This window comes from Haematobia irritans, chromosome 2 (genome assembly GCF_050003625.1).
Source record: "Haematobia irritans isolate KBUSLIRL chromosome 2, ASM5000362v1, whole genome shotgun sequence".
NCBI classification, from domain to species: domain Eukaryota; kingdom Metazoa; phylum Arthropoda; class Insecta; order Diptera; family Muscidae; genus Haematobia; species Haematobia irritans.
Genome location: NC_134398.1, coordinates 155393577 through 155465665, shown reverse-complemented (window position 1 = coordinate 155465665; position 72089 = coordinate 155393577). Strand labels below are relative to the sequence as shown.

Below are 72089 nucleotides of genomic sequence, written 5' to 3'. Positions count from 1 at the left end.
TTCAGCAGACTTTTTACTGTTTTAGCAAATCTTGCAGCTGTGTCTATAAATTTTTTTTGGTGTAATTATGTTTGTCCCAATAAAAAAGAATTGGCCTTCACGAAACGTACAAATCTTCTAACATATAATATTAGGCCGGACTCTTTTAATATATCTGTTAAATATTTTTATACCCTCCACCATAGGATGGGGGTATATTAACTTTGTCATTCCGTTTGTAACACATCGAAATATTGCTCTAAGACCCCATAAAATATATATATTCTGGGTCGTGGTGAAATTCTGAATCGATCTGAGCATGTCCGTCCGTCCGTCAGTCTGTTGAAATCACGCTAACTTCCGAACGAAACAAGCTATCGACTTGAAGCTTGGCACAAGTAGTTGTTATTGATGTAGGTCGGATGGTATTGCAAATGGGCCATATCGGTCCACTTTTATGTATAGCCCCCACATAAACGGACCCCCAAATATGGCTTGCGATTGCTCTAAGAGAAGCAAATTTCATCCGATCCGGCTGAAATTTGGTACATGGTGTTAGTATATGGTCTCTAACAACCATGCAAAAATTGGTCTATATCGGTCCATAATTACATATAGCCCCCATATAAACCGATCCCCCGATTTGGCTTGCGGAGCCTCTAAGAGAACCAAATTTCATCCGATCCGGCTGAAATTTGGTACATGGTGTTAGTATATGGTCTCTAACAACCATGCAAAAATTGGTCCACATCGGTTCATAATTATATATAGCCCCCTTATAAACCGATCCCCCGATTTGGCTTGCGGAGCCTCTAAGAAACGAAAATTTCATCCGATCCGGCTGAAATTTGGTACATGGTGTTGGTATATTTTCTCTAATGACCATGCAAAAATTGGTCGAAATCGGTCCATAATTATATATAGCCCCCATATAAATCGATTCCCAGATTTGTCCTCCGAAGCCTCTTGGAGGAGCAAAATTCATCCGATCCGGTTGAAATTTGGAACATGGTGTTAGAATGTGGTCTCTAACAAACACGCAAGAATTGGTCCATATCGGTCCATAATTATATATAGCCCCCATATAAACCGTTCCCCGGATTTGATCTCCGGAGCCTCTTGGAGGAGCGAAATTCATCCGATCCGGTTGAATTTGCAACGTGGTGTTAGTATAAGGGCGCTAATATCCATGCCAAAATTGGTCCATATCGGTCTATAGTTATATATAGCCGATCCCCAATCACACAAAAATTGGTCCATATCGGTTCATATTCATGTTTGCCACTCGAGCCAAAAATAATCTACCAAAATTTTATTTTTATGGAAAACATTGTCAAAATGTTATTTCTATAGAAAATTTTGTCAAAATTTTATTACTATAGAAAATTTTGTCAAAATTTTATTTCTATAGAAAATTTTGTCAAAATTTTATTTCTATAGAAAATTTTGTAAAAATATTATTTCTATAGAAAATTTTGTAAAAATTTTATTTCTATAGAAAATTTTGTCAAAATTTTATTACTATAGAAAATTTTGTCAAAATTTTATTTCTATAGAAAATTTTGTCAAAATTTTATTTCTGTAAAAAATTTTGTCAAATTTTATTTCTATAGAAAATTTTGTCAAAATTTTATTTCTATAGAAAATGTTTTCCACATTTTACTTCTATAGAAAATGTTGTCAAAATTTTATTTTGTCAAAATTTTATTTCTACAGAAACTTTAAACTTAATTATATACGTATTTAATCGGCCTTTTTATACCCTCCATCATAGGATGGGGGTATATTAACTTTGTTATTCCGTTAGTAACACATCGAAATATTGCTCTAAGACCCCATAAAGTATATATATTCTGGGTCGTGGTGAAATTCTGAGTCGATCTAAGCATGTCCGTCCGTCTGTTGAAATCACGCTAACTTCCGAACGAAACAAGCTATCGACTTGAAACTTGGCACAAGTAGTTGTTATCGATGTAGGTCGGATGGTATTGAAAATGGGCCATATCGGTCTACTTTTACGTATAGCCCCCATATAAAGGGACCCTCAGATTTGGCTTGTGGAGCCTCTAAAAGAAGCATATTTCATCCGATCCGGCTGAAATTTGGTATATGGTGTTGGTATATGGTCTCTAACAACCATGCAAAAATTGGTCCACATCGGTCCATAATTATATATAGCCCCCATATAAACCGATCCCCAGATTTGGCTTGTGGAGCCTCTAAAAGAAGCCTATTTCATCCGATCCGGCTGAAATTTGGTATATGGTGTTGGTATATGGTCTCTAACAACCATGCAAAAATTGGTTCACATCAGTCCATAATTATATATAGCCCCCATATAAACCGATCCCCAGATTTGGCTTGCGGAGCCTAAAAGAGAAGCAAATTTCATCCGATCCGGCTGAAATTTGGTACATGGTGTTGGTATATGGTCTCTAACAACCATGCAAAAATTGGTTCCCATCGGTCCATAATTATATATAGCCCCCATATAAACCGATCCCCAGATTTGGCTAGTGGAGCCTCTAAGAGAAGCATATTTCATCCGATCCGGCTGAAATTTGGTACACGGTGTTGGTATATGGTCTCTAACAATCATGCAAAAATTGGTCCACATTGGTCCATAATTATATATAGCCCCCAAAGAAAAGCAAATTTCATCCGATCCGGCTGAAATTTGGTACATGATGTTGGTATATGGTCTCTAATAACCGTGCAAAAATTGGTCCACATCGGTTCATAATTATATATAGCCCCTATATAAACCGATCCCCAGATTTGGTTTGCGGAGCCTCAAAGAGAAGCAAATTTTATCCGATCCGCCTGAAATTTGGTACATGATATTGGTATATGGTCTCTAACAACCGTGCAAAAATTGGTCCACATCGGTTCATAATTATATATAGCCCCCATATAAACCGATCCCCAGATTTGGCTTGCGAAGTCTCCAAGAGAAGCAAATTTCATCCAATCCGGTTGTAATTTGGAACATGGTCCATATCGGTCCATAATTATATATAGCCCCCATATAAAACGTTCTCCAGATGACCTCCGGAGCCTCTTGGAGGAGCAAAATTCATCCGATCCGGTTCAAAGTAGGAACGTGGTGTTAGTATATGGTCGCTAACAACCATACCAAAATTGGTCCAATCACACAAAAATTGGTCCATATCGGTTCATAATCATGGTTGCCACTAGAGCCAAAAATAATCTACCAAAATTTTATTTCCATAGAAAATGTTGTCAAAATTTTATTTCTAGAGAAAATTTTGTTAAAATTTTATTCGGTTCATAATAAAATTTTCATCATTGTCAAAATTTTATTTCTTTAGAAAATTTTGTCAAAATTTTATTTCTATAGACAAATTTGTTCAAATTTTATTCGGTTCATAATCATAGTTGCCACTCGAGCCAAAAATAATCGACCACGATTTTATTTCTATAGAAAATTTTGTCAAAAGTTTATTTCTATAGAAAATTTTGTTAAAATTTTATTTCTGTAGAAATTTTTGTCAAAATTTTCTTTCTATAGAAAATTTTGTCAAAATTTTTATTTCTATAGAAAATTTTGTGAAAATTTTATTTCCATAGAAAATTTTTTAATATTTTCTTTCTGTAGAAAATTTTGTCAAAATTTTATGTCTACTTTGTCAAACTGAATTATATACGTATTGGATCGATCTTTTTTGATTTAATATATACCACATATGGACATACAATTTAGAAGATGGTGTTACGAGGTTTTAAGATACCTTGCCATCGGCAAGCGTTACTGCAACTTAAGTAATTCGATTGTGGATGGCCGTGTTTAGAAGAAGTTTCTACGCAATCCATGATGGAGGGTACATAAGCTTCGGCCTGGCCGAACTTACGGCCGTATATACTTGTTTCTTATTTAATTATCAATATATACATTTTTTTCCAATTCTCTAAATTGCAGCACTTGAACTTGTTGGCGAGAACTATCGTTCATTTGTTACAGTAATGACATGCACTTTTTACACTTCGGCCATAATGTTGCTCTCGGTCATAACATATCTGGAGAGGGATTGGGTGAAACTCTCATACTATACCTCAGTGCCTTTCTATTTATACTTTCTGTATTTGTTTATAATGCCAGAGTCGCCAAGATGGCTATTGATGAGAGGGCGATTGGAGGAAGCATTGAAAATCTTAGAGAACATGGCTCGAATAAATGGTCATGAATTTCCACCGGCGATAAAGACAAAATTAGAAGCTCAAATATCACGTAACAAATTAAAGGAGAAAAAGAAACAGGCAAATGTGGGAGTATCGGATTTATGCAGGTGAGTGCGATTGAATGAACACCATATTCACAATTGAGGAAGTTTACATAGAATATAGAAAATTTTCATAAAGAAGTAAAGCAGAGAAGGAATATGATCACCCCAAACATGTTTGAAGGGCGTAATATAACTTTTTCACAGAGGACATTTTTGGCGCAACCATGTTATTTTTCTCGAATATTATGTAGCTGATTTCGTCAAGCATGTTATGTTTGCCGAGAAAACAATATTTTTGCGTCCATGAAAAAATAACATAGAAAAATGTTAGAGATGATCATATTCCTTCTCTCGGTGTAAGTGTCCGGAGCAATGATATCGCATTCATTTTTAACATGTGATGTCATTTCAGTATTCCGGATTTCATCTGAAACAAGTAAATAAAGTCTAAAGCCGGGCGGGACCACCTATATTATACCCTTCACCACTATGTAGACAAAAGTATGTGTTACCATCTCAACTCCTTCAAATATGTTGGGAATTATTATGGAGGTTTATATTCCCATATACAAAAGTTTATATCTTAACCGATTTGAAGACAATTTTTTATACTTCTACAAAATCTGTAGAATTAAAATTTAAATCGGCTAATACCCTGGGATGAAACACAATGTTAGTAAAAAGTAGGGGAAATATAAAGCTAGAGCAATTTTACAGACGTATTCGAGATATAGGACAATTTGAATATTTTTTACAATTTTTGCTACTTAGCAGTGGCAATTTACTCCCAAAAAACTTTAAATCAAATATGATAAAATCCCCAAAATAAGTCTTAGCCTACGTTTGAAGCGTTTTTATCTTAAATCTAAAGGACGATTTCTTTAAGTCAAAAATGTGTTTTTTTGTTTACTTTAAGAGAATTTTGCCTTATTTCAAAGACATACGGTTTTAACGGAGAGACGAAAATTTCCAAAATTTGTATCCTTCAATTTAATAAAAGAAAATTGAAGCAAAGATTATAAACTTTATTTTAATTAAAATCTCATTTTTTTAAAGAAATTTTTTTTAATATTTTGTAAATTGCGCATCCTAAAATTTAGGTTGGGTAATCTTTAATATCATGTAGATATTTTTCAGTGTAAATTCCATTAGGATTACAGATGTGATTAGTACCAATTAATTGAGTTAAAGCTTTTAATGCTATAGTTGTTATCACTTTGCGTTTCTTTTACATTATTTTTTCAAATGGACATTTGAGCCGCCTAAAAGTAGGCAAAAAATGTTCTATAGTAAGTAAACAGAGCTACTTCGACGAACTAGTAATTTCAAGGAGTGAGTTTCGATTATGCAATGTGGAAAAAGATATTGTTAAATTAGCTTATATGTAATTTTAGAAAGACCATTTCACAAGTTTGTATAGAAAAAGTCGATATAAGTTCACGTTCACCCACATTTCATTGCGAGCAAGACTTTTGGTGCCACTTTTTATAAACTCTCAACGATAGCACTGATTAGCTTTGCTACCAACAATTTTGTCAAAATTTTATTTCTATAGAAAATTTTTCCAAAATGTTATTTCTTTAGAAAATTTTTCCAAAATGTTATTTCTTAAGAAAATATTGCCAAAATTTTGTTTCTATAGAAAATTTTGTCAAAATTTTATTTCTATAGAAAATTTTGTCTAATTTTATTTCTATAGAAAATTTTATCAAAATTTCTTTCTATAGAAAATTTTGTCAAAATTTTATTTCTATAGAAAATTTTGTCAAAATTTTATTTCTATAGAAAATTTTGTCAAAATTTTATTTCTTAGAAAATTTTGTCAAAATTTTATTTTTATAAAAAATTTTGTCAAAATTTTATTTTTATAGAAAATTTTGTCAAAATTTTATTTCTATAGAAAATTTTGTCAAAATTTTATTTCTATAGAAAATTTTGCAAAAAAATTATTTCTATAGAAAATTTTGCAAAAAAATTATTTCTATAGAAAATGTTGTCAAAATTTTATTTCTATAGAAAATTTTGTCAAAATTTTATTTCTATAGAAAATTTTTTCTATAGAAACTTTCGTCAAAATTTTATTTCTATAGAAAATTTTGTCAAAATTTTATTTCTATCGAAAATTTTGTCAAAATTTTATTTTGATAGAAACTTTTGTCAAAATTTTATTTCTATAGAAAATTTTGTCAAAATTTTATTTCTATAGAAAATTTTGTCAAAATTTTATTTCTATAGACAATTTTGTCAAAATTTTATTTCTATCGAAAATGTTGTCAAAATTTTATTTCTATAGAAAATATTTTTCTAATTTTATTTCAAAATTTTATTTCTATAGAAAATTTTGCAAAAAAATTATTTCTATAGAAAATGTTGTCAAAATTTTATTTCTATAGAAAATGTTGTCAAAATCTTATTTCTATAGAAAATTTTGTCAAAATTTTATTTCTATAGAAAATTTTGTCAAAATTTTATTTCTATAAAAAATTTTGTCAAAATTTTATTTCTATAGAAAATTTTGTCAAAATTTTATTTTTATAGAAACTTTCGTCAAAATTTTATTTCTATAGAAAATTTTGTAAAAAATTTATTTCTATCGAAAATTTAGCTTTATTTCTATAGAAAATTTTCCAAATCTTTATTTCTATAGAAAATTTTGTAAACATTTTTTTTCCATAGAAAATTTTGTAAACATTTTTTCCATAGAAAATTTTGTCTAATTTTATTTCAAAAGAAAATTACCAAAATGTTATTTCTATAGGAAATTTTGTCAAAATTTTATGTCTATAGAAAATTTTTCCAAAATGTTATTTCTTTCGAAAATATTGCCAAAATTTTGTTTCTATAGACAATTTTGTCATAATTTTATTTTTATAGAAAATGTTGTCTAATTTTATTTCAAAATACAATTGCCAAAATTTTATTTTTATAGAAAATTTTGTCAAAATTTTATTTCAATTGAAAATTTTGCCAAAATTTTATTTCTATAGAAAATTTTGTCACAATTTTATTTCTATAGAAAATTTTGTCAAAATTTTATGCCAATAGAAAATTTTGCCAGAATTTTATTTCTATAGATAATATTGTCTTATTTTAATTTCAAAAGAAAATTGCCAAAATTTTATTTCTATAGAAAATTTTGCAAAAAATTAATTCTATAGAAAATGTTGTCAAAATTTTATTTCTATGGAAAATTTTGTCAAAATTTTTTTTTTTAGAAAATTTTGTCAAAATTTTATTTTTATAGAAACTTTTGTCAAAATTTTATTTCTATAGAAAATTTTGTCAAAATTTTATTATTATAGAAACTTTTGTCAAAATTTTATGTCTATAGAAAATTTTGTCAAAATTTTATTTCTATATAAAATTCTATAGAAAATTTTGTCAAAATTTATTTCTATAGAAAATTTTACCAAAATTTTATTTCTATAGAAATTTTTGTCAAAATTTTATTTCTATAGAAATTTTTGTCAAAATTTTATTTCTATAGAAAATTTTGTCAAAATTTTATGTCTATAGAAAATTTTGTCAAAATTTTATTTCTATATAAAATTCTATAGAAAATTTTGTCAAAATTTATTTCTATAGAAAATTTTACCAAAATTTTATTTCTATAGAAATTTTTGTCAAAATTTTATTTCTATAGAAAATTTTGTCAAAATTTTATTTCTATAGAAAATTATGTCAAAATTTTATTTTTATAGAAACATTCGTCAAAATTTTATTTCTATAGAAAATTTTGTCAAAATTTTATTTCTATCGAAAATTTAGCATTATTTCTATAGAAAATTTTCCAAATCTTTATTTCTATAGAAAATTTTGCAAACATTTTTTTCCATTGAAAATTTTGTAAACATTTTCTCTCCATAGAAAATTTTGTCTAATTTTATTTCAAAAGAAAATTACCAAAATGTTATTTCAATAGAAAATTTTGTCAAAATTTTATGTCTATAGAAAATTTTTCCAAAATGTTATTTCTTTCGAAAATATTGCCAAAATTTTGTTTCTATAGACAATTTTGTCATAATTTTATTTCTATAGAAAATTTTGTCTAATTTTATTTCAAAAGAAAATTGCCAAAATTATATTTCTGTAGTAAATTTTGCAAAAATTTATTTCTATAGAAAATGTTGTTAGAATTTTATTTCTATGGAAAATTTTGTCAAAATTTTATTTTTTTAGAAAATTTTGTCAAAATTTTATTTCCATAGAAAATGTTGTCAAAATTTTATATCTATAGAAAATTTTGTCAAAATTTTATGTTTTTAGAAAATTTTGTCAAAATTTTATTTTTACAGAAACAATTGTCAAAATTTTATTTCTATAGAAAATTTTGTCAAAATTTTACTTCTATGGAAAATTTTGTCAAAATTTTATATCTATAGAAACTTTTGTCAAAATTTTGTCAAAATTTTATTTCTATAGAAAATTTTGCCAAAACTTTATTTCTATAGAAAATTTTGTCAAAATTTTATTTTTATAGAAACTTTTGTCAAAATTTTATTTCTATAGAAAATTTTGTCAAAATTTATTTCTATAGAAAATTTTACAAAAATTTTATTTCTATAGCAATTTTTGTCAAAATTTTATTTCTATAGAAAATTTTGTCAACATTTTATTTTTATAGAAACTTTTGTCAAAATTTTATTTCTATAGAAAATTTTGTCAAAATTTTATTTCTATAGAAAATTTTGCCAAAACTTTATTTCTATAGAAAATTTTGTCAAAATTTTAAATCTATAGAAAATTTTGTCAAAATTTTATTTCTGTATAAAATTCTATAGAAAATTTTGTCAAAATTTATTTCTATAGAAAATTTTACAAAAATTTTATTTCTATAGAAATTTTTGTCAAAATTTTATTTCTATGGAAAATTTTGTCAAAATTTTATTTCTATAGAATTTATTTCTATAGAAAATTTTGTCAAAATTTTATTTCTATATAAAATTCTATAGAAAATTTTGTCAAAATTTATTTCTATAGAAAATTTTACAAAAATTTTATTTCTATAGAAATTTTTGTCAAAATTTTATTTCTATGGAAAATTTTGTCAAAATTTTATTTCTATAGAAAATTTTGCCAAAACTTTATTTCTATAGAAAATTTTGTCAAAATTTTATATCTATAGAAAATTTTGTCAAAATTTTATTTCTATATAAAATTTTGTCAAAATTTATTTCTATAGAAATTTTTGTCAAAATGTTATTTCCATTGAAAACGTTGTCAAAATTTTATTTCTATAGAAAATTTTGTCAAAATTTTATTTCTATAGAAATTTTTGTCAAAATTTTATTTCTATAGAAAATTTTATCAAAATTTTATTCCTATAGAAAATTTTGTCAAAATTTTATGTCTATCGAAAATGTTGTCAAAATTTTATATCTAGATAAAATTTTATAGAAAATTTTGTCAAAATTTATTTCTATAGAAAATTTTACAAAAATTTTATTTCTATAGAAATTGTTGTCAAAATTTTATTTCTATAGAAAATTTTGTTAAAATAGAAAATTTTGTCAAAATTTATTTCTATAGAAATTTTTGTCAAAATTTTATTTCCATTGAAAACGTTGTCAAAATTTTATTTCTATAGAAAATTTTGTCAAAATTTTATTTCTATAGAAATTTTTGTCAAAATTTTATTTCTATAGAAAATTTTGTCAAAATTTTATTCCTATAGAAAATTTTGTCAAAATTTTATGTCTATCGAAAATGTTGTCAAAATTTTATATCTAGATAAAATTTTATAGAAAATTTTGTCAAAATTTATTTCTATAGAAAATTTTACAAAAATTTTATTTCTATTGAAATTGTTGTCAAAATTTTATTTCTATAGAAAATTTTGTTAAAATTTAATTTCTATAGAAAATTTTGTCAAAATGTTATTTCTATGGAAAATTTTGTCAAAATTTTATTTCTATAGAAAATTTTGTCAAAATTTTTGTTTCTTAGAAAATTTTTTCAAAATTTTATTTCTATAAAAATTTTGCCAAAATTTTATTTCTATAAAAATTATTGCCAAAACTTAATTTTGTGAAAATTTAATTTCTATAGAAAATTTTGTCAAAAATTTTATTTCTATCGAAGTTTTTGTCAAAATTGTTTTCTATAGAAAATTTTTGCCAAAATTTTATTTCTATAGAAAAATTTTATTTCAATTGAAAATTTTGCCAAAATTTTATTTCTATAGAAAATTTTGTCACAATTTTATTTCTATAGAAAATTTTGTCAAAATTTTATGCCAATAGAAAATTTTGCCAGAATTTTATTTCTATAGATAATATTGTCTTATTTTAATTTCAAAAGAAAATTGCCAAAATTTTATTTCTATAGAAAATTTTGCAAAAAATTAATTCTATAGAAAATGTTGTCAAAATTTTATTTCTATGGAAAATTTTGTCAAAAATTTTTTTTTAGAAAATTTTGTCAAAATTTTATTTTTATAGAAACTTTTGTCAAAATTTTATTTCTATAGAAAATTTTGTCAAAATTTTATTATTATAGAAACTTTTGTCAAAATTTTATGTCTATAGAAAATTTTGTCAAAATTTTATTTCTATATAAAATTCTATAGAAAATTTTGTCAAAATTTATTTCTATAGTAAATTTTACCAAAATTTTATTTCTATAGAAATTTTTGTCAAAATTTTATTTCAATAGAAATTTTTGTCAAAATTTTATTTCTATAGAAATTTTTGTCAAAATTTTATTTCTATAGAAAATTTTGTCAAAATTTTATGTCTATAGAAAATTTTGTCAAAATTTTATTTCTATATAAAATTCTATAGAAAATTTTGTCAAAATTTATTTCTATAGAAAATTTTACCAAAATTTTATTTCTATAGAAATTTTTGTCAAAATTTTATTTCTATAGAAAATTTTGTCAAAATTTTATTTCTATAGAAAATTATGTCAAAATTTTATTTTTATAGAAACATTCGTCAAAATTTTATTTCTATAGAAAATTTTGTCAAAATTTTATTTCTATCGAAAATTTAGCATTATTTCTATAGAAAATTTTCCAAATCTTTATTTCTATAGAAAATTTTGCAAACATTTTTTTCCATAGAAAATTTTGTAAACATTTTCTCTCCATAGAAAATTTTGTCTAATTTTATTTCAAAAGAAAATTACCAAAATGTTATTTCAATAGAAAATTTTGTCAAAATTTTATGTCTATAGAAAATTTTTCCAAAATGTTATTTCTTTCGAAAATATTGCCAAAATTTTGTTTCTATAGACAATTTTGTCATAATTTTATTTCTATAGAAAATTTTGTCTAATTTTATTTCAAAAGAAAATTGCCAAAATTATATTTCTGTAGTAAATTTTGCAAAAATTTATTTCTATAGAAAATGTTGTTAGAATTTTATTTCTATGGAAAATTTTGTCAAAATTTTATTTTTTTAGAAAATTTTGTCAAAATTTTATTTCCATAGAAAATGTTGTCAAAATTTTATTTCTATAGAAAATTTTGTCAAAATTTTACTTCTATGGAAAATTTTGTCAAAATTTTATATCTATAGAAACTTTTGTCAAAATTTTGTCAAAATTTTATTTCTATAGAAAATTTTGCCAAAACTTTATTTCTATAGAAAATTTTGTCAAAATTTTATTTTTATAGAAACTTTTGTCAAAATTTTATTTCTATAGAAAATTTTGTCAAAATTTATTTCTATAGAAAAATTCCATCAAAAACTTTCATCGATCAGACGCAACAAAGTAAAGCTCCGCAAAAACGTATTTAAACACCGATAAATAGCCGCCAAAGTGTAAATTTTTTCGGTCCACACTAGTTCATACCGGGAACGTTATATTCGTTGCTGTTTGGCAATGTACGGCTCGGTTCTTGAATGTAGTTTTCCACAATTAAAAATAATAGACATTTACTTGAAATTTTGTGAATTCTGTGCTATAATATATACACAAACAATACTCAACACAGCTGATAGAGACAGTAACATAAAAGTAAACAACTACATCTGATACATTCGTACAGATAAATCACAGTTGCCATATCGACCGCCTTTAAACCAGCGATTGGTGTAGTGGCCAATCAGCTGATCAAAACTACCCCAGTAGGAACTGTTTTATAAACACCCCACTAGGAATTACAAATTAAAAAATGAATAATATAGACACTCCAAGATACAGTTTATCTGAGTTTAGGGTAAACAGAGTCAAAGAATTAGAGTCCATAAACGCAAATTTAATTCAAAGAATCAACGAACTTGAAACATACATTCATAACTTACTTGAAGAAAACAACACATTGAAAGAAAACTTATCGTTAAAACAAGATGCTTCAACCCAACAACATATAAATTCTAATGATCGTCGCACAGAAACTGCTCCTGATCAACCAATACAAGAATACTTCACCGATGAGGATGAACTTACACGTGAAACTAATTGGATAGTTCAAAGACACAAGAAATCTAAAAACAAGGTACATCCTCAACCTCCAAAATCAACAACCTCATCAAATCAAACCGATGACCCATCGGGTACAAATGAAAATCATAAACAAAGGGATAACAGGGACAACCAACCCAATCGGCCACCACCGATTATTGTGTCGTTTGATAAAAACTATCATGAACTGCATAATCTTGTAAAAAGTGCTACAAAAAATGATTTCTCTATAAAACTATTACCCAATAAATCATATAAAATCAACACATCAGATGCGAATGACTATCGTAACACTACAAAAATATTGAATGAATCCAAAACCACTTGGCATACCTATGAGGACAAGCAACAAAGACCTATAAGGGTTATGGCAAAGGGTCTGTCTCATACCTGTGATGCCACTGAAATCATAGCCAACATAAAAGATAAGGGACTTAAAATTATTAATGCCTTTAATAAAAACAAAATTTAAAACTAAAGAACCGCTAGATATGTTTGTTTTATCATTCGACCACTCCGAAGATATAAACAAAATATACAAACTAGATACTGTACTTGATACAAAAATAATCATAGAATCACTGAAACTTCCAAAACTCATTCCTCAATGTGGAAAATGTCAGAGTTTTAACCATACTAAAAATTATTGTTCAAAAGAACCTAGATGTGTCCGCTGCGCTGGAAAACACGAATCCAAAAACTGCACAAAACAAACAGATACCAATCCGAAATGTGTCAACTGTGGTGAAGAGCACCCCGCCAGCTATCGAGGCTGCATTGTAGCTAAGGAGCTCCAAAAAATACGTGAAAAGAAGTTAAAAAATGCCGTAAATCACAATGGTAATTATAACAGTAAAGTCCCAACACATGCTAATCATTTAACCATTCAAGGAAATAAAAGAATATTAGATACAAATGTAGTAACAATCTCAAATAAAACCCAACCATCGAAATCGTACTCTCAAATAACACGCCAAAGTGTACAAAATTCAAATCAAATCAATCAAAAACAAAGTGTACCAAATACAAACCAAATTAATCAAAATCTCCTAACAGAAATAATAATCAAATTAGATAACATTGTATCACAAAATAAGATATTCGAGAACCGCCTCCTCTCTTTGGAGGAAAATTTCAGTTGTGTATTCGAATGAAGTCGAACATAAAAATTATGCAGTGGAATGCCAATGGGCTCCAAAAACAAAAAAATGAACTGATTCAAGTTTTGGAATCAAAAAATATTGACATCTGTTTAATAAGCGAAACCCATTTTACAAATGAATCATACTTTTCTCTTCAAAAATATTCTGTATATCATACTATTCATCCATGCAATAAAGCCAGAGGCGGCAGTGCAATTATCGTAAAAAACAATTTAATCCACTGGGAGGAAGAGAAAATTCAATGTGAACAATTTCAAGCCACAACTATCACTGTAATGGAAAATAACCAACATCTAACTATCATGTCTGTTTATAGTCCGCCGAGACACAACATAAAACATACTGATTACTTAAAATTATTTCAAAGTTTTAAATATAAATTTATAATTGGTGGTGACTTTAATGCAAAACATGTGCATTGGGGGTCAAGATTAACTACAACCAAAGGAAGGGAGCTCCTTAAAGCTGTAAACAAAATTGGATGCAATGTATTCTCTACCGGATCTCCAACTTATTGGCCTACGGATTATTCTAAAAGTCCAGATCTAATAGATTTTTTCATTATTAATAAAATTTCTGCAACACAATTAAAAATTGAAGAAGGTTATGAATTGAATTCTGATCATTCTCCAATTTACTTAACGTACTGCACAGAGCTCAATGTGTATGAAGAAAAGCCAAGACTAACGAGTCACAAAACTGACTGGGAATATTTCAGGACTTTAGTCCAAAATGGAATAAATTGTTTTTCTCAAATAGAAACTTCTGACGATCTTGAAAAGGAAGTCTTAGAATTAACAAACCTAATTCAGAATGCTGGATGGAACAGCACTCCTATTGTAAAAAAACCGTCACTAGGCCACACCTACCCATCGTATATAACAAATCTCATTAAAGACAAGAGAAAACAAAGAAAAAAATGGCAAACAAATAGATCACCGCACGAAAAAAAGAAAATGAATCAGTTAACACAAAAGGTACGTAAAGAAATTAAAAAGTACAATAATAACAAATTCAATAAATTCATATCAGAGCTTGGGCATGACAGTAAAACTGACTATTCTTTGTGGAAAGCAACGAAAAAATTAAAACGGCCAAAGAAATTAAATCAACCACTAAGAACACAACAAAATACATGGGCAAAAACTGACTACGATAAAGCCAACGTCTTTGCCGAACATTTAAAAACAATTTTCTCCAAAATTTCTAACCCAATGACTGACATTACCGGAAACATTGAGGAAGAAATTATAGAAAAAGTTACGATGAAAGAAGTTCTTCAAGAAATAAAAAATTTAAGCTGCAAAAAAACGCCTGGTTTTGACCTAATTAATGGAGAGATCCTTAAGCAATTACCAATTAAAGCGTTAGCAAAACTGACCAAAATATTCAATTCTTGCATTCGCATTCAATACGTTCCAACTCTCTGGAAGGTTGCAGAAGTTGTAATGATTCCAAAGCCTGGGAAGAATTCTAGTCAAGCTAGTTCTTACAGACCTATATCTTTACTGCCATTAATTGGAAAACTATTTGAAAAAATTTTATGTAAACGACTCAACTCATATTTGGAGCGTGAAAAAATCATTCCTAATCATCAATTCGGCTTCCGAAAAGGACACTCTACAATAGAGCAAATCCACAGAATAACTCATGCCATTGAAGAAACTTTTGAGAAAAGGGAGGTATGTTCAGCAGTCTTTTTGGACATATCACAAGCATTTGATGGAGTAGTACACTCGTCATTAATACACAAGTTGAAAAACATTTTACCCAGCAACTTCTGCCTTTTGCTGGAATCGTATCTAAAAGACCGATTTTATCGTGTCAAGCAAGGTTTAGAGTACTCCAACCTTTACCATATTCAATCCGGTGTACCGCAAGGTAGCATATTGGGTCCTATGCTCTATCTCCTATATACATATGACCTTCAGCCTCAGGAAGATTGCATAATAGGCACTTTTGCTGACGACACAGTGATAATGGCAAAAACGCGAAGTATTGAAGAATCAACAACCAAACTACAAACTGCTCTAAACGATATTGATAAATGGATGGACAAATGGGGTCTAAAATTAAACAGTTCAAAATCTGTGCATGTTAACTTTACACAGAAAAAGATACAACCTAAACCTATATATATTAAAGATCAAGAAGTACCTAGAGCTGATTCAGCGAAATATCTTGGTATGACACTTGATGAAAAGCTGAAATGGAACGAGCACATAAAGAGTAAGAAAAAGGCATTGGAAATAAAATACCGTGAGTTAAAATGGTTAATTGGGAGAAAATCTAATTTGTCAATTGCAAATAAACTAATGGTGTACAAACAAGTATTGAAGCCTATGTGGACATACGGTCTACAACTATGGGGTTGTGCTAAAAATCAAGACATAGATATGATTCAAAAATTTCAAAACAGAGTGTTGAGAGAAATAGTGGACGCTCCGTGGTATATAAGGAACAACGATCTGCATAGGGATCTGAATATAAAAACAGTGAGAGAAGAAATCTATCATCAAGCAGAAGCGCATGAAATGAGACTGTTAAGTCACAAAAATGAAGAGATACCACATATATTACAACATATATCTAACCGAAGACTTCAGAGATATAAACCACTTGATTTGAAATTTCGATTCAATCAACAAGGCACAATATGATACTTTAACTCTGTAAATTTTCATATCAATATTAAAAAACTACTAGTTAGTCCCTTTGTAAATAGACTAGTTGTAGTATTATAACTTAAACAATCTATTTTTACTGTTTAAGAATAAAAAAAAAAAAAAAAAAAAAAAAAAAAAAAAAAAAAATTGAAAATTTTTCCAAAATTTTATTTCTATAGAAAATTTTGTCACAATTTTATTTCTATAGAAAATTTTGTCAAAATTTTATGCCAATAGAAAATTTTGCCAGAATTTTATTTCTATAGATAATATTGTCTTATTTTAATTTCAAAAGAAAATTGCCAAAATTTTATTTCTATAGAAAATTTTGCAAAAAATTAATTCTATAGAAAATGTTGTCAAAATTTTATTTCTATGGAAAATTTTGTCAAAAATTTTTTTTTAGAAAATTTTGTCAAAATTTTATTTTTATAGAAACTTTTGTCAAAATTTTATTTCTATAGAAAATTTTGTCAAAATTTTATTATTATAGAAACTTTTGTCAAAATTTTATGTCTATAGAAAATTTTGTCAAAATTTTATTTCTATATAAAATTCTATAGAAAATTTTGTCAAAATTTATTTCTATAGTAAATTTTACCAAAATTTTATTTCTATAGAAATTTTTGTCAAAATTTTATTTCAATAGAAATTTTTGTCAAAATTTTATTTCTATAGAAATTTTTGTCAAAATTTTATTTCTATAGAAAATTTTGTCAAAATTTTATGTCTATAGAAAATTTTGTCAAAATTTTATTTCTATATAAAATTCTATAGAAAATTTTGTCAAAATTTATTTCTATAGAAAATTTTACCAAAATTTTATTTCTATAGAAATTTTTGTCAAAATTTTATTTCTATAGAAAATTTTGTCAAAATTTTATTTCTATAGAAAATTATGTCAAAATTTTATTTTTATAGAAACATTCGTCAAAATTTTATTTCTATAGAAAATTTTGTCAAAATTTTATTTCTATCGAAAATTTAGCATTATTTCTATAGAAAATTTTCCAAATCTTTATTTCTATAGAAAATTTTGCAAACATTTTTTTCCATAGAAAATTTTGTAAACATTTTCTCTCCATAGAAAATTTTGTCTAATTTTATTTCAAAAGAAAATTACCAAAATGTTATTTCAATAGAAAATTTTGTCAAAATTTTATGTCTATAGAAAATTTTTCCAAAATGTTATTTCTTTCGAAAATATTGCCAAAATTTTGTTTCTATAGACAATTTTGTCATAATTTTATTTCTATAGAAAATTTTGTCTAATTTTATTTCAAAAGAAAATTGCCAAAATTATATTTCTGTAGTAAATTTTGCAAAAATTTATTTCTATAGAAAATGTTGTTAGAATTTTATTTCTATGGAAAATTTTGTCAAAATTTTATTTTTTTAGAAAATTTTGTCAAAATTTTATTTCCATAGAAAATGTTGTCAAAATTTTATTTCTATAGAAAATTTTGTCAAAATTTTACTTCTATGGAAAATTTTGTCAAAATTTTATATCTATAGAAACTTTTGTCAAAATTTTATTTCTATAGAAAATTTTGCCAAAACTTTATTTCTATAGAAAATTTTGTCAAAATTTTATTTTTATAGAAACTTTTGTCAAAATTTTATTTCTATAGAAAATTTTGTCAAAATTTATTTCTATAGAAAATTTTACAAAAATTTTATTTCTATAGCAATTTTTGTCAAAATTTTATTTCTATAGAAAATTTTGTCAACATTTTATTTTTATAGAAACTTTTGTCAAAATTTTATTTCTATAGAAAATTTTGTCAAAATTTTATTTCTATAGAAAATTTTGCCAAAACTTTATTTCTATAGAAAATTTTGTCAAAATTTTAAATCTATAGAAAATTTTGTCAAAATTTTATTTCTGTATAAAATTCTATAGAAAATTTTGTCAAAATTTATTTCTATAGAAAATTTTACAAAAATTTTATTTCTATAGAAATTTTTGTCAAAATTTTATTTCTATGGAAAATTTTGTCAAAATTTTATTTCTATAGAATTTATTTCTATAGAAAATTTTGTCAAAATTTTATTTCTATATAAAATTCTATAGAAAATTTTGCCAAAACTTTATTTCTATAGAAAATTTTGTCAAAATTTTATATCTATAGAAAATTTTGTCAAAATTTTATTTCTATATAAAATTTTGTCAAAATTTATTTCTATAGAAATTTTTGTCAAAATTTTATTTCCATTGAAAACGTTGTCAAAATTTTATTTCTATAGAAAATTTTGTCAAAATTTTATTTCTATAGAAATTTTTGTCAAAATTTTATTTCTATAGAAAATTTTGTCAAAATTTTATTCCTATAGAAAATTTTGTCAAAATTTTATGTCTATCGAAAATGTTGTCAAAATTTTATATCTAGATAAAATTTTATAGAAAATTTTGTCAAAATTTATTTCTATAGAAAATTTTACAAAAATTTTATTTCTATAGAAATTGTTGTCAAAATTTTATTTCTATAGAAAATTTTGTTAAAATAGAAAATTTTGTCAAAATTTATTTCTATAGAAATTTTTGTCAAAATTTTATTTCCATTGAAAACGTTGTCAAAATTTTATTTCTATAGAAAATTTTGTCAAAATTTTATTTCTATAGAAATTTTTGTCAAAATTTTATTTCTATAGAAAATTTTGTCAAAATTTTATTCCTATAGAAAATTTTGTCAAAATTTTATGTCTATCGAAAATGTTGTCAAAATTTTATATCTAGATAAAATTTTATAGAAAATTTTGTCAAAATTTATTTCTATAGAAAATTTTACAAAAATTTTATTTCTATAGAAATTGTTGTCAAAATTTTATTTCTATAGAAAATTTTGTTAAAATTTAATTTCTATAGAAAATTTTGTCAAAATGTTATTTCTATGGAAAATTTTGTCAAAATTTTATTTCTATAGAAAATTTTGTCAAAATTTTTGTTTCTTAGAAAATTTTTTCAAAATTTTATTTCTATAAAAATTTTGCCAAAATTTTATTTCTATAAAAATTATTGCCAAAACTTAATTTTGTGAAAATTTAATTTCTATAGAAAATTTTGTCAAAAATTTTATTTCTATCGAAATTTTTGTCAAAATTGTTTTCTATAGAAAATTTTTGCCAAAAATTTTATTTCTATAGAAAAATTTTATTTCAATTGAAAATTTTGCCAAAATTTTATTTCTATAGAAAATTTTGTCACAATTTTATTTCTATAGAAAATTTTGTCAAAATTTTATGCCAATAGAAAATTTTACCAGAATTTTATTTCTATAGATAATATTGTCTTATTTTAATTTCAAAAGAAAATTGCCAAAATTTTATTTCTATAGAAAATTTTGCAAAAAATTAATTCTATAGAAAATGTTGTCAAAATTTTATTTCTATGGAAAATATTGTCAAAATTTTTTTTTTAGAAAATTTTGTCAAAATTTTATTTTTATAGAAACTTTTGTCAAAATTTTATTTCTATAGAAAATTTTGTCAAAATTTTATTATTATAGAAACTTTTGTCAAAATTTTATGTCTATAGAAAATTTTGTCAAAATTTTATTTCTATATAAAATTCTATAGAAAATTTTGTCAAAATTTATTTCTATAGAAAATTTTACCAAAATTTTATTTCTATAGAAATTTTTGTCAAAATTTTATTTCTATAGAAATTTTTGTCAAAATTTTATTTCTATAGAAAATTTTGTCAAAATTTTATGTCTATAGAAAATTTTGTCAAAATTTTATTTCTATATAAAATTCTATAGAAAATTTTGTCAAAATTTATTTCTATAGAAAATTTTACCAAAATTTTATTTCTATAGAAATTTTTGTCAAAATTTTATTTCTATAGAAAATTTTGTCAAAATTTTATTTCTATAGAAAATTATGTCAAAATTTTATTTTTATAGAAACATTCGTCAAAATTTTATTTCTATAGAAAATTTTGTCAAAATTTTATTTCTATCGAAAATTTAGCATTATTTCTATAGAAAATTTTCCAAATCTTTATTTCTATAGAAAATTTTGCAAACATTTTTTTCCATAGAAAATTTTGTAAACATTTTCTCTCCATAGAAAATTTTGTCTAATTTTATTTCAAAAGAAAATTACCAAAATGTTATTTCAATAGAAAATTTTGTCAAAATTTTATGTCTATAGAAAATTTTTCCAAAATGTTATTTCTTTCGAAAATATTGCCAAAATTTTGTTTCTATAGACAATTTTGTCATAATTTTATTTCTATAGAAAATTTTGTCTAATTTTATTTCAAAAGAAAATTGCCAAAATTATATTTCTGTAGTAAATTTTGCAAAAATTTATTTCTATAGAAAATGTTGTTAGAATTTTATTTCTATGGAAAATTTTGTCAAAATTTTATTTTTTTAGAAAATTTTGTCAAAATTTTATTTCCATAGAAAATGTTGTCAAAATTTTATTTCTATAGAAAATTTTGTCAAAATTTTACTTCTATGGAAAATTTTGTCAAAATTTTATATCTATAGAAACTTTTGTCAAAATTTTGCCAAATTTTATTTCTATAGAAAATTTTGCCAAAACTTTATTTCTATAGAAAATTTTGTCAAAATTTTATTTTTATAGAAACTTTTGTCAAAATTTTATTTCTATAGAAAATTTTGTCAAAATTTATTTCTATAGAAAATTTTACAAAAATTTTATTTCTATAGCAATTTTTGTCAAAATTTTATTTCTATAGAAAATTTTGTCAACATTTTATTTTTATAGAAACTTTTGTCAAAATTTTATTTCTATAGAAAATTTTGTCAAAATTTTATTTCTATAGAAAATTTTGCCAAAACTTTATTTCTATAGAAAATTTTGTCAAAATTTTAAATCTATAGAAGATTTTGTCAAAATTTTATTTCTGTATAAAATTCTATAGAAAATTTTGTCAAAATTTATTTCTATAGAAAATTTTACAAAAATTTTATTTCTATAGAAATTTTTGTCAAAATTTTATTTCTATGGAAAATTTTGTCAAAATTTTATTCCTATAGAATTTATTTCTATAGAAAATTTTGTCAAAATTTTATTTCTATATAAAATTCTATAGAAAATTTTGTCAAAATTTATTTCTATAGAAAATTTTACAAAAATTTTATTTCTATAGAAATTTTTGTCAAAATTTTATTTCTATGGAAAATTTTGTCAAAATTTTATTTCTATAGAAAATTTTGCCAAAACTTTATTTCTATAGAAAATTTTGTCAAAATTTTATATCTATAGAAAATTTTGTCAAAATTTTATTTCTATATAAAATTTTGTCAAAATTTATTTCTATAGAAATTTTTGTCAAAATTTTATTTCCATTGAAAACGTTGTCAAAATTTTATTTCTATAGAAAATTTTGTCAAAATTTTATTTCTATAGAAATTTTTGTCAAAATTTTATTTCTATAGAAAATTTTGTCAAAATTTTATTCCTATAGAAAATTTTGTCAAAATTTTATGTCTATCGAAAATGTTGTCAAAATTTTATATCTAGATAAAATTTTATAGAAAATTTTGTCAAAATTTATTTCTATAGAAAATTTTACAAAAATTTTATTTCTATAGAAATTGTTGTCAAAATTTTATTTCTATAGAAAATTTTGTTAAAATAGAAAATTTTGTCAAAATTTATTTCTATAGAAATTTTTGTCAAAATTTTATTTCCATTGAAAACGTTGTCAAAATTTTATTTCTATAGAAAATTTTGTCAAAATTTTATTTCTATAGAAATTTTTGTCAAAATTTTATTTCTATAGAAAATTTTGTCAAAATTTTATTCCTATAGAAAATTTTGTCAAAATTTTATGTCTATCGAAAATGTTGTCAAAATTTTATATCTAGATAAAATTTTATAGAAAATTTTGTCAAAATTTATTTCTATAGAAAATTTTACAAAAATTTTATTTCTATAGAAATTGTTGTCAAAATTTTATTTCTATAGAAAATTTTGTTAAAATTTAATTTCTATAGAAAATTTTGTCAAAATGTTATTTCTATGGAAAATTTTGTCAAAATTTTATTTCTATAGAAAATTTTGTCAAAATTTTTGTTTCTATAGAAAATTTTTTCAAAATTTTATTTCTATAAAAATTTTGCCAAAATTTTATTTCTATAAAAATTATTGCCAAAACTTAATTTTGTGAAAATTTAATTTCTATAGAAGATTTTGTCAAAAATTTTATTTCTATCGAAATTTTTGTCAAAATTGTTTTCTATAGAAAATTTTTGCCAAAATTTTATTTCTATAGAAAATTTGGCCAATTTTTATTTTTATAGAAAATTTTTAGATAAGAATATTTTGTAAAATCATTAAAAAATCTACCATTTTTGGTAGAATTCTACCAACTGTGGCAACCGTGGTTGCTACGTCCCGTAATCAATATTTTCTCGTGGTTAATGTAAAATTGTATTAAATTTAAATTTTATTAAATTTGACAGAACGCCGAATATGCGCTTGAAAACGATCCTGATAACTTTAAGTTGGTTTGCCAATGAGACCGTGTATTTGGGCCTTAGCTATTACGGGCCCTCTTTGGGAAGTAATCAATATGTCAGCTTCTTTCTTTCGGCTGTTGTCGAAATTCCCAGTTATCTTGTATGTTGGTTTCTTATGGACTGTTGGGGACGACGTTGGCCTTTAAGTTTATCCATGATTTTGGGGTAAGTAATTGCGTGAAATTGGTAACTATTTTACAACTAAATGTAAAAACTTTCCATTTTTCCAGTGGGGTGGCCTGTGTGATAACGGTAATGATACCCGATGATGCTGTGGATGAAACTTTGATTTTGTATCTAATCTCCAAGGCCTTGCTATCTGCCTCATTTCTCATCATTTATCCATTTGCTGGTGAATTATATCCTACACAAGTCAGAGGCATAGGTATTGGCGTATCCAGCTATGTGGGAGGCTTGGGTCTTATAGTTATACCATTTGTGACTTATTTGGTAAGAATAGTCGAAAAATTGTTTTTTGTTTTTAACTAGATCAAAAATTGTATTATTTTCTCTTCTCTTTACCAGGGTAAAGAAAATCTTAAACTTCCCTTGGTCATAATGGGTTTTATGTCTATGTTGGGTGGCCTTACTGGCTTACGATTACCGGAGACATTACATCATCGTTTACCACAGACCATAGAGGAAGGGGAAGAGTTTGGCAAGGATTGGACCATTAACAATTGTTGTACCTGTAAACCAGAAGTGTAACTATACAACAATATTCTGTCCTGATATATTCCAATTTGTTTTTTTTTTCGCTTTGTATTACAGAAAAGCTTTATCCCAACCAGCTTCATATGAAAATCTAGATGTTTTGGCCTCAAATACAGGATCCGATGTGGAATTAGAAATGCAAGCCTCATCAACTTCGGGTAGTCGTCGCTCCCGTCATGGCCGTCCCAAATCCATTATTGATGAACGTACACCACTGGATGTGAATCGATCATCACGTTCAATGAAAAGACTCGTACGTCAAATGAGTGTCATGGATACTCAGCGAACGCATGATGGTACAATGCAATTAACTCATTGGATATGAAGGAATGGAAGATACTTTAATGTGTATATCAGTAATAACTAATCCGAATATCAGTATTGTGTGCCTTTATTCATCCCAATTAAAGAGTAGTGATAAAATTGGGAATCCCACGTAGGTGGGGGATTCCCACAATTTATGCCAAAATAAATTTGTTGTAACAATTAATTACGTAATAACATAAATGGAAGTTTGGCATTTTCTGATATTGGTTACACTAAAAAAAAGTTTACTTGGATCCAAAGATTTTGACCTTCCTTTAAGGATTTTGGTATTGATTCCGAGCCAAAGATGCGGCTTCTTTAAAATAAAGACATTTTTTACGGACCTCCCTGGATTTAAATCTAGGATCGATAAAATTAAAATTGGATACAGATCTCATTTAATTTGTACGATGCTGTAACTTACCTTCTGTTACTATCGAAGCAGATTCGTATTTTTATACTCTCCACCATAGGTTGGGGATGTACTAACATTGTCCTTACATTTGCAACGTATCGAAATATTGGTCTCAGACCCCATGAAGCAGAGCTTCCCAACCCAATTTTCTATAGAAATAAAATTTTGACAAAATTTTCTATAGAAATCCAATTTTGACAAAATTTTCTATAGAAATCCAATTTTGACAAAAATTTTTATAGAAATAAAATTTTGACAAAATTTTCTATGGAAATAAAATTTTGACAAAATTTTCTATGGAAATAAAATTTTGACAAAATTTTCTATAGAAATAAAATTTTGAAAAAAATTTCTATAGAACAAAAATTTTGACTAAATTTTCTATAGAACAAAAATTTCGAAAAAATTTTCTATAGAAATAAAATTTTGGTAGATTATTTTCGACTGGAGTGGCAACCATGATTATGAACCGATATGGACATATTTTTGTGTGATTGGAGATCGGCTATATATAACTATAAACCGATATGGACCAATTTTGGCATGGTTATTAGCGGCATTATACTAACACCTCGTTCCAAATTTCAACCGGATCGGATGAATTTTGCTTCTTCAAGAGGCTCCGGAGGTTGTAATTACGCTACAGTCTTCAATAAAGAAGCAATCTGCTGAAATTTTGCACAAGCTCGTCTTTTGTCTGCAGTTCGGTCAAGTTCGAAGATGGGCTATATGAGTCCAGGTTTTGATATAGTCCCCATATAAACCGACCTCCCGATTTGGGGTCTTGGGCTTATGGAAATCGTAGTTTTCATCCAATTTGCCTGAAATTTGAAATCTAGAGGTATTTTATGACCATAAAGAGGTGTGCCAAAAATGGTGAGTATCGCTCAATGTTTTGGTATAGCCCCCATATAGACCGATCTCCCGATTTTACTTCTTGGACTTCTAGAATCATCAGTTTTTATTCAATTTACCAGAAATTTGAAATCTAGAGGTATTTTAGAACCATAAAGAGGTGTGCCAAAAATGGTGAGCATCGGTCCATGTTTTGGTATGGTCCCCATATAAACCGACCTCCCGATTTGGGGTATTGGGCTTATAGAAGCCGAAGCTTTTATGCAATTTGCCTGAAATTGAAAATCTAGAGGTATTTTAGGAACATAAATATGCGTGCCGAAAATGGTGAGTATCGGTCCATGTTTTGGTATAGCCCCCATATAGACCGATTTACCGATTTTACTTCTTGGGTTTCTAGAATCCGAAGTTTTTATCCAATTTGCCTGAAATTGAAAATCTGGAGGTATTTTTGGGAAATGGTGAGTATCGGTCCATGCCGAAAATGGTGAGTATCGGTCCATGTTTTGGTATATCCCCCATATAGACCAATCTCCCGATTTTACTTCTTGGACTTATAGAAACTGTAGTTTTTATCCAATTTGCCTGAAATTGGAAATCTACAAGTATTTTATGACCATAAAGAGGTATGCCGAAAAGGGCGTGTATTGGTTCTTGTTTTGGCATATCCCCAATATAGACCGTTCTCCGGATTTTATTTCTTGGGATTATAAAAACCGTAGTTTTTATCCAATTTGCATGAAATTCGAAATCTAGAATTATTTTTGGACCATAAAGTGATACACCGAAAATGGTATCGGTCAATGTTTTAGTATAGAACCCATATAGACCGATCTCCCGATTTTACTTTTTGGGTTTGTAGAAACCGTGGTTGTTGGAGCTTGTTTAGGACTATAAATAGGTGTGCAAGAAATGATTTTATTGTTTGGGATTCTAGAAACCGTAGTTTTTATCCAATTTGCATGAAATTCGAAATCTAGAATTATTTTAGGACCATAAAAAGGTGTGCCGAAAACTGTGAGTATCGGTCTATGTTTTAGTATAGCCCCCATAAGAACGATTTCCCGATTTAACTCCTTGGGTTTCTAGAAACCGTAGTTTTTATCCTGAAATTTCACGTCTTGAGGGTATAGAAGGCAAACCGATCATGAAAATTGCTTGAAACTCAATTTAGAACTTCCAGATTTTACTTCTCGGGTGAAAATCTACAGATTTAAGATTTCAAATCAAGACGTTATTTTATAATTTTCTTGAGCACTTACAAGAGATGTTAATGATTCCTCTAAAACTCAAACAAAAATGGTTCTTACAAATCCAGAATCTGATATAGTCTTCATAGGTAAAATCTTTAAATTTATCTTCGGGAAGTGTACTGCTTGAACTGTTCTGCTTGATTTGTCCTTAAACCCCCCTGAAATTTCAAAGAAACCCCTAATATTTGTTTAATGGTGGTTGGTATTTAAGATTCGGCCTGGCCGAACTTACGGCCGTATATACATCTTGATGTTTTGTTGAACTTAACAAATTTAATGATACAAAACCTGTTCAACCAAAAGTGACGCTGCGCACCCCTGGAACCTCGTTGTGTCCCCCTAGGGGGGTGCGCCCCCCATTTGGGAAGCGTTGCCATACAGTACATACATATATTCTGCTATCGGCTTGAAACTTGACACGTATGGTTGCTACTGATGTAGGTCGGATGGTATTGTAAATGGGATATAGTACCCGATTTTACTCTAATTTAGCACAAGGTAACCTTCTGTGATGTCAACCAAATCTGGAAAATCGAAATCGGGTATTGATATAGATCCTATATATATATAATATATATATATATATATATATATATATATATATATATATATATATATATATATATATATATATATATATATATATATATATATATATATATATATATATATATATATATATATATATATATATATATATATATATATATATATATATATATATATATATATATATATATATATATATATATATATATATATATATATATATATATATATATAAAGGGTGATTTGTTAAGAGCTTGATAACTTTTTAAAAAAAAAAAACCATAAAATTTGCAAAATCTCATCGGTTCTTTATTTGAAACGTTAGATTGGTCCATGACATTTACTTTTTGAAGATAATTTCATTTAAATGTTGACCGCGGCTGCGTCTTAGGTGGTCCATTCGGAAAGTCCAATTTTGGGCAACTTTTTCGAGCATTTCGGCCGGAATAGCCCGAATTTCTTCGGAAATGTTGTCTTCCAAAGCTGGAATAGTTGCTGGCTTATTTCTGTAGACTTTAGACTTGACGTAGCCCCACAAAAAATAGTCTAAAGGCGTCAAATCGCATGATCTTGGTGGCCAACTTACCGGTCCATTTCTTGAGATGAATTGTTCTCCGAAGTTTTCCCTCAAAATGGCCATAGAATCGCGAGCTGTGTGGCATGTAGCGCCATCTTGTTGAAACCACATGTCAACCAAGTTCAGTTCTTCCATTTTTGGCAACAAAAAGTTTGTTAGCATCGAACGATAGCGATCGCCATTCACCGTAACGTTGCGTCCAACAGCATCTTTGAAAAAATACGGTCCAATGATTCCACCAGCGTACAAACCACACCAAACAGTGCATTTTTCGGGATGCATGGGCAGTTCTTGAACGGCTTCTGGTTGCTCTTCACTCCAAATGCGGCAATTTTGCTTATTTATGTAGCCATTCAACCAGAAATGGCCTCATCGCTGAACAAAATTTGTCGATAAAAAAGCGGATTTTCTGCCACTGATTTTGGTAATAAAATTCAATGATTTGCAAGCGTTGCTCGTTAGTAAGTCTATTCATGATGAAATGTCAAAGCATACTGAGCATCTTTCTCTTTGACACCATGTCTGAAATCCCACGTGATCTGTCAAATACTAATGCATGAAAATCCTAACCTCAAAAGAATCACCCTTTATATATATATATATATATATATATATATATATATATATATATATATATATATATATATATATATATATATATATATATATATATATATATATATATATATATATATATATATATATATATATATATATATATATATATATATATATATATATATATATATATATATATATATATATATATATATATATATATATATATATATATATATATATATATATATATATATATATATATATATATATATATATATATATATATATATATATATATATATATATATATATATATATATATATATATATATATATATATATATATATATATATATATATATATATATATATATATATATATATATATATATATATATATACATCGATCGATTTTCCCAAATTTGGCCATAATACTCTTATTTATTAACCAATGTTGACCAAATTTTAAATGTACATGTATTACCCGACCGTATTTAGACTTACATGTAGCTCTTACATAAATCTACGAGGGCGGTTCGGAAACTTCTTTGCCTATCAATGAAAGAGAATAGTTAGTTTTTCAAAAAAAAAAATATTTTTATTTTTCAATATAATCTCCTGAAACTACAATACACTTAGTCCAACGCTTTTCTAGCAATTCTATCCCTTGATTAAAATAGTTTTCCTCAAGGTCTTCAAAATAGTGGTTTACAACTGTAATTGCATCTTCATTTGAGGTAAAACACTTGTCAGCAAGGATTTTTTTTAGATTTTGGAACAAGTAAAAGTCACTGGGAGCTAAATCAGGAGAATAAGGTGGGTGGTCAAGCAACTCGTACTTTAATTCGTTGATTTTAGCCATTGTTAAAACACTCTTGTGCGTTGTCTTGATGAAAAATTATTTTTTTTTTATGGTTTAAGCCAGGACGTTCTTCACGAATTTGTACATTTAATGTATCCAAAAAGTTGCAATAGTACTCTGAATTTATTGTTTTACCCTTTTGCAGATAGTCAATCAATAAAATACCTTTGAAGTACCAAAAAACCGTTGCCATAACCTTACCAGCCGATTGAATTGTTTTTGCCTTCTTTGGGGCACTTCCTCCAGCTTCAGTCCATTGTTTGGATTGTTCTTTTGTCTCTGGAGTATAGTGGTGGTTCCATGTCTCATCAACAGTTATGAAACGACGCTTAAAATTCATTTTATTTCGCTTAAAACGATCCAAACAAGCTTGAGAAATGTTCATTCTTATGCGTTTTTGATAGACTGTTAACAAATGCGGCACCCATCTTGCAGAAAGCTTTTTTCATCTGTAGTTCTTCATGCAAAATTAAATGGACTCGATCATTTGAGATGCCCATGATATTAGCAATTTCACGCACGTTTATTCGTCGATCATTTAATACCATATCATGCACTTTGGCTACAATTTCTGTTGTTGTTAGGTTAGGTTAGGTTAAAGTGGCAGCCCGATTAAGATTCAGGCTCAGTTAGACTATTCAGTCCATTGTGATACCACATTAACTAAAAGTACCTATTACATATGGGCACTTCTAGTTTTAACCGCTGAACCTTCTTGAATATTTTTCTTTGTTGAACCAACCAGATTGCTCCAAAACATTAACAAACTGCTTAAGTTAACGTTTTCCAGGTCCGCCAGTAATCTAAAGCTAAATGCTCCTAAAATTCGCTTACGCCTTACACAAAAAGCAGGACACTCACACAAGAGGTGTTTAATTGATTCCTGTTCCTCCACATCATGACAGCTTATACAATAAAGGGTGATACGGTCAACATTTGGTCAAGGGAAAACGCGTGTAAATCGGTGAAATCGTTTATTTAAAAAATCAAATTAAATTTCTTTTTCAAGTTCAATTAGTATAAAATTCAGGAAAAATATTCAGTTAGTCTTTCGCTTTTCCAAATCCGAATTGCCGGGCCTCACGCTTGACACCTGCCATCAGATTTTGTACAGCCACCTTGTCCACCTTCTTCGCCGCAGAAAGCCAGTTTGCCTTGAACTGCTGCTCGTCCTTAACAGTTTTTTTGGTCTTCTTTAGGTTCCGCTTGACAATAGCCCAGTATTTCTCAATTGGGCGGAGCTCTGGCGTGTTGTCCTTGGGCGTACCACTCCATGGCCTTTTTACCGTAATGGCAAGATGCCAAATCCGGCCAAAACAGTACGGAGCAACCGTGTTTCTTCAGGAAAGGCAGCAGACGTTTATTCAAACACTCTTTCACGTAAATTCCTTGGTTGACAGTCCCGGAAGCTATGAAAATGCTGCTCTTTAAGCCACAGGTACAGATGGCTTGCCAAACCAGATACTTCGACAGTTTTATGTGCTTGAAAATATCTGCTACCTTTCCCCTTCCTTTTGCCGTATAAAACTCCTGTCCCGGAAGCTGCTTGTTGTCGGCTTTGACGTAGGTTTCGTCGTCCATTACCACGCAGTCAAACTTCGTCAGCATTGTCGTGTCAGTATAGAAATCTATATATCTTTTATTCCCGGGGTCTGTGTACACCACGCCTCACTGTTGGGAATTAGAGTTTCAAACTTTTTGTAGAAAAGTGGTTTTGCCAGGGTGTAATCCACTATGTTAGACACATCTGGCATTACTTTGGGGACCTACCTGGATCAACATTCAGAGTTGTCAGTCCATTTAATATCGAGCTCGGATGGACATTATTGAACGCCCCTTCGATGTCTAGAAACGTCACGATTGTGTATTCTTTGACAGATAGCGAGCTTTCAATAATGCTGACTAGTTCATGCAATGCGGTCTCAGTAGACCTGCCCTTCGAGTATGCATGCTGTCGTTTCGAGAGCAAACTTGAATCCACGCTAGTTCTAAGATACATGTCTATCATCGTCTCCAGGGTCTTAAGTAGGAATGAGGATAAGCTGATTGGTCGGAAATCCTTCGCACTCGAGTGAGAGGCTTTTCCCGCTTTAGGTATGAAGATGACTTTTGTTTCTCTCCACTTTTCTGGAATATATGCTAAGTTTACACATCGTTTATATATCACCGTCAACCAGGGGATAATTCTTTCAGCCACTGCTTGTACTTCCGCCGGAGTAATTCCATTAGGTCAGGGGGATTTGAATTGTTCAAAGCTATTTAAAGTCCATTTTATTCTAGATTCCAATACAATTTCCTCGATAGGAAACGACCGCTGAGGCACTGTGGCACCGCCAGAACCTGGTTCAACCGTCTGATTTCCAGGAATATGTGTGTCCAATAGTACCTCCAGCGTCTCCTCACTGGACGTTGTCCAATTTCCCTCCGATGTTTTAATGAAACCTGGAGCGGAGTTGATGGATGCTAGAACCTTCCGTAGTCTGGAAGCCTCGGACTGTTGTTGTTGCTGTTTTTGGACGTCCACTACGTGGTTCATCTTCAATGCTTGTACGACCACGTTTAAATTCAGCAACCCAATTTTTTACTGTTGCATATGAAGGAGCACTTTCACCATAATAAACATAACGCTTCTGGACCACCTTGTAAGAATAGTGAATGATGAAGGATTCCACTGGCAAAAAGTGTTAAGACGGCAGACAATTGTAAAGCGATAGAATTGACGTTGACATGCCACCAAAAATTATTTTCAATTTGAATGCCTCCTTCGTCAGCCGAAATCGTCCATTGAGCCTGCAAAAAGGTGACTTTCTAACAGTGCACACCATTTCCAATAACAATGTGCACTTTTATTCTTTATCTGTCGCCGAATTATTTTATATTCATCTCATCCTCCAATTAAGAAGGAATTCGGAGGAATGTAAATAGAGATATGGGTCCATAATATGGAAATGCGTTTTATCTCTAAAACCTATACCAATGATACCCCACAAATGCTTATGTTTACTAATTCATTAGGGGGGTTTAGGGTATGATATAGTCGGCCCCGCCCGACTTTCTACTTTACGTACTTGTTTTTTAATCAAATTAAAACTGTGAATGATACTATCATTTTATTGATTTAAGACAATTTAATTAAAAAATTAATTGGATGAATTAATTTCGTGATCGAATCAGGTTTTTTTGTGTTGGATGGGGGGTAAATTAATTTTGTCATTCCGTTTGTAACACATGGAAATATTGGTCTCAAACCCCATAAAGTATGTTATATATGTATTCTGGGTCGTCGTGAAATTCTGAGTTGTCCGTCCGTCTGACTGTTGAAATCACGCAAACTTCCGAACGAAACAAGATATCGACCTGAAACTTGGAACAAGTAGTTGTTCTTGATGTAGATATGCAGATAGTATTGTAAATGGGCCACATAAGACCACTTTTAAATATAGCCCTCATATACTCTATAAGATGAAATGAAATCACCATCAATATTTGTATTTTCTTTTAATCTATACATCTTGAGTTTTTATTTATTAAATATAGTTTAAATACTTTAAACTAATTCCATATGAAATTATTATCATTCATTATTACTTAATGTTGTTTTTGTTGTTAATTTAGTTTTTTGTTTTTCGTTTTTTTTTTTTTTTAATACAATGAGACAAGAAGGACATGGACAATTACAAATTGTCGGTGTTTTCTCAACATCAAATCAATTTAGTACATTTGGAAATGGTCTAAAAATTGCTTCTAATGAAGATCTCTAAATTACAAAATTATGAATGTGTCGTTAATATTTGCTTTTCTCTGCTTATAGGGTTTGTGTTTATGATTTGTGTTTTTCGTGTTGTTGTTGTTTTCTTCAAAAGTTTTCAAAATACAAAATTACTCTCATATTCATTATCAATTATCTTAACATTGTTATTATCAAAGAGTGTTATCCTTATATAAAAAAAAGAAGAAAAAAAATAGAGAGATGGGAAAAACGGAAACAGATTTTCAAAATGCGAGTAATCATCACAAGAAAACTAAGTAAGTAAATCACATTATATTAATAAAACAAAAGGGACTTAAAGTATTTTACTTTAGCAAACAAAAAAAAATAAAATTACAAAAATCTCTTTTTAACTTAAAATTCCTCTTTAATTGCATTGAATCTTTATCGAAATAAGAATTAAGGAAAAAGATTTTGAAATATTAAATACATTGATATAGGAGAAATTTATTGCGCGTTTCGTTTTGAAGAAGATATGTGGTGATGGCTTCTGAGATAGAACTGGCCAAGTATTTGCAGGTGGTAGTATTGGGAACCTGTTTTCTCGGAAAATAAAATACATGCTGACACACATACCTGTACGATAACTCTTTCCTAGAGATTAATCACAACTTAAATATACTTGCAAATGTATGGAGACTCCTTCAATGTTTGTTTTGTTTTGTTTTTTCACTTCTAAGCCTTGGAAACATTTTAAGGAATCGCAACACAATTTATAAAATAGCTTAAAAGCTATACACTTGATAAAATAAAGCCATTCTAAATGTGTGTTTTGTTTTTATTTTGTTTAGTCTACTTTGACCACACTGTAAATTTTGCGTATAAACCAGAAACAGGCGAAGAAACCAATTGAACCGGTCAGTAAGAAAAACAAAAATACCATAATGGCTGTATAGCCGAAATACAAAAAGGTCGATGGGGCATCCTTTATCGACAATTTCGTCACGAAATAATGGCAACAATATATGAAAAGATATACTGCCGTAAAACCTGAGGTCAGGAATGAGCGCCACCACCAATGATAGTCCTCTGCACAAAGATGGAAGTAGCACAATAGAATCGTAGTTTCCGAACAAGTGATAACCAAAATGACAAAGACCAAAAATAGAAAACCAAACATGTAATACATTTGGTTTGACCAAATCGAAGAGAGTATGAAGAAAAGTTGAATAAAGATGCATCCAAAGGGTAGAACACCGCCCATTATGATACCAGGTATGGGTTGAGTATAAATCGATTGATCGGGAATCTGACGAGGTATTTGATTTGTGCGTACTGGATGTTCCAAAGACTGTAATAAAAAAGGTGAGAATTTGAAATTTATTCAATATATAATTGAAGGCTTTATGTATCACATAAACTTAAAACTAAGATGGAAGTAATCTCGCCCAACTTTTCCCCCATTGAGAAGATCCAACGAATGTGATGATAATGGGAAATAAAATATTGCTGATATTTTTATATTTTTTTTTTTTCGAACGGATACAACGCCCACCTTCCCCGTCCATTCCAACCGTTCGGGCCTAATACCAATTATATGGAGATATTCCGGAACATTGCTGGTTTGAAGCAGACGTTTGTAACCAGCTACAGAATAAAGGACTAATCAACCGACATTATTTTATTTCGTATTCTTAACCAACAAAGTCTCCAAAAATATAGTCACACAATTTTGAAAATTCGTTTTTGTCCATCGTTTCATTGTATTTGCAATTAAATTGGTAACGTGAATAAAGTATTTTAGTTTATTTAGGGTCCTACCAATTCATACTTTTCTTTGTAAAATGAAGTCGAACAATCGACTTTCTATCACGGTTGTCACTTGATCCTAAAATAATCTTCCAAAGTTTGAAGAAAAATTTACGAAAAAAAAAACAACATAAAAAATTTTAGTTTGCAGTGATTTCTATAATTTGTTAAAAATTTTATTTCGATAGAAAATTGTATCAATATTTTACTTCTATAGAAAATTTTGTCAAAATTTTATTTCTATTGAAAATTTTTTTCAAAATTTTATTTCTAAAGAAAATTTTATCAAATTTTATTTCTATAGAAACTTTGGTCAAAATTTTATTTCTATAGAAATTTTTTGTAAAATTTTATTTCTATTGAAATTTTTTTTCAAAATTTTATTTCTAAAGAAAATTTTATCAAATTTTATTTCTATAGAAAATGTTGTCAAAATTTTAATTCTAAAGAAAATTTTATCAAACTTTATTTCGATAGAAAATTTTATCAAAATTGTATTTCTATAGAAAATTTTATTTCTATAGAAAATTTTGTCTAAATTTTACTTCTATAGAAAATTTTGTCAAAATTTTATTTCTAAAGAAAATTTTATCAAATTTTATTTGTATAGAAAATTTTGTCTAAATTTTATTTCTGTAGAAAATTTTGTCAAAATTTTATTTCTATAGAAAATTTTATCAAAATTGTATTTCTATAGAAATTTTGTCTAAATTTTATTTCTAGAGAAAATTTTGTCAAAATTTTATTTCTATACAAATTTTTGTCAAAATTTTATTTCTATGCAAAATTTTGTCAAAACTTTATTTCTATACAAAATTTTGTCAAAATTTTTTTCCTAGAGAAAATTTCTTCAAAATTTTATTTCTATAGAAAATTTTTTGTCAACATTTTATTCCTAGATGAAATACTGTCAAAATTTTATCGTATAGAAAATTTTGTCATATTTTTATTTCCATAGAAAATTTTGCTAACATTGTATTTCTATCGAAAATTTTGTCAATATTTTATTCCTAGAAAAAAACCTTGTAAAAACTTTATTCCTAGAGAAAATTATGTAAAAAATTTTATTTTTACAAAAAAACAATTTTCGTCAAAATTTTATTTCGATATAAAATTTGCAAAATTTTATTTCGATAGAAAATTTCGTCAAAGTTTTATTTCGATAGAAAATTTCGTCAAAGTTTTATTTCGATATAAAATTTGCAAAATTTTATTTCGATAGAAAATTTTGTCCAAATTTTATTCCTAGAGAAAAATTTGTCAAAATTTTATTTTTAAAGAAAATTTGTGAACCCATCAAGAATTCTACCAACCTACCAAATAGTAAAAAATTTACCTTTTTTGGTAAAATTCTACCACGATTGCCACCGCGCTTTCCTTTTATTTCTGGTAAAAATTAATTATTCTCTAATTTGTAGGTTTTTGTATTTTCGGGCAAAATTTCATTTCAATTTTCTTTCAGTTTTGTTTTCAGTTTAAACACAAAGTACTATATATAGATTTATCTGAAAAACATATTTTTTGAAACTGCGTTATGATGTTTTAATTGCAACGAACTTGATTTCGTAGAATTCGGCCAAAATTTTAAGACGATAGAATTTTTTTCTGGTTATATCTTAAAAGATGCGGTGCGCATTTAAGGGTTAATGGACGCGAGAGAATCGGTGTGGGTTGAGTTTCGCAGCTATTCTCCACTAGAGGCGCTGTTGTTCAATTATATGTTATACCATTTTTGTTGGTGTTTGGAAAGCGATGTATCTTCTCCCTTTTTAGGGTCGTTTTCTCAATGTTTTGTTATAATTTATTTTATCCCTAAAACGGGTGACCACATACAAATTTTGTACTCCGATTGAGTATGACCTTCACGCAAAACCCGCTTGTTTGGCACGTTTGAAGCTATGGCGAATCTATTTTTAACTTTAACGTAACTCCGTGGTTATAATGACGCCCGCCATTGGCAAATATTTGTGCCCAGTGGGTGACTTTTTTAGGTTTAGAAACAAAACCAAAACGATTGGGACCGAATAGGGAGAAAGCGTTATGACTATGGACCCCATGAAAATTCGCCCCAAAACCTATATGAAATAGGATCCCATTAATTATATAACTTCATTTAATTTTTGGGACCTGGCTGCATCATGAAAATAAACCCCAATTTTCTATTTGGGATTGTGCTCCGTCGGCAAGTGCGGCCTATATTGGCATTCCGGGATTTGACAATGGTGATAACTATACCCATTTTTTTTTGTTCTGAATAACATTGTATCGCATCAGATTTGGTTTGTGAGTGGCCGGCCTTTGGCCAGGGTTTTAAACTTTTTCCTATGGACAAAGACCAAAGTGGGCTAACGCCAGTAACTCATATTAAATTTTGAAATTTTTTATCAGTTAGAATTCACTTTCACACAGTCTTTAATATCAATGGAGAATATGAGGACTAATTTTATTTTGGGGTCAATTTTCATATGAACCGGTCAATTTGACGGAGCACTTGCTTGCGTCAAATCGATCCAATAATTTGACACACTTTTTTCCTGTGATTGTTTTACTTTTCTACTGAAAGTCCATTTGGATCAACCTTTAGATCAAAGGAACATTCTTCTTCTTCGTCGCATTTTTGTACTAGTAGATCCATATTTCGTCAAAAGCTACGGAGTTTGAACGGCGTGTAAAACTACTCGCAAATTGTCCACAGTATTTCGTAAAAATAAAATTCAATTTTTCCAAAATTTTGAGAAGTCGAAAGGATAATTTTCTGATTTCTACTCAAAGTAACTTCTCAGTCTAGAAAAATTTACAAAAAGATGAGTAGATTTTTTTATTATGATTTCCGTCCTTTAACACTATACCCAGAGTAATTCTAAGACCTTCTTCCTCGATTTTAGCATCTATATAAATGTTTTATTTCAAAGTTATCGGAAATTTGAGAACTGCATGAGACCACAGAGCTTGGAAATATAATATACTTTTTACCACGAGTAGGCTGTATAAACTCTAGGTGTCCTGACTATAAATATTCCTGATTGTAAATGTCATTCATTCTAATAAGAATATTAATGGGATGTATGATATTAAGGCGAGATCATCTAAATCAAAAGTTCTTGTAATGCCACTTACCCTTTTACGGAAACCAAAGTAAGCACCAACAAATGTCAAAGGTACAGAAACGCCAAACCACAAAGCCAAAAGGGCAATTAAAGTACTAAATGGTACAGCACCCGAGGATCCTTCACCCCATAAAACGAGATTCATGACAAAGAATAGGCCAAAAACAATGCTGAAAAAAATTGGTGTTTAAATAAAAATTGTAATTCTCAGCTTTTCTTTAGCAAATAACTTACCCCGGACAGAGAATAGATGTTAAAATGACATTACTCTTCCATTTAATACCACCAAAACTCTTATAAATACGAGCCGATACATAGCCAGCCGGTGTACCCAAAGCAACAAACAATACCATGGAACAAGTCATTAAAGCTCCACGATTAGCTGGCGACAAAAAGCCCAAGCAAGCAAAGGCCAATGTTATTAGAGTCATACAGAATACTTGCACACCAGAACCCAGGAACACGGATAATAACATGCCTTTGCGTGGTGGACGAAATACATCACCATGGACCAATTTCCAGCCAAATTCTTCTTGAGCATCTTCTCCACTTTCCATTTGATTATAGCGAGCAATATCTTTGTGCAATGTACGCAACATGATCATAGCAACCATACCCGATAGGAACAATACAATAACCAATGAGTTTAATATTGAGAACCATTGAATGTTTGTATGAGGCATAGATTCCAAAATGTAATCCCATCTAGAAGACCATTTGACATTATCGTTTCGGGTGAATTCCACACTATATGAATATATTATCGTAAGTTTTTCGCCATTGGTTAGAGCACTGCCTTTAATGGCCAACGGATCTGTGTTGTCACAATTCAAGTTCTTAGGATCCACATGGTTAATGGAACGTGGAGTTACTTTAACTGAAATAATGCGTCCACCATTAGCACGGAATCCAACACCCCATTCCTCGGTTTGGCCACTGTGGTAAGTTATTTTCAAGTCCACGTGATTGAAGGGATAATAGTAACCACGTCTATTGTAATTGGGATTGATTAAACAACCAGCATCGCTATCGCCACGCACCAAACATCCCATAGGGAAACCAGTACTGCAATATTGTTTATTATTTTCCAATGGATAACACCATGTCACTGGCATATTATCGACAATCCAATGGTGTTGGTAATTTAAGCTAATACCTTTTTTGAGGACCATCATGCGACGATCACTGTCCGAATTACCACCCAAATAGGTTTTGGCACATACCTGTAAAAAAAAGAGCAAACAAAAATCAAAGTTGCGAAATTTTTGGAGATACTACACAAGTCCTTCTTATCCTTCGAGTGTATTGGGAACATTACGATATTATAATACTTACCGCCTTACATTTGATGTCTTCCAGAAAATTGATTTTATATGGCCCAGGGCGTATACGTTCTCCAAATACAACCTGACCCAAGTTTTCCACAGGTGAATTATTTTCATTGCCAATACAGAAATCGAAATGATGATATTCATAAGGTATAACAGACTCTTCCGTGTTTAGGCGATTAACGTAGAGTGTTACATTAGACTGAAAAGCAAAATTATAAAAGTGATTAAATATACATTCATCATATACCATAAGAATTATGATCGGAAACAAAACATTGAACTTTTTCAAAACTTTATAGATTCTTCAAAACTGAATCAAAATTAAAACAAAAACAGTAATAGCGTAAAAAAGCGTTCACACTAAAAATGATTTAAAGTTTCAAAACTAAATCAAATAAAAAAACTGTAATAGCATAAAAAAGCGTTCACACTGAAAATGCTTTAAAGTTTAGAATGTGTCCCATCTAAGCATTTTGAAAATAGTAATTTTCCTTTTGGCCATAGCAAAATCAAATTAAAAAAAATAGAAAAATGTAAACATTGCTTTTAGAGAGTTACTTTAATTTTTTTTCTATGCTTCTGTATTAATTTGAGTTAAATTTGCAATGAATTTTGGATTTTGAATCCAATTTCCGAATCCGAATTTCTAATATTAGGCCGGTACTAAGTTTGTGTTTGACAGGCAGCGCTGCCACAATGAATTTTTATTTTGGACCAAGATTTTTTTTTAATTGGACCAAAATTCCTACCAGCGGACCATTTTTCAAAAATAAATTAATATTATTTAAAAGTTAAAATTTTTCTAAAATTTTACTTCGATAGAAAATTTTGTCAAATTTTTATTTCTATACACAATTTTAGATTTTTGTAAATATAGAAATGTTTGTAAATTTTTTTTCTATAGAAAATTTTGTCAAAATTTTATTTCTATAGAAAATTTTATAAAAATTTTATTTCTAAAGAAAATGTTATCAAAATTTTTCAACAATTTCTATATCAAATTTTGTCAAAATTCTTTCTATAGACAATTTTGTCAACATTTTTTTCAATAGAAAATTTTGTCAAAATTTTATTCCCATTGAAAATTTTGTCAAAATTTTATACTTATAAAAAATTTTGTCAAAATTTGTTTCTATAGAAAATTTTGTAAAAATTTTATTTTTAAAGGAAATTTTGTTAAAATTTTATTTGTAGAGCAAATTTGGTTAAAATTTTATTTCTACAGAAAATTTTGTCAAAATTTTATTTCTATGGAAAATTTTGTCGAAATTTTATTCCTAGATAAATTTTTGTCAAAATTTTATTCCTAGAGCAAATTTTGTTTATAGAAAATTTTATAAAAATTTTATTTCTAAAGGAAATTTTATCAAAATTTCTCAATAATTTCTATATCAAATTTTGTCAAAATTTTTTCTATAGAAAATTTTTTCAGTAGAAAATTTTGTCAAAATTTTATTCCCATTGAAAATTTTGTCAAAATTTTATACTTATAAAAAATTTTGTCAAAATTTGTTTCTACAGAAAATTTTGTCAAAATTTTATTTTTAAAGGAAATTGTGTTCAAATTTTATTCCCAGAGCAAATTTGGTCAAATTTTATTTCTACAGAAAATTTTGTCAAAATTTTATTTCTACAGAAAATTTTGTCAAAATTTTATTTCTATAGAAAATTTTGTCAAAATTTTATTCCTATAGAAAATTTTGTCGAAATTTTATTCCTAGATAATTTTTTTGTCAAAATTTTATTCCTAGAGCAAATTTGGTCAAAATTTTATTTCTACAGAAAATTTGTCAACATTTTATTTCTATAGAACATTTTGTCAAAATTTTATTCCTATAGAAAATTTTGTCAAAATTTTATTTCTAAAGAAAATAGTATTACCATATATGTATATTTATTTAAAATTCTAGGGAACAGAGAGTCGTCAAAAAAACCCGGGGACATAATTATTATATACCATTCTTTGGCGAAAATTTTACTTTACGGTACTAAAAATGTACAAAAAAGTACTAAATTTTGCCAGCAATTTACTACTGGTATAATTTTTTCAATTTATTTAAAATTTCAGGATTACACAGAGTGGAAATGTAGGTTTTTAATTTTTCACTTCAAACAACAACATCTCAAACAAAAAAGGCAGATTAAATACCTATATAAGCATCTTTAGTTCTTGGTCGATTCATTTAGAATAATGTTGAAGCGATATGAACAAATTTTTGGTCGTAATTAAATAACCAGAAGTGAAATATGGGAATCGGTTTCCATATTATGAACCAATATAGACCAATTTTAGCGTGACCAAAAATACTAGCACCACGTACCAAATTTCAACCGGATCGGATGAAATTTATGTATTTACTTTATGGGGAAGCCACCGTGGGACAATGGTTAGCATGCCTACCTTTCATACACAAGTTCGTGTGTTCAATGCCTCCTTCGATCTAAGACCAAAAAGTTTTTCAGCGGTGGATTACCCCATCTCAGTAATGCTGGTGACATTTCGGAAGTTAGCGTGATTTCAACAGACGGACGGACGGCGAACGGACATAGCTAGATCGACTCAGAATTTCACCATGACCCAAAATATATTCACTTTATGGGGGAGACACCGTGGTGCAATGGTTATCATGCCTGCCTTGCATACATAAGGTCGTGGTTTCGTTTCCTGCTTCGACATAACACCAAAAAGTTTTTCAGCGGTGAATTATCTCACCTCAGTAATGCTGTTGACATTTCTGAGTGTTTCAAAGCTTCTCTAAATGTTTTGACTGCAATGTGGAACGCCTTTCGGAATCGGCTATAAAATGGAGGTCCTCGTAATTTAGATTAACATGGAATCGGGCAGCACTCTGTGATAAGAGAGAAGTTCACCAATGTGGTATCACAACAGTCTAAGTGAGTATGATACATTGGGCTAACCTAACCTATGGGATCTTAGAGCAATATTTCGATGTGTTACAAACGGAATGACAAATTAAATATATAAATTAAATATATAAATATATAATATTAAATTCCTTAATTCATTCGTTTAATTTTTATTTATTTATTATTATTATTTATATTTATATATTATTTATAGTTTTATTTAGTTATGTATTATGTTATATCAATTATTTTTTTATTTATTTTATTGAGTCTCATTATTATCTTTTTATGTTAGTAATGCTGTCTTACGCGCGGAGTAGTTTTATAATCAGTTTTTTTTTTATTTTATTTGTTATTGTTTCTTATTTTTAATTTTTTAACTTAATAATAAATTAAATTTATATTTTTTTACATATTTGTTTTTCGTAGTTTTTATATATATATATATATATTTTTGTTTTAATTATTATGTATCTGTTTGTTTCAAATCGTATTAATACTATTTATTTGTCAGTTATTAATACTATTTATGTTACTTTTTTCTAGTTTTTAAGCTCATAATTTATATTTATTGCTATGTTTTTTTAGATTTGTATATGGCCGTATATGGCCTTACGGCTTGGATTCGTCAAGAGAATAAATTAATAAATATAGTAAAACTTTTATTTGTAACATTTTTATTTCTTTAGAAAAAATTTTTATATGATATTTCATTCAAATTTTCTTCCTCGAGGAAATTTATTTCTATAGAAAATTTTGTCAACATTTTATTTCTATAAAAAATTTATGAAGTACCTCTTAGGTGGAGAGGATATTTTGCAAAATCTACCAAAACATGAAGAAATCTACCAATCTACCAAACAGTAAAAAATTTTTGGTAGAATTCTACCAACTGTGGCAACCGTAGTTGCTATTGGATGGCTAGAACGCGGTTCTCTGCGTTGTAAGAGAAGCATCTGCAGTACGATTCTAAAATGTTCCATGTGGGGAAAGTACACTAATATAAAATTGTTTTAAAAAATACATTCATAATAATTTTTTATGAAAAATCCCTCATTCTTAGGCTCTAAGCAACGTAGCTACAACGAAATTTTATTTTGGACGAAATTTCCAATTTCAAAGAAATATGCCTTTAAAGACAAATTATGTTTGTTTTATTAAAATTAATTAAAACAGAAATTTTTATATGAAATAGCGAGCGAAATAAGACTAAAGATTGATTTTTTCGATTTTTTGTAAAACTCCACCTATTGAAAAATACGACTTCCCGGTTTTGGCCAAATCAAAGCCGATTTGAGTCGATTTTCAAAAATTCAATTTTTCCTCCAAAACTATAAGTTAAAAGTGGAAAAATAATTATAATGAAAAGTAGACTTTTATTAAATTTTTTCAAAACTTGGATGGCAATGTTTCAAAGCATTCATTGCGTACAATTTTTTTTTTTTAATTGATTCAAAAAAGTAACCATGGGAAAAGTCGGTTTTTCGGTTCGGAAACCAAACATTTGCGATATTTAACCGTATTCTAGGACATAAAAATAATTTGGTTTTTGGTTTAATATTTTGACATAGCCCCCATGAAGACCGACTTCCAAAATTGATTTATTCGGTCCATTTTGTCATATACCCCGTATATCTCTATCTTCCGATTAAGCGAAACTAAAGATTCCTCTACAACTTAAACAATGTAATGTAGTATCGAGATTTTAACTTAATAGAGTAAAAACCCTTTGAAATGTTTGGCGTTTAAAAGACAACCAACATATCAAGAATTCTGCTTTAAAAAATAAGCGTTTGATAAACGTCTTAGTACATTGAGAATTAAAACATTTTAGTTGGTCGATTATAGTTTTGGTAAAACTTCGAATATGAAGCAAAAAAAATCTTTTGTGTCAATTTTGTTGCGATCAGACCAAAATGACACCGCTGGCTCTAAAACTTCTACCATGTCAAACAACCACAATATCGAAATAATGGCAAAACCCGAATGGATGCAATTGTGTTAGTACATATATGCCTTTATTTGCCAATTTAAGTTTCCAAAGTAATATTTGTAGTTTTCTGTACAGTAACAAAAAATTTTTATCTTTTTCTTAGTAAATAGAACGAACTGAAGTGGCAAAAACTTATCAATGTTAGAAATAAAAGAGAAAAGAAACTAAAGACTACATCACTGTCACAAGTAATTGAGTTTGTGTTCAGATAAGTAAACAAACCCTGAAAATGCGGAACTTTGTTATCAGAATCCAAAAATGGAATAGGGTCTACTTAAAACGCCAGAAATACCACAAAAAGTATAAACTATTTTTTCTTCGTTTGCAAAACATATCTCAATTTAGAATAATCAATCAATATACAAACAAATATACATACGCAATTATTGATACAAAATAATACAAAGGGAAATCTGACTCATTCACTCACCTTACAATTACTCGATGCATCAGATTTCATGCAATAATTCACAGGGGCCAGACCCGGCAAATAAAATTGCTCACTGATACCGATTAAATGAAGCAAAAACAGCAGACCAATATGATATTTGAGACTTAATGCCCCTTTAAGGGGAATCCGCCAGTCCACATGCTGGCTGAACAACATATCTATCTCCGTACAAAATAGACGTATACCGGATCGAAGAAATTGATTAATTTCTGGTTGTACCTTAATTATCGTTGCCCCGATTTCAGGGGGGTGTTTACGTTAAGTTGTTCCCTCTGGTCGTATAAAGTTTTGTGTGATGATACAATGATAAGTAGTGACCACAGAAACTGCTGACGAACCAATCAAAATCGGTTGTACCAACACCTTTATTTTAGTTTTCGGGGACTACGTAGCAAAACGTGTATGTTGTGTTAAAATCACGACATTGATTTCATTAAGCAATACCACAATCTTTTCACACTACTCACATATGTACTTAGCAACACGGCTATTGTAAATTGATATGAAGTATTTTTTGTTTTCAATTGTAAAGATGTTTACAAGAAAGGAAATCTCGTTCTTTTTCTCTGGCTCTAGAAAATTTATATTCTATGTTGTCAGAAACGTCATCATTGAGGAATGTTGCCAACGCTATAAATTGCATGTTATGAAAATGCTATAAACAATATTTAATTGTTGCGGCAACCATATTCATTCACAATAGATGCAATAACCAAGGAGGCTATCTAAATAGAAGCGCTGTAAAAATACGCATTGTCAAATCAACGAAGTTATCTGTTTTTAGTAGCTTTATTACAATGCAATATAGAGTTAAGATGATTACGTGATTACTATGTTCGGTTTTCGAGCCTAAACGCTATTTCCCACTTTAAAACTTTTTCATCCAAGTTTTGACACGATTTTATCTAGAAAAAACGTCGTCATATATATTTTTGCAATTTAGAGTTTTGGTAAAAATTAAAGTAACTATAGTTACACACAAATGTATACATTTGTGGGTTTTACTCTCCAATTATCGCTATTGAGGTTTCCATTCCATTACAAATTCACTGTGATTTTATCTCGGCATGTCAGCAATATTGCCGTTATTTTAGTCTCATTCACTGTCTGCTGCCCGATTCTATATTTAGCCCAATGACAACGGACTTTATTTTTGTAGCCAAGTTCGAACGCCGTTATACCTAAAGGTGGGTATTAAGTTCGAGTTTATCCGCTAAAATCGTCATTTTTTCACGATTACTTTTCTTTAATACCCTGCCAACATTTTTTGAATTTGGGAACGCTTCTGAGAATCCCCACTACGTCGAAAACAATCATATACGACATCAAAAACTCGTCGGAAAAGCGCCGTCACTATTGAGAAGTTGTACCACGCCAAGTTACTACGAAAAAGTTTCTCATCAGTGCAATTATTAGGTGCCTATTTATGTCAATTTCGAAGGACGCCAATAATAACCCCTGCAAACTATCAGAAAAAGTGAATTTTAAGGTAATTGTAGAAGAATCATTGTGGTCAAGTAAAACACGATTGTGTAGATGTTTAGTGATTTGATTAAACATTTATAATTTCTTATAAATATAACATTTTTCAGTTTATCTCATCACATTTAACATAATTTTTTGCATTAATAAAAGAATGATGTTGAGTTTTAAGTAGCAAGTTACATATTGCAGCGTCTATCAGCCAGTTTGTTTATTTTCGATGGAGACAGCGTGCCTGGAAAAATATTTGAAAAACGATCACTTCATTCTATTTGGAAAGTCGAAAATTATTCACCATATACCTTTCACAATTTTAAGCATAATATCTATGTTTTCAGAACTTTATTTTCGTTTTTATTTAAATAAAATATAACAAGCTGGTTGCGCTTGGCGTTTCACAAAAAATAAAATGGCTCTTCTAACAGTAGTGATGGCAAAATACTTTCATGTACATTTTGTACTTTTTGATATGCTTGCCCCATCACAGTTCGCGATGGTTGTGGTGACATTTACGAGTCTGTGGTAGCGATGAGGATGAAATGGAACTTTGAAATGCTGGCAGGGCATTAGCACTTCAACCAACATGTATAGTACCGGGGTAGCAATGAATGGAATCACAAGAATTAATTGCTATGTCCCAAAAAATAAAATGCAGCATTGTAAAATTAGAGTTTTTAAATCCAAAGTTATTTGTAAAATAACTTCTGTATGCGCGTGTGTGTGTGTGTGTAAATCGAGCCACTAGTTGCCTATGTATATGTAATCATTTCGTGACATTTTGCGATGTTAATACATTTCGATGAAATAAACTTGAAAAAGTTCCAAAATGGCTGTTTTTTCCTTCAAAATATATTGTCAACACTATCATTTTTCAACGCGAAACAATGATTGAGAGGAACTTTTTTCGCTCCAACAAACAGAGTACCGGCCTTTTGCTCGAAACTATGATTGAACCCATGACGCTTTGTATGAAAGGCGGGCGTGCTATGCACAACGGTGGCTGCATTGACTTTAAGTAATCCCTATATCCGATATATAGCATTTTTACATCAAATAAAACTTTTCATATCAAATAAAAAAGTTCTCAATTCAAATGAAATGAAATGAAAGAACTTAGAATTTATTTACCTTAATTTTTTTGTTTTATGGCGGGTACCAAATTCGTGTTTACAGAGGAAACCCAAACATTATAAATCTAACTATCATCATACATTTTAAATTAATAACAAATGTGGTATATATAAATCAACAAATGGGAAGAAAAAAATCAAAGAAATTATTAACAAATAGAATATTACAAAGATTGAAACATATAAACAAAAAATAAGAGCACAATTACATATCAAGCAAAGACTTTTGTGGTATCCATTTTCTTCATTTCACGTTCAGCAAAAGCGTGTATGCGATACTTTTCAGCAGCGTCAAGGGGCTTTGGTTTTTCAGCGGGTATCTCCAATATTTGCACATAAATTAATGCAGCCATTGCACCACCCAATATTGGGCCCATCCAATAAAGCCAATGGGATTCCCAATCATTTGTTGCATAAGCTGTACCGAAAGTTCGGGCAGGATTCATTCCTGTTCCTGTATAGCGTATTGTACCCAAATGGCCCAATGTAACACTCATACCAATAGCCAAGGGCGCCGTGAACCGAGAGTCCGGTTTATTGGAATCACATGCCCCAAATACAGTCAATACTAATAAAAAGCCAAGAAAAAATTCAATGGCGAAACCTTGCATTTCAGATACATTTTCGGCGAGGCCATTATGCCCCAATCCATTGTGATAGGCTTCGTCCAATAGTCCCTTTACCGTACTCGTTCCAGCGAGAGATCCAAAACATTGAGCTATTATATATAAAACAGCGCGAACTAGGCTTACTCTGCCTGCCAACAACATTGCAATCGAGACTGCTGGATTCACATGTCCTCCACTGAGGTGACCCGAAATCGTAATAGCTGCAAATATTGCAAAACCGAATGAGAATGCTTTAAATAACCCATCCTCTGGTTGTGTGCAAGCACCACTAGCGAAGAAATTTAAAATGAAATTTCCCAAAAATTCTGCCACTAATGATTTCCAAAGATGATGCTTATTACATCCAAATTCTTCTAGTCCAAGTCTATATTTCGCAGTTGAAGACATTTTGGATAAAACACGAAAATAACGCACACAGCAGTAAATTGAGGGACAAAAAAATTAGTTTAACAACTACAAAAACAATTTATAACGGTAAACAGGCTGGAAATATATCTCGAGTTGCCAGATGTTATGTAAGCTTTTTTATGTTTGCCACTTTTCAATGTACCCAATAAACACAGGATGAGCGTTTTTCAAATGCAACAACTTTTCAGTTTGAGGGTAAATATAATTTTCAACATAAATTCAACATGACTTGAAATAGCTCATCTTCAATACATCTTCAAATTGTTTGCGAATTACTTCCAATTTGCCAAAATGTTGACGAAATCTTTGAAAAGGTGTTGAAGATAATATGAGAAAACTTTGACAAAACACTACCCTAAAATGCAACGAAAAAACCATGTGGTTTTCAATACTTATTTGTGCAACGAAGTTCGTGGTCAATTGCAAGAAATAAAAAAATGGAAAATTTTAGACAAATAACCAAATAGTTTATAAAAATAGGTAAGTGAAAATAAAAAATGAAATAAAACTTTAAGGAAGTCACGAAATGTATATCTCTTTGCAGAAAACTGAAATTATGGATTCTACGTTCTTGAAAACATTAAAAAGCTGGCCGATGAAAAAATTGTGGACAATTAACTGGAACTGCTTCAAATAGTTTATAATAATTAGTACGTCAATATGAAAAATTAAATCAACACTTTAGAGAAGTCACTAAATTTAAATCTCTTTGCAGAAAACTAAAATCTTTGGATGCTACATTTTTACAAACATTAAGAAGCTGACCAATGAAAAATGAGTGGCTTATCGACAAGAAAAAGTTTCCAGACAAGAAAAAGTTTCCAGAAACATTACAAGTGCAAGCTATTAAAATTGTTAAAAGCAACAAATTGTTGAAATCAACAACTTCTGGATGTAAATGTGCATCACATCGTCAGTTTAATTCATATGCTATTATCAGTTTAAAATGGATATTTTGTGAATTCCTTCTGCTGGAAATCAATTCTAACACGCGGTCCAGTACGTTCCTAATTTCAAATTGCCCGCATGTTAATAAATGTTAATGCTGTTTTATGACACCAAAAGGAAGGAAATCGAATTATCAATGCAAAAGTGTTTACTAATAATGTTTAAGATATTTAAAGTTTTGTTATTTGTTTTTTTTTTTGTTCTTATTTGTTGATATGTTTAATAAGATTATTATTTATCAATTGGTATTGTAGTGTATTATGTAGTGTAGTGTATTATTATATATTTTATTTTGATGAAAATTAATAAATTATACAAAATTCATAGAATTTTGGCTTTGACTTTCAATTTGAAGTGGGGACATCATTCATACAAATTTAGGTTGAAAAGTATTTGCAACGATGTTAATTTGAATTTGACTCGCATCGAAAATTGTTTGACAAATTATTGAGTAGCGATGCATTTCAATTTGAGGATAACACTTGAGATATTATTGCTAATGTGTTGAATTTCACTGTTGATGGTAATGTCTGTTTTTTGTTGAGAACGCGATTTTCTCAACAATTTCTCAACTTGAATATTACCCTAATCCTTTGAAAAAATGTTTGAAAAATTGTTGAAATTTAGCATTTTTCAAAAGTTTGTGTTTATTGGGTAGTTTTTAGTACCAGAAATAATTGGGGAAAGATAGAGATTTTCTCTCTTTTATTGAAAGAGCAAATGGTTTGACTTCATATAAAGGTGGGTATTAAGTTCGAGTTTAAGGTGAGTATTAAGTTCGAGTTTAGCCGCTAATTTTCACTAAAGTGAAAACTAAATCAGTAAAAAAAGTCATAAAATTATACATATTTGTTTCAGATTTCATTATAACTTGATGGGTAATATCCCAAAGCAAATTTTCACAAAGTTTGTATTCCTTAAAATGGATTATTAAAGAAAAGTAATCGTGAAAAAAATTACGATTTTAAGGTGGGTATTAAGTTCGAGTTTAGCCGCTAAAAACGTCATTTTTTCACGATTACTTTTCTTTAATAATCCATTTTAAGGAATACAAACTTTGTGAAAATTTGCTTTGGGCTTTTCCCCATCAAGTTATAATAAAATTTGCAACAAATTTGTATAATATCATGCACTTTTCTTACTGATTTAGTTTTCACTTTAGCGATTTTGGCGGCTAAACTCGAACTTAATACTCACCTTTAGCCGCTAACCTTAAAGGTGGGTATTAAGTTCGAGTTTAGCCGCTAAAATCGCTGAAGTGAAAACTAAATCAGTAAGAAAAATGCATGAAATTATACATATTTGTTGCAAATTTTATTATAACTTGATGGGGAAAAGCCCAAAGCAAATTTTCACAAAGTTTGTATTCCTTGAAATGGATTATTAAAGAAAAGTAATTGTGAAAAAATCATGTGTACATTATGCTTCTCTACACTCTATACACAACTCGTTTTTTGTTGTAGACTTAAATCAATTTTTGCTACCGAAAATTTCGCGAGAGGTGCATACCGGCCTTAAATAAATAAAATTCCATCAATCTAGGATTTTTTTTTTGAAATAGAGTACAAAAAATACGGCACCAAAAAAAGAGAGTGAACAAAAAGACACGAACACAAAAAGAGAACATGTTCTCTTTAAAAGAGATGTAATGGACAGCCTAGTTAGAATAGATTTCCAGCAGAAGGAATTCTCATAATATTCGTCTTAAATTAATAATAGGATGTAAACTGACGATGTGATGCAAATTTTCATGTAGAAGTTAATGATATGGAATAATATCAAGTTTTTAAAAATTTTATTTGGTTGCACAGTGAAATGTTTCTGGAAACTTTTTCTTGTCGATAAGCAACTCATTTTTCATCGATTAGAAGATTTTAGTTGTCTGCAAAGAGATTTAAATTTAGTGACTTCTCTAAAGTGTTGATTTAATTTTTCATATTGACGTACCAATTATTATAAATTATTGGAAGCAGTTCAAGTTAATTGTCCACCATTTTTTCATCGGTCAACTTTTTAATGTTTTCAAGAACGTGGAATCCATAATTTTAGTTTTCTGCAAAGAGATATATATTTAGTGACTTCCTTAAAGTTTTATTTCATTTTTTATTTTCACTTACCTATTTTTATAAACTATTTGTCTACAATTTTCCATTTTTTTTTATTTCTTGCAATTGACCACGAACTTCGTTGCACAAAAAAGTATTGAAAACCACATGGTTTTTTCGTTGCATTTTAGGGTAGTGTTTTGTCAAAGTTTTCTCATATTATCTAACACCTTTTCAAAGATTTCGTCAGCATTTTGGCAAATTGGAAGTAATTCGCAAACAATTTAAAGATGTATTGAAGATGAGCTATTTCAAGTCAAGTTGAATTTATGTTGAAAATTATATTTACCCTCAAACTGAAAAGTTGTTGCATTTGAAAAACGCTCATCCTGTGTTTATTGGGATATGGTTTTTTCGTTGCATTTTAGGTTAGTGTTTTGTCAAAGTTTTCTCATATTATCTTCAACACCTTTTCAAAGATTTCGTCAACATTTTGGCAAATTGGACATAATTTGAAGGCGTATTGAAGATGAGCTGTTTCAAGTCAAGTTGAATTTATGTTGAAAATTACATTCACGCTCAAACTGAAAAGTTGTTGCATTTAAAAAACGTTCATATTGTGTTTATTCCCAATAAACACAGGATGAGCGTTTTTCAAATCCAACAACTTTTCAGCTTGAGGGTAAATATAATTTTCAACATAAATTCAACTTGACTTGAAATAGCTCATCTTCAATACATCTTCAAATTGTTTGCGAATTACTTCCAATTTGCCAAAATGTTGACGAAATCTTTGAAAAGGTGTTGAAGATAATATGAGAAAACTTTGACAAAACACTACCCTAAAATGCAACGAAAAAACCATGTGGTTTTCAATACTTATTTGTGCAACGAAGTTCGTGGTCAATTGCAAGAAATTAAAAAAATGGAAAATTGTAGACAAATAACCAACTAGTTTATAAAAATAGGTAAGTGAAAATAAAAAATGAAATAAAACTTTAAGGAAGTCACTAAATGTATATCTCTTTTGCAGAAAACTAAAATTATGGATTCTACGTTCTTGAAAACATTAAAAAGCTGACCGATGAAAAAATGGTGGGCAATTAACTGGAACTGCTTCAAATAGTTTATAATAATTGGTACGTCAATATGAAAAATTAAATTAACACTTTAGAGAAGTCACTAAATTTAAATCTCTTTGCAGAAAACTAAAACCTTTGGATGCTACATTCTTGTAAACATTAAGAAGCTGACCAATGAAAAATAAGTTGCTTATCGACAAGAAAAAGTTTCCAGAAGCATTACAAGTGCAACCAATTAAAATTGTTAAAAACAACAAATTGTTGAAATCAACAACTTCTGGATGAAAATGTGCATCACATCGTCAGTTTAATTCATATGCTATTAACAGTTTAAAATGGATATTTTGTGAATTCCTTCTGCTGGAAATCAATTCTAACACGCGGTCCAGTACGTTCCTAATTTCAAATTGCCCGCATGTTAATAAATTTTAATGCTGTTTTATGACACCAAAAGGAAGGAAATCGAATTATCAATGCAAAAGTGTTTACTAATATTGTTTAAGATATTTAAAGGTTTGTTGTTTTTTTTGTTCTTATTTGTTGATAAGTTTAATAAGATTATTATTTATCAATTAGTATTGTAGTGTAATATTTGGTGTAGTGTATTATTATATATTTTATTTTGATGAAAAAGAATAAATTATACAAAATTCATAGAATTTTGGCTTTGACTTTCAATTTGAAGTGGGGATATCATTCATACAAATTTAGGTTGAAAAGTATTTGCAACGATGTTAATTTTGAATTTGACTCGCATCGAAAATTGTTTGACAAATCATTGAGTAGCGATGTATTTCAATTTGAGGATAACACTTGAGATATTATTGCTAATGTGTTGAATTTCACTGTTGAGGGTAATGTCTGTTTTTTGTTGAGAACGCGATTTTCTCAACAATTTCTCAACTTGAATATTACCCTAATCCTTTGAAAAAATGTTTGAAAAATTGTTGAAATTTAGCATTTTTCAAAGGTTTGTGTTTATTGGGTTGGGTTGCGTGCTGTTGTCATGCATGGCATCTACGATGTGTTGCAACCCAATAAACACAAACGTTTGAAAAATACTAAAATTCAATAATTTTTCAAACATTTTTTCAAAGGATTAGGGTAATATTCAAGTTGAGAAATTGTTGAGAAAATCGCGTTCTCAACAAAAAACAGACATTACCCTCAACAGTAAAATTCAACACAATAGCAATAATTTCTCAATTGTAATCCTCAAATTGAAATTCATCGCTACTCAATAATTTCTCAAACAGTTTTCAATGTGAGAAAAATAAAAAACTAGCATTGTTGCGAATACTTTCAAACCACAATTTGTATGAAAGTCAATCCTAGTTCCAACTGAAAGTCAATACTAAATTTCTAGGGATTTTGTAAATTTTATTATTTTTTCGTTAACAAATATAATAATCTTAAAAATAACATTAATAATATATGAAAATAATAATATTATACCAATCAAAATGTAAATATCTTATTAAACGTATTAATAAATAAAACTATGAATACAACTTTAAATATCTTAAACATTTTTACATGTATAATTCCATTTCCTCCATAATGTTGGTGTCATTAATATGCTGGCAATTTGAAATATTTACTATCGAGGAACTTGCTGGCTTGTGTGTTAGAATAGATTCCAGCAAGAGGAAATCACAAAATATCAAACTGATGACGGGATGTAAATTGATGTAATGCACATTTTCATCCAGAAGTTCTTGATATAGGAATTGTTGCACTTTGTTTTGATTGGTTGCACTTTGTAAGTTTTCTGAAAACTTTTCTTTGTTGTTTCCTTCATCGGTTTTTCATCGGCCAACATCTTCCAAGAATATACCATTCAATGATTTTAGTTTTCTGCAAAACAATCGAGTTTTGTGATTTCCATTATGTTTTCATTTTACTTTTTATTTTGACTTACCAATTTGTATTTCTTCCAACTGACCACGTACTTCGTGATTTCCTCAAGAACGTTGGTGTTACAAAATTGTTGTTATTAAAATACTGGCAATTTTCAGGAACTTGATGACCAGATAATTGGAATAAATTTCCAGCAATTTCAATTCACAAAATAACAAATTAAACCGATGATGCACATTTTCATCCAGAAGTTCTTGATATAGGAATTGTTGCACTTTGTTTTAGTTGGTTGCACTTTGTAAGTTTTCTGAAAACTTTTCTTTGTTGTTTCCTTCATCGGTTTTTCATCGGCCAACATCTTCCAAGAATATACCATTCAATGATTTTAGTTTTCTGCAAAACAATCGAGTTTTGTGATTTCCATTATGTTTTCATTTCACTTTTTATTTTGACTTACCAATTTGTATTTCTTCCAACTGACCAGGTACTTCGTGATTTCCTCAAGAACGTTGGTATTACAAAATTGTTGTTATTAAAATACTGGCAATTTTCAGGAACTTGATGGCCAGATAATTGGAATAAATTTCCAGCAATTTCAATTCACAAAATAACAAATTAAACCGATGATGCGATATAAATTAAACTATCGTTGTGATGCGAATTATCATCCAGTAGTTGTTGATATGGAAAAGCATAAATACCAAGTTTTTTTGGTTGCACTTTGATTTATGGAAACTTTCTCTTCTCGATAAGCCACTACCATTTTTCATCGGCCAGCCTCTTAATGTGTCCAAGAATCAGCATCCAAATATTTTAGTTGTCTGCAAAGAGATTTGAGTTTAGTGACTTCCTTCAAGTTTTCATTTCGTGTTTTAGTTTTACTTACCAATTATTATAAGCAATTTCAATTGATTATTAAAAAATTTCCACATTTTTGTATTTCTTCCACGAACTTTGTTGTCCAAAGTAGTATTGAAAACCATGTGGTTTTTTCGTTGCATTTCAGGGTAGTGTTTTGTCAAAGTTTTCTCCAATTATCTTCAACACATTTTCAAAGTTTTCGTCAACATTTTGCCAAATTGGTTGTAATTCGCAAACAATTTGAAGATGAATTGAAGATGAGCTTTTTCAAGTCAAGTTGAATTTATGTTGAAAATGATATTTACCCTCAAACTGAAGAGGTGTTGCATTTGAAAAACGCTCATCCTGTGTTTATTGGGAACTTTTTTAGGAGGTGCCCGGCAGGCAACCCTGCCTGGATGGACAGAAATACCATATCGTTTTGATAAAAAACGATACGGTATTTCTATTCAGTTCTGTTAAGTCTACATTTATAGCCACCACGCGCGATTTGCGATTGCTGCTTTTAAGTGTTTCTAGGAGAGATAATAGCATAAAAGAATCACAAAGTAATAAGATATCAAGTACTTGTTCTACGGGAAACAACTTTATCTATAAGAGGATTTTATTCTAGAAACTTGAGAAAACAGCAAGAAGCGATAGAAGGCCAGCAAAAGGAACTATACACTGACATATACGACTCAAAGTACGAAGTGAGAAGAAAGACAAAAATCAATTATTGACGCGACATACTAACGAATCTATAAAGTCAGACAGACCAAAAAAATACTCGGAGGCGCATTTTACAGTTTTTCAGCGGAGAAAGGATTTTTTATCGAAAACAAAGGAGTTGTAAAAGTAAAACAAAGGTAAGTAAAATGATGCAGTGGTTGTGAAGGTAAGGTTATATGTAATCAATAATTCCCCCTCTTTCTAGCCCGTTTTTAACACGCGTCGTTAACGAATCATTGAATTCCCATTGCAACAAGGTATTAAAATGATGAATTCTCAAATTACAATGCAGCTGATACAGATCTTGGAAAAGACTGTTTCTCCTGGTAAGACAATTTTTCTTTTTTATCCATAAAGTGTATTATTCGATTTTTGTATATAGATAATTTTCTGCTTCACATTCATTTGTATAGGTGCAGCAGTTCTTTTTTTAATTTCCTCTTTCCCCATCTAATTGTCTTTGTTCTTGTTGTATGCGTGCGTTCCATAGGTTTTTTTTTTTGCACACATCGAAAGTCGGGAAGAAGCAAGAATTGATGAAATTGTAAAGCAAGCGCGTTATTTAACTACAACCGCGAAGACAGCTCATATGATTTGTTGTTGTTTTTTCACTCTGCTTTCATGTGTTTTTCTTAACCCAGGGTTGTTCATAAATGGTATTGTGTTTGCGGTTTTTTCAAAAAATAACCGACAATTTGCCAACCATCACATTTTGGGGTGGATTTTGTTGTATCGGTATTTTTCTAGATTCAATTGCGAATTTTATCCTTCATGTTTATGAATATGTGAAACGTAGTTTTTTTTTGATTTGCCATTTTGTTTTGCCAATCATTCCACTTTTTCTTTAATTTGTTTAAATTTCTTGTTGCCCTAGAATGGGCACATATAACTTCGAATTATAAATCGTTGTATAGTTGGAAATAAAATTTTGAATGGATGACTATTTTGGGTTTTGCGAAATCATAAACCCGATCCGAACAAAACTGTAGAATTCCCAATATTAATAAAAAGGTTTTACCTAAGTGTCTTACGTCTTAAGGTAAAACCTTAAAACATTGCGATTTAAAAACGGAAAATTGAAAAAAAAAAAAAATGTGTAACTCTTTGGTTCGCATTATCTCACATTGGACCCTGTCCATGGGAGTAAGTTTAAACCCCGGGCGAAGAACGGAAACGCGCGTCACTGTCCACAGGGGGAATTATCAATGCCCGGCTGTAGAACATCCAATTTTCGCTAGAAGTTCGTTTCTATCCAGGCGTCAATATCTCAAAAAAACAAGAAAAACGTACAAAAAATTTTTCATACATGTACAACAATCAAGAATAAAAAGGAAAACACCAACTTTCAAGTGTCGTTATCTTGCAAACTAATGGCGATTTACGATTCTAATAAAAGGTGCAACATTGTCGAAATTGATTGCAAAATATGAAGGACACTGAAACTTTTTGGATACAGGACCCCTCACAATATTGTGAATTAAAAATAACTATGGAATTAGGAAAAAAGTTGTGTAACACTAGAGGACATTTTTTCCGAAACGAAATTGTCCTAAGCTTTCCCGACATTTTTTTTTCACATGTCGTTTTCTCTTTAAAATACTCTCTCCAACCCAATTTTTGTTAACAACTTGTTCTAAATAAGAACTATTCGTCTCAATAAGAAGATAATACCATCTCCATAAGCGCTACAGCTTTATGTAACTGAGCTATTGTATTGAACTTATATAAAATAGGTTATTTATATGCTAAATGGATTATGGGTTATACATTATTAACATTAGGCTAGAAATTTGCTAAAAGTGGTTTAGAAATCCCTGTTTTTAAGAACTTGTTCTAAATAAGAACTATTCGTCTGGAATGAATCTGAGGCACATTATGGCATTTCTGCTCCAATGTTCCAATTTTATGATTGAGACACCCATCATTCAAAACATACTTGATCAGGATTACATTATAAGAAGATAATACAATCTCCTATGCATTATATCAAATAGTTTGTTTATATGCTAAGTGGAATATGAGTTATACCTCATTAACATAAGGCTCGAAGTTTATCAAAAGTGGATTTGAAATACCTTGTTTTGGTTTTTTGGTAGATAATAGAGTTGAACGGAACGGTTTTTTGGCCGAAGTCGATTTTCGGCAATAAAAGCACTAATCGGCATAGGCATAAAAAACAATATATAATTTTGTCCACATTTTTAAATATTCTTTAATAACTTACAGACTTGGTATTTAAGATTTAGATTAAAATGACAAAACAAATTTTTGCACATTTTCTTCATACAAAATCTATCTTCTTTCGTAAAAATGATGTTCCGCTGCTCTGAAGAACTGTTCGCTTGTCACACTTGTCGGTGGAGTTCTTAAGAATTTTATAGCCACTGCTCTTAAATGTTGAAAAGGAGAACTCTTGCAATATTTCAATATGTTACCCTACCGTAGCTCCGTAATATATGAAACAATTTCATTCTCTAATACGACTCTTTTCAATTTTGTTTGGCAGGGAGTCATGTTTTTTCCTCCAAACGGTCGACTTTGAGCTTTTTTATACCCCATTCACATTAGGCTCGAAATCTAGTAAACGTAGATTTGAAATCCAAATTTCCTAAAACAAAAATTACAGTTGATATCTAGTTAATGTGGATTTTGGAAATGTAATGTGAATGATGTATTATTTTATTTTACTAAGTACTTTGACTGGGACAAATTCAACACTGGGACAAATCGATATGAAATAATTACTAAATAAGTTTCGGATTTGGTCAATCGGCCTCTTGTTAAATGGGTTTTTGTATTGATCGATAATTTTATTTTTTTTTTTCTGGACAGAAGATTTGCCACCTCTGAACAATTGTAGGGTATGTAATAAGCGTTATGAAATCCGTTATCTTTTGTAGGAAAAAATTATGTTCTTCTAAAGAATTTATTTATTTAATCAACCAACGCCCTTCTGGACAACATGTTGATAGAATTCAATCAATAGAGCTCTAGTATTCCAAATAAAAACGAAACTAAAAAAAACTTAAAATTAAAATCCTAACGCACAACCCTTTATACATAGTAAACAAGAAATTAAAACGTATGGAGTTTGAAATTGTCAGTGAGATGGCAAATATTTGCATTATAGAGTAGATAAATAATTTAACAAATTCCTTTTAAATGTAAAAGGAGTAATAGAGAATTTTTTTAAGGTGATGAAGTAGCGATTTCCATAACCTGGCTACACGTACAGAAAACGATCTCTCAAAGACAAGATGGTGAAAATGATCCAACAGCACCTGTGTATTTCTAGTCATATTCAAAAACGTTATTGACTCCATCAAATACAGTGGTGAACCAAATTTCACCACACAGAAGAAAAAATACAGGCATCTTAAGTTTAAAAAGTTGTCAAATGCACAACCCAAAAACTGAAAAGAGTAGAAGTCGTATTTATCACGCGCATGTGAGCCATAAACGTATCTTGAAATACCATGAAAACAAGAATGCAATTTACGTAAGTTCGATTCGTTAGTACCTGAATAAACCTCCAGTCCATACAAAATATTCGGCATGAGTAGGGCCTGAGCTATCCTGTGTCGTACATCAATCGGTAGAATAACATTAGGGACCAAATATTTGGTTTTTATTAAAATGTGGCACATCAAGAATCGGGAATTCGGCAAATATTATAATATAGTTCAATTAAAAATTGTTCACAGATTGGGCTCCGTAAGATTCTTGGTAGGGAAATGTTCATAGAATCCAAAGTATATGATTTAAAAATGTGATTCCATGCTTGAGCATCTTTGAAACTTATGGAGCATGTAAATTTAATAATTCTGAAAATATAATTGCTAGACTCCTGTAGACACTTCTTTCAAAAAACACAAATTAGGGATGTAAAGAGAATTTAAAAAGTTGACCTTTCGACATTTTTAAAATTTGGAAAAGTCGACTTTCCTACTTTTTAAACTTTTTGAGATGCGTTTAAACTGGATAATTTTACACATCCATAGTAACCAAATAACAGATATCGTTTACTAATACTCTCAGAGTTATCATATAGAAATCCTGGCATCATATTCTACCTTTAAGTGAAAGTACCATAGACCAATATAAAAAGTCAATTAGTAGATTTTCCAAACTATCAAAAGTCGAATAAACGAATCCCTACCGGGCCAATTTTTTTTTGTTTCTACCAGTTCCGAAAATGAAGAATAAACGAAGACTAGAAATTGTATTTTTTCGATTTTATCCACAATTTGAAAATGTTTGTTGTATCAGATGATTTATAAATAAATTAAAGAATTAAATGCTTATTTCTGCACAAAAAAAATTGCTACAAAAATATAAAATGAAATTTTGGGGTTATTTTCCCTTTACGGAAAATAAAGCGATAAAAACTCTTTTTGAAACTGATACATTTTTTTCCTGCTGGGTTATTTATATTTTAGCTATATATTAGCCAGGATATTACTTTTTGCTGCATACAAACTGCTTCCACTTTTGACGTCTTCACAGTCTGAAAAGCTCTGATTCATGTCGAAGAGTTTCCCTTTTGAAACTCCATTCCTTAATGTAATGACTGAAACTGGAAAGCACTTTTACACCAACTTCAGTTATCAGGTTAATGACTAATCCGTTTACTCTAAGTTCGTTATTTTTGGCCACCGTGGTGCAATGGTTAGCATGCCCGCCTTGCATACACAAGGTCGTGGGTTCGATTCCTGCTTCGACCGAACACCAAAAAGTTTCCAGCGGTGGATTATCCCACCTCAGTAATGCTGGTGACATTTCTGAGGGTTTCAAAGCTTCTCTAAGTGGTTTCACTGCAATGTGGAACGCCGTTCGGACTCGGCTATAAAAGGGAGGTCCCTTGTCATTGAGCTTAGCATGGAATCGGGCAGCACTCAGTGATAAGAGAGAAGTTCACCAATGTGGTATCACAATGGACTGAATAGTCTAAGTGAGCCTGATACATCGGGCTGCCACCTAACCTAACCTTGGTCAACTTGCATCTTTAACTCATTTAATGTCCATTTTTGTAAAATCATTCAGGTTGTAAAACAAAAAATTTAAACGTTACATGTTTATTATCTTTAGCCGAATTTCACTAGAATCTTTCCTTTTTGACGTACACTCATAGAAAAAAGTCTGTTCGAGTTGTCAAGTGTGTTCACTATTGTCTTTGGATTTGGAAAATGCATTTGATAAAGTAGATCATTGTCTGCTGATTCACAAATTGCATTCTATATATGGTTTTAGCACTGTGGCATGTAAATTATTATTGTCCTACTTGACTGGAAGGAGTCAATTTGTTCAATTAAATGACAAATGTTCACAAATTTTGTCCGTCCGAAGTGGTGTACCCCAAGGATCTGTCCTAGGACCACTTTTTTGTTTATACTGTTTATAGATGATTTATTCAATGAAATAGATGATTTTTGTTTGCCTTTTTCTTACGCGGATGATATCCAACTGCTTTTCAAAGGAGAAGTGCAACATATTGATGTCCTTCAGGCTAAAATGAACTTTGTCATGAAATCCCTATTCGATTGGATGAATTCTAATCATTTTTCTATAAACGCTACAAAAACGAAAGCCCTATTTTTTCCTGCGAACTCCTGCCGGGACCTTCATTTGAATTATAATGGTGTACTCATTGAGTCCGTCCGTAGTATTAAGTGTCTTGGGGTCACTGTTGATGACAAGCTTTGTTTTGACCATCATATTGATAACATAGTTAGGCTAATCAACATGAAATTGCGTCAATTTATAACTCGGATCTAATGTTACCTTACTCGGTGAGGGAGAAGTTGATACATGCATTAGTTATGCCCCACATACTTTATTGTATTGAGGTTTATAGCGATACAACGGGGGAGAACTTGAGAAAGGTGAAATTAGCAGTGAATAGAGTAGTACGTTATCTATATTCGCTTGGACGGTTCGATCATGTCTCGGACTATGTTCGACGCTTCTTAGGATGTTCCTTCTCAGACTTTGTTGATTTAAGATCGCTGTTGTTATTTTACAAGATTTTTAAGACACAAACTCCTCTTTTTCTTGTCAACTTGTTTGCTTTTGGACGCTCTCGTCGCAATCAATTGATTATTCCAACTGCCAGTCAATACATGAATAAATCATTTCATGTGAGAATTGGTAGACTGTATAATAGTCTGCCGAATACGTTGAAGCATTTTGATCTATCCTACAACACCTACCGAAAGAAACTTCTTCAATATTTTACATCAGCTTGATGATTAAAGATAAAGATAATTGACTTAAAGATAATGCAAACATTTTTTAATGAGTAGTCTCCTGACTCGCGAATAAAACATATATTTTAATTTCAATGGGATCCAAGAACATTATCAAATTTCATACATGCGAGCATATAATAATGCAAAAAAAAAAAGAAAAAGAAAAAAACAAAACAAAGTAGGTTTATTTACTGTTGATATATTTAGAGTAAGCCATATCTAAGAAATTTAATAATTTGTAATGAACTTAAAAAATGGCAAATAAAATTGAAATTGAAATTGAGATTGAAAGATTGTTGATTCAATTGTTCATATGAGATTGTTATTTTTTTATATTTTTTAGTAATTGATGCTTTATATTTTAATATAATATTGTAATGTCCGTTAGAGTAGTACATTGTAATTCGTCAAATTGGCCCTTTAGAGGCTTTGAATTGCTTAAATAAATGGAAATAGAAAAATAGAAAATAAAAACAGCAGTCGATGTCTGCTGTTATATTTTTGTACTTCAGGGCCCAACGAATAGCAAATTATAAAATTTTTACGTTATAAATTTTCCCCAAAGCATAATTAAGAACCAAAAGTAGTTTTTGGTATATTTTTGCACTGTAATATACTTACAAGCTCCTAAATACGATCAGCAAACATTTTGTTTGCTGTTATGTCTCAATTTGATAAATATTCAGATTTTCATTCATAAAATATTGTTTTAATTATGTTAGGATAGCTCCTAAGTTGACATTACTATTTGTTTCAGCCAATCTAAAACATTTTTTAGTGTAATCGAGCTTAAAACATAGCAGACAATGTTTGCTATTTCAGCAAACAGTGACTGCTGTCCCTTTTTCAGCAGACTTTCTGCTGTTTTAGCAGACTTTTCTGCTCTCCCTACTAACAAATTTCTTTGGGTGTAGCCTTCTTAATTGCCCCAGATTTGATGTTCGGCGTATGAATTAATCGAATTTAATGTAGCAAAAAAACTACAAAGTTCATTCTTGTTGATATCAAATATATATGGTATTAGGATGTTAAATTTATTTCATTATTATATTATTAATATAATAACTTTCTTTTTTTTTTTAGACAAAAATGAATTGCTGTCGGCTAAAAATTACCTGGAACAGGCAGCCGAAAGTAATTTACCAGAATTTTTGAAAGCTTTATCCGATATACTGGTTACTGTAACAAATAGCCCTGTGGCTCGTATGGCAGCTGGTCTGCAATTGAAAAACCATTTAACCAGTAAGGATGAGACAATCAATCTTCAATACCAACAAAGGTGGCATCAATTTCCAGATGAAACGAAAGAATACATAAAGAAAAATGTAAGTGTTATTTGTCATGTAAAACAAAACTATAGATTTGTCTCCATATTCTAAAACAAAAAATATATATTTTTATATAATCTAAAATTTAGATTTTCTGTTGGATTTATTATATCAATGTTACTCTACTTTTTCTCTATAGATTCTTGATGCTTTGGGGACAGAAAATACACGTCCATCTTGTGCTGCCCAATGTGTTGCCTATGTTGCCGTGACAGAATTGCCTATTAATCGCTGGGGCCTTCTCATACAGACTTTGGTTAATAAGGTTGTCAATGAAGGTTCCAGCGAAATGGATCGTGAAGCCGCTTTGGAAGCAATTGGCTACATCTGTCAAGATATTCGTTATGGGGTTTTGGAGAACCAATCAAATCAAATTTTAACAGCTATAATTCATGGAATGCGTAAACAGGAGCCCAGTAATCATGTGCGTTTGGCTGCTACAACCGCTTTATTGAATTCTCTTGAATTTACAAAAGCCAATTTCGAAAAAGATGTTGAACGTAACTACATAATGGAAGTTGTTTGTGTTGCAACTCAGTCACCAGATACCCAAGTGTGTGTAGCCGCTTTACAGTGTTTGGTTAAAATTATGACCTTGTATTATCAATACATGGAACCCTATATGGGACAAGCATTGTTTCCCATTACTTTGGAAGCAATGAAGTCGGAAAATGATCAAATTGCACTGCAAGGCGTTGAATTCTGGTCCAATGTAAGCGATGAAGAAATTGATTTGGCCATTGAAAATCAAGAGGCGAATGATGCTGGCCGTGCTCCAACTCGCGTTTCGAATCATTATGCCCGAGGTGCTCTTAAGTTTCTGGTACCAGTTTTGGTTGAAAAACTAACTAAGCAGGATGAATGCGAAGATGAAGATACATGGAGTCCTGCAAAAGCCGCTTCTGTGTGTCTTATGCTTCTGGCCACATGCTGTGAAGATGAGATTGTGCCCCATGTATTTCCATTTATTAAAGACAACATTGAGTCGGCCGATTGGCGTTTCCGTGATGCTGCTGTTATGGCATTCGGTTCTATTTTAAGTGGAATTGAAACTAATACTTTGAAATCATTGGTGGAACAAGCTATGCCCACCCTTATACGATTGATGTATGACCAAAGCGTTAATGTTCGCGATACCACCGCATGGACATTTGGACGTATTTGCGATGTAAGTATAATAAAACAGGCAAATAAAATCAGCAAACAACTTTCATAAATAAATCTTTTTTATTAGATCATCCCGGAGGCAGCAATTAACAAAACTTATTTACAACCCTTGTTGGAATGCTTCATTCAAAGTCTGAAGGCAGAGCCACGTGTGGCAGCCAACGTGTGTTGGGCATTTATAGGACTTTCTGAAGCGGCCTATGAAGCTGCTGAAGCCACTGGCGGCGATACACCCGAAACATACTGTCTTTCGCCTTACTTCGAGTACATTATTACACAGTTGTTGGAAACCACCGATCGTCAAGATGGCAACCAAGGCAACTTGCGTGCTGCTGCTTATGAAGCATTGATGGATATGATTAAGAATTCGCCATTGGATTGCTATTTGATTGTCCAACGCACAACAATAGTCATACTCGAACGACTCAATCAAGTATTGCAAATGGAGACACACATTTCCAGTCACAACGATCGCCATCAATTCAACGATCTTCAATCTCTGCTGTGTGCCACACTCCAAAGTGTTTTGCGTAAAGTTCGCGAAGATGATGCACCACAAATTTCGGATGCAATTATGACGGCTCTACTCACAATGTTCAGTTCTAGTTCTGGAAAATCTGGTGGTGTCCAAGAAGATGCTTTCTTGGCCGTGTCAACATTAGTGGAATTACTTGGTGTGAAATTTGTCAAATATATGGATGCATTTAAGCCCTTCCTATACATGGGCTTGAAAAATCACCAAGAATATCAAGTGTGTTGTGCTGCAGTTGGTTTAACCGGTGATATCTGTCGAGCTCTGAAACAACTCATAATCCCGTATTGCGATGAAATCATGACATTATTATTGGCCAATTTATCAGAGCCATCATTACACCAAAGTGTCAAGCCTCAGATATTGTCGGCCTTTGGTGATATGGCTCTAAGCATTGGAGGTGAATTTTGCAAATATTTGCGTGTAGTTATGGATATGTTGGGTAATGCTACCCAACTTGAGGTAAATAATGCAAATAGAGGAAGAATAGGTGGCGAATAACATCTAATGGACATGACATTTTTTATTATAGGTCGATCCAAACAGCTTCGATATGGTTGAATACTTCAATGAATTGCGTGAAAGCGTTTTGGAAGCCTACACTGGTATCATCCAAGGCTTGAAAGGTGTTGAAAAAACACCCCACCAAGATGTCTTCAATGTGGAACCTCATCTTGGAATCATTTTGACATTCATCCAACGAATTGCTGTTGAAGGTGAAAACTCCGATTCAATGGTGGCCAGTGCTGCTGGATTAATCGGTGATATATGCACCACCTTTGGCCCTTACCTTGGGGATCGCATATTAAGATATGTCGATCAACCGACCATAGCACAATTCTTGGCAGAGGGCAAACGTTCAAAGGCTTCTCGCACCAAGTCTCTATGCAGCTGGGCCGCAAAAGAAATCAAGAAATTGCGTGAACTCAAAACCCCAGTCATCCACTCATAAAAATTGGTAAGTTTTAATAATACTTTAAACAAACAAAGGAGAAATATTTGGTATTTTGTTTTACAAAAATAACATCGTAAATCTAAATATCTCAAAGTTAAGATCATAAATTGTTGTGATTCATACAAATTTGACAGTCTCATATCAAATGTACGGTAGATCTAAATATATTTGTCTCTCTTCAAAATATTGCCTTTCTGAGAAATGTGGTTTGTTTTGAAAACCACAGAAATTGAGTTTAGAAGCTCAAGATAAGCCAAAACAACTACTTTTAGGTTCTTTGGTTTAATAACTTAGATCTGCATGGAAATGGGGTTTGCACAGATATTGGAAACATTCTCAAACGGTGTGCATATAGAATCATATCACCAATCGTTTATATATAAACGCAATAGCAGTTGTATAAATAACTAATTTTGCATATTCCCTGTAGGAATGTCTCGAACTCACTCAAAATCAAACTAACTTTTTACTAAATAATTTGAGGCGACTTTAAGCTAACTCATTATTTATGCAGTCTTGAGTCAGTTGAATTTTTCTCAAACTCACTTTTTCTCGATCAGGAAATTGAGGTGACTTTAAGTTAATAAATTGTTAGTTATAACTGAGTCACAGGTGACTCAAAACCTAACTCATTTCCCATGTAAAATCCTATTCAGTTTTAACACGTGTTGTCATTGGAACGAGTCAGTCCTCACTCAAACCTGCATAAGCTTCAGCTAACCAAAAGTTAGCTCAAAGTGAGTTAGCTTTAGGCTGATAATATATGAGCATACTGTGAGTTAGTTCTTAACTGATTAGTTTATGGTGAGCTCTCTTTGTGGATAATAAAATATTTTGTTTTTGTTTTATTATTTTTGAATCATTTTATTTTGAATTAATTAAAAAATAATAACAATTCAGTTTTTTTAATTATTTTACAATAAATAAAATATAACGTAAGTAAAAATTCGGATAATATTAGTTGAGTTCATCTTGTCTTGAGTTTGAGTGTTGTGTTGATTTTCTCGTTTAACTCAGAGGGAGTTGTACCTACTTTTGTAATGACGCACACTGAATGGAAGTGCCATTCGTCAGGAAAGTCCAAAAGGCTTAAGTGTATTTCCCAATATCTTCGTCCTCAAACAGGCATTTAACACTTTTATTCGAAGTTTCCATTTATTCCTTCACTGATAATGATGGGTTCTAGTGGAAAAAGGAAAGTTTAATTATTAAATTGCATTTTAATTATGCATTTATATGTTACTTACCGCTAACCGTGACAACAACTTACAAAAGTTATCTGAAATTACAAGCTAAATTGAAACAAATATAAAAAGCCAAATCCAAATTGACAGTTTAGAAGTCAATACATATTTTTTATTTGTTTATTTGAATTGTTTCCATGAATTTACTTCACTTAAATATGCATCAGCTTAGAGTGAGTAAAAAGGTAACTCATTGTTGATCGGATAAAAGTGAGTTTGGGAAAAATTCAACTGACTCAAGACTGCATAAATAATGAGTTAGCTTAAAGTCGCCTCAAATTAGTTAGTAAAAAGTTAGTTTGATTTTGAGTGAGTTCGAGACATTCCTACAGGGACAGTGTCTGGGGTTTTTGTTTCGCAAAAAGGCTAATTTAATATTGGATTAGACTTTTTAGTAGTATATATAGGTTCGAAAACATACTTAAGCATAAATGTTTGCTATTTCAGCAGTAGTTATTTTCCACATTAGCAGAGACAAATGTTTGCGGATTCAACTGACTAATTGAAACAACTACAATAATTAGTTTAAGCCTAGCTGTGGCACCAATTTTTTCCTACATTACACACATAAATAATTTTTTCTGATTCAATCACGAAATTAATGTATCCAATTAATTTTTTAATTGAAATATCTTCAATCACGAAAATGATAGAATCAATTACAGTTTTAATTGAACATTAACAAATTAATAGATTTCATTTGCAAATTTCAATTAATTTTTTAATTGATTCAATTAAAAATTTAATTGATGTTGCAAAACTCAATTAATTTTGTCATTAAAAACGTAACAATTTTCAATTACTTTCTTTATTGACTTTGTGTTTTTAGTTCGATTAAAAATGAATTGTTTGAAATAAATTTTTAGTTAAAAATTAAAAAAAAAAACAACAACAAAATGAGTTTCAAACATTTTCCAAATATCTGGATACGGTTCTTGGAAAATAATCCTACAATGATGTTAGATATCCAATATGAGCTAAAAATGTCTGTTGGTTTGGTTGTTGCGACGGATACTTTTTTGATTTCCGTCAAATATTTGTCCAGTGTGACCATAGCATTAGTCTTCCAAAGTCGATTAAAAAGTTAATTGTGTCAATTAAATTTTTAATCAAAACTTTAAAAATTTTCAATCATTGACTTAATTAACTTAACAAATAAAATTTTGACAAAATTTTCTATAAAAATAAAATTTTGGCAAAATTTTCTACAGAAATAAATTTTTTGCAAAATGGTCTAAAGAAATATAATTTTGGCATAATTTTGAATGTTGGGTTTTTCTCGGTTTTAAAAAATCGGACCATTTTTTATAACCGGTGGGCGGTGTTTTAAAAAATAAATAACCGGTACAACCGGTCCAACCGGCATTTCACAATGGAAGCAAAAACGCTTAATTTAATATAAATGAAGGAAACATACTCAAATGATTTAATGTAAAAATTGAATTCCTTGGCTGTAATTGCGGTAATAATACCGTAGACAAACATTAGAAAGTTGGATTTTTTTATTTTTTTGTTTCGTATGCCTTTTATGAATATTTCTTAAATGTTATATTAAAGACGATGTTGAAGAGACAACCAAAAACTTTATTTTATATACTGCATTTAGCTTTCGAAGAATCATTTTGTTGTTTTTCAAAATATTCACAAACAGAGCTCATTATCTACAGAAAAGTATCCCAAATTAGGTTAGGTATAGTGGCAGCCTGATGTTTCAGGCTTAATTAGACTATAACACAGCGGTGAACCGACCGGTTTTGATCACTCTAATAGCAATAACATTTTGACAAAATTTTCTATAGAAATAAAATTTTGGCAAAATTTTCTATAGGAATAAAATTTTAGCAAAATTTTTCTACAAATAAAATTTTATCAAAATTTTTTATAGAAATAACATTTTAATAAAATTTTCTATAGAAATAAAATTTTGACAAAATTTTCTATAGAAATAAAATTTTGACAAAATTTTCTATAGAAATAAAATTTTTGGCAAAATTTTCTATAGAAACAAAATTTGGACAAAATTTTCTATAGAAATAAAATATTGACAAAATTTTCTATAGAAATAAAATTATGCCTAAATTTTCTATAGAAATAAAATGTTGGCAAAATTTTCCATACAAATTTCAAAATTTTCTATAGAAATAAAATTTGAATAAAATTTTGGCAAAATTTTCTATAGAAATAAAATTTTGGCAAAATTTTCTATAGGAATAAAATTTTTGGCAAAATTTTCTACAGAAACAAAATTTGGACAAAATTTTCTATAAAATTTTAATAAAATTTTCTATAGAAATAAAATTTTGGCAAAATTTTCTATAGAAATAAAACTTTTTGGCAAAATTTTCTATAGAAACAAAATTTGGACAAAATTTTCTATAGAAAGTTTGGAAACATTTTCCATAGAAATAAAATTTTGTCAAAATCTTCTATAGAAAAAAAATTTTTGGGAAATTTTCTATAGAAATAAAATTTTTGGCAAAATTTTCTATAAATAAAAAATTTTGACAAAATTTTCTATAGAAATACAATTTTGACAGAATTTTCTATAGAAATAAAATTTTGTCAAAATCTTCTACAGAAAAAAAAATTTTGGGGAAATTTTCTATAGAAATAAAATTTTTGGCAAAATTTTCTATAAATAAAAAATTTTGACAAAATTTTCTATAGAAATAAAATTTTGACAAAATTTTCTATAGAAATAAAATTTTGACAAAATTTTCTATAGAAATAAAATTTTGACAAAATTTTCTATAGAAATAAAATTTTGACAAAATTTTCTATAGAAATAAAATTTTGACAAAATTTTCTATAGAAATAAAATTTTGACAAAATTTTCTATAGAAATAAAATTTTGACAAAATTTTCTATAGAAATAAAATTTTGACAAAATTTTCTATAGAAATAAAATTTTGACAAAATTTTCTATAGAAATAAAATTTTGACAAAATTTTCTATAGAAATAAAATTTTGGCAAAATTTTCTATAGAAATAAAATTTTGGCAAAATTTTCTTTAGAATAATATGAATAAAATGTTGGCAAAATTTTCCATAGAAATAAAATTTTGGCACAATTTTCCATAGAAATAAAATTTTGTCAAAATCTTCTGTAGAAAAAAAATTTTTGGGAAATTTTCTATAGAAATAAAATTTTTGGCAAAATTTTCTATAAATAAAAAATTTTTGGGAAAATTTCTATAGAAGTAAAATTTTGACAAAATTTTCTATAGAGAGTATCGGTCATCAAATCCATAGACCTTATAATACATAGATGAGCCATGGGTGTCAAACTATGTTTGACAGTTCCGAAGATTAAGAATAAACGAGAAAAATAAGAGCACGCTTACAATCTCTTTCGTTTTCCTTTTTGTAGTTTGCCAATTTTACACAAAATTAGAACGTTTATGATGTAACAGAGGATTTATAAATAAATATATTAAAACTTCATATTTGAACAAAAAATTGTGACCAAAACCGCGAAAATACGAAATTTAATTTTGAGCAGCATTGCTCTTTACGAACAACACAAAAGCAAATGCGCGAAAATAAATGTTTGGGGCTGACTCTTTACGAAAAAATCAAAACGAAATGTCAGAAAATTAATTTTTGGAAGTGACACATTTTTTTTTAAAGAGAATAGTGTATCATCTATGTATTATAAGGTCTATGATCAAATCCACCAAGTAACTAATCAAAAGTTAACTCTTAAAATCAATTGTAGATTAGTTAGTAAAAGTTTAGTTTGATTTTGAAAGCCCAACAAATTCCGTCAGGGATTTTTTTTTTTCAATTCAATATATTTTCAAATACACTTACGACTTGAATATGGATGTCTTATCTCCGTATCAACCGTATCTCATATCAACATAATACTAATATTTTATATATATTTTACATTTAATTTTATATTTTCAGAAATTCACTTCCACATACTTACCCGCCCCCTAGACCTTAATTAAATTATTTTTCGCAATTAAAGCAACTCCATAAAATGGTAACAGTAAATTTTGGCGTGCCCAAATTCTACGATGATGATTATAAAAAGGTGCATTGTTTTCTTTTGTGTATATGTATGTATAAAATCGTATTATGATTTCATTCGAATTTCCTTTGCAAAACAACGAAAAAAACAATTTTCACGGTTCCTCCAAACATTTTTGTAACATTTCAAATATCCTATATTTTCTTTTAAAAATTGTTATTGTTCATTTCTTTTACAATCTAACAGTTTTCATTAATTTTTCATTTTTGTTCAACATATTTGTTTCATTTCTTAAATACAAGTAAAGCTATATGAATTTGTCTCTTACTCTTAAAACTTTATTAAAGTCATCGATGGAATATTTTTTTAAACCATTAATTTTTCAAATAAATTTTCGTAACGGACATCAAAGACAACAATAGAAAATTGCATTAAAATAGGCATACAATATTTATGATGTAAATCTGTTATTTTTTTTAACTAATTAGGTATTTTTTAAACATCAATTCGATTACCTTATAAATTTCATTTAGCTGTAATATGTTTTCATATTGTTTGATTTTTTTCTTTTTGCCTTTTTCCATGAATCTATTATTGAATATAAAACTATACATAATATACAGAGAAAACATAGATCATATAAAATTAAACAAAAAATTATAATAATAATAAAACACATTTTCATTATTTCAGTCATTTTGAATAATTTTCCGTAGAATTAATGATTAAAAGAAAACTTTCAATTGTATTTCCCAGTTCATTTAGGTGATATGATTTGAGAATATTTATTGCCTATTTGAAAAAGGGGTTTTTTTTTAAATTTACACAAAAAAAATATATTGCAACTTACATTTAAATTATCAATAGCAGAACAAAAAAAGATAAGTAAACTTTAGCATAAAATCTTTAGAGAAATTATTGGAAATTCTTCAAATTAACTAAAAAAAAAAAACAAAAATTTCACTAGTTTGTAAGAAGATACATTTTTCACATCGTATGATTGTATGAGTGAAAAAGTGTGAATGCTGTGATGTTTTGTATGAATTTGAGTGAAATTGCGAATGAATGTGTCTATAAATATGTGTGTTTGTGTGGCTGTTTGTGTGTGTGTATTGTGTGCCTGTGTTAATGAGTGATATTTTTTTCGAGTGTAATGATT

General features: G+C 29.2%; 4 protein-coding genes and 4 long non-coding RNA genes across 11 annotated transcripts in view; 4 read left to right on the top strand and 4 right to left on the bottom strand.

Annotated features, from left to right (window-relative positions):
- CarT (Carcinine transporter) overlaps positions 1-24182 on the top strand; it is a 31692-nt gene extending 7510 nt beyond the window's left edge. For both annotated transcript variants that reach the window (XM_075296700.1, XM_075296699.1), the window contains 5 exons: positions 3920-4286; positions 22905-23126; positions 23192-23411; positions 23487-23665; positions 23733-24182. In XM_075296700.1, the coding sequence (XP_075152815.1) occupies positions 3920-4286; positions 22905-23126; positions 23192-23411; positions 23487-23665; positions 23733-24000 (1256 nt within the window). In that variant the 3' untranslated portion in view covers positions 24001-24182. The remainder of the gene's footprint in view (positions 1-3919; positions 4287-22904; positions 23127-23191; positions 23412-23486; positions 23666-23732) is intronic.
- Positions 24183-33579: 9397 nt separating this feature from the next.
- On the bottom strand, positions 33580-44939 carry TM9SF2 (transmembrane 9 superfamily protein member 2). Of its 2 annotated transcripts, XM_075296698.1 has the most exons (6): positions 44789-44939; positions 44301-44705; positions 39014-39208; positions 37913-38901; positions 37689-37848; positions 33580-34113 (listed from the first exon to the last, which is right to left on the bottom strand). In XM_075296698.1, the coding sequence occupies exons 2-6, from the start codon at positions 44475-44477 to the stop codon at positions 33610-33612; spliced, it is 2025 nt and encodes a 674-aa protein (XP_075152813.1). In that variant the 5' UTR covers positions 44478-44705; positions 44789-44939; the 3' UTR covers positions 33580-33609. The 2 variants fall into 2 exon arrangements, with proteins under 2 accessions (XP_075152813.1, XP_075152812.1); XM_075296697.1 differs by having other exon boundaries at positions 44301-44932.
- An 889-nt stretch (positions 44940-45828) lies between these two features.
- On the bottom strand, positions 45829-46217 carry LOC142226603 (uncharacterized). Its single transcript, XR_012719713.1, has 2 exons — positions 46106-46217; positions 45829-46038 (listed from the first exon to the last, which is right to left on the bottom strand). It is a non-coding gene; the product is annotated as an uncharacterized LOC142226603 (long non-coding RNA).
- Positions 46218-46907: 690 nt separating this feature from the next.
- Positions 46908-48028, bottom strand: LOC142226601 (aquaporin AQPAn.G-like). Its single transcript, XM_075296696.1, has one exon. It carries the CDS (start codon positions 47947-47949, stop codon positions 47146-47148), a length of 804 nt encoding a protein of 267 aa, XP_075152811.1. The 5' UTR covers positions 47950-48028; the 3' UTR covers positions 46908-47145.
- Positions 48029-48115: 87 nt separating this feature from the next.
- On the top strand, positions 48116-49247 carry LOC142226602 (uncharacterized). The gene is made up of 3 exons (XR_012719712.1): positions 48116-48450; positions 48515-48620; positions 48686-49247. It is a non-coding gene; the product is annotated as an uncharacterized LOC142226602 (long non-coding RNA).
- Positions 49248-51993: 2746 nt separating this feature from the next.
- Positions 51994-52490, top strand: LOC142226600 (uncharacterized). Its single transcript, XR_012719711.1, has 2 exons — positions 51994-52102; positions 52168-52490. It is a non-coding gene; the product is annotated as an uncharacterized LOC142226600 (long non-coding RNA).
- A 914-nt stretch (positions 52491-53404) lies between these two features.
- LOC142226599 (uncharacterized) lies at positions 53405-55121 on the bottom strand. Its single transcript, XR_012719710.1, has 4 exons — positions 54792-55121; positions 54363-54726; positions 53967-54298; positions 53405-53902 (listed from the first exon to the last, which is right to left on the bottom strand). It is a non-coding gene; the product is annotated as an uncharacterized LOC142226599 (long non-coding RNA).
- Positions 55122-55185: 64 nt separating this feature from the next.
- Positions 55186-71246, top strand: Fs(2)Ket (Importin subunit beta Fs(2)Ket). 2 transcript variants are annotated; one of them, XM_075296695.1, is made up of 8 exons: positions 55186-55314; positions 55380-55614; positions 55683-55803; positions 62809-63050; positions 63193-64221; positions 64288-65214; positions 65285-65710; positions 70864-71246. In XM_075296695.1, exons 3-7 carry the CDS (start codon positions 55743-55745, stop codon positions 65702-65704), a joined length of 2679 nt encoding a protein of 892 aa, XP_075152810.1. In that variant the 5' UTR covers positions 55186-55314; positions 55380-55614; positions 55683-55742; the 3' UTR covers positions 65705-65710; positions 70864-71246. The 2 variants fall into 2 exon arrangements, with proteins under 2 accessions (XP_075152810.1, XP_075152809.1); XM_075296694.1 differs by having other exon boundaries at positions 55224-55614.
- The last annotated feature ends 843 nt before the right edge of the window (positions 71247-72089 follow it).

Excerpts from the sequence above, each read along its gene's own strand:
- TM9SF2 (XM_075296698.1), bottom strand. The coding sequence starts at position 44,477 with ATGTTGTTCAGCCAGCATGTGGACTGGCGGATTCCCCTTAAAGGGGCA. Across the intron at positions 38,902-39,013 it reads AAGACATCAAATGTAAGGCG|GTATGTGCCAAAACCTATTT; the intron begins GTAAGTATTATA and ends TTTTTTTTACAG. Across the intron at positions 37,849-37,912 it reads ACATCTATTCTCTGTCCGGG|CATTGTTTTTGGCCTATTCT; the intron begins GTAAGTTATTTG and ends AATTTTTTTCAG.
- LOC142226601 (XM_075296696.1), bottom strand. The coding sequence starts at position 47,949 with ATGTCTTCAACTGCGAAATATAGACTTGGACTAGAAGAATTTGGATGT.